Below are 58,104 nucleotides of genomic sequence, written 5' to 3'. Positions count from 1 at the left end.
AACAGGAGTTTCAGAAAAAATGTGAATTGTCTCTCTCTGTACTTAGCTGAAGGAAACTTCCAGTTGCAGACTCAGTCTTCAAGAGATCTCTCCTTTAAAAGTTGTCTTCTTCCTAAACTGACAATAAAATAAAAGGATAAACACTGCCTCCCTGCGGTGAGTGTGTCTTTTAGATCAGCCTGCCTGAAACTGGAACCTGGACTGAGTGCTAAACTATGAAAAAATAAAATAAACTGAATTTCCTCAGTTCTAATTTCCTAAGTAGCTTTATTATAACTTTACCCTGACTATCTAAAGAGCAACCCTTTTTATTTCTTCCAAGCTGCTGAGATCTTGAAGCCCACTACTGGGTCTCATCCACACACACACATTCATAGATCCACTCCTCTCTCAGCAGAGAAACCTCAAACTTGTAAATCTCAACCAATCTCTTTCAGAAATAAATCTTTTTCCTTAAATGTTTAACAATTTCTGATCCTTACTATTAGGACCAAATCAACTTGGAAACTCACAATCCCTTCCTCAGGAGAGAGAACTAAAACTTTCAAATCTAGTACAAACCTCTCCTCAATTTCCTGCTTTACTTCAACCAAATCAGTTACTCTTTTAATATATCAATCAAATCTTATCAATTCTTTCTTTCAATTCTCACACACAGAGCTCACAGAATGCAGGTCCTGGCTCAGTCAAATCTTCCAGTTGCTCTCCTCTCTCTATTCCCGGGCAGAATTCTAACAAGAGCTGCTCAGCCAATCAGAGAGCTCTATTTGAATGCAGATTAACATAGACACTCTAATGGGAATTTTTAGTCAAAAACACTAGATAAACCCTTCGTTTTTGGATCAAACTTTACATTTTTGATATGAGTCATGTCCTAGCATTAAGGCTGTAAACATTTCTAACAATTTTTATCCATAAATATGCAAATGAGAACCTCCCATAAAAGGACTAATTTGCATATGATTTAAACAAATTTGAGTACATAGCATATCAATCCCATCTCCTAACACCTAGATTCTGCAATTAGATTTAATGCAAATACTTTTAAAACTTATTTTTAGCACTTTTGAAATCTTAGGTGTCAGTGCAAATCTCTATGGTATGTTCTGCTCATGTGCAGGAGTCTCTATGGTTGAATATTTCCATAGCAACTCAGGACACCTCTAGCAACCCCTCTGCTCTCTCAGCAGTAAGGTAAACACATTAAACAAATTTCTACAACTGGTTACATATATTTGAATTAAGCCTGGCTTTTAGGCAGATAGGTTTTAGGCTCTTAGCAAACTGTCATGGACACGGGGACAACGTGAGCTCTTGAGCTGCTGTTGATGAATGGCAGTAGCAGGCAGACCCTCCAACCAGGACTGGACTGAACCAGCAGGACTGGAGCAGACTAGATTTGCAATAAGCACACAGGCAGAAACAGAAGTGCACAGAGCACCCAGGCTGTGCTAAGACGCAAACCAGGACTGGACAGAACAAGCAGGACTGGAGCAGATTAGAAGTTCAATAAGCACACAGGCAAGAACAGACCAGAAGTGCATAGAGCACACAGACAGCACTAAGAAACAGCACTTGACTAAGGGAACAGAGGGCAGAACCAAGTAAAGCCAGAAGAGAAAACACTCAAATGGACCACAACGCCAAACGGGAACCCATGCACACGGAGCCCTCTCATACAGGCCGTAAAGTCAAACGGGAACCCAAACACAACAGCAGAAAACAGAAGAGATTAGGCAGAGCTCTAGGCAAGGGAGACTAGGCAAAGCTCTAGGTGATGCAGACTAGGCAGAGCTCTAGGCTGGGCCGTACGGCCACACAAACACACAACAGAACAAACAGACAATAACCAAGACAGAAGTGCTAACCCTAGCACACAGATAAACAGAAGAACTAAAGCAAAAGTGCTAACCCTAGCACACAGACATACAGAAGAACCAAGGCAGAAGTGCCATACAGGTACACTAACTAGGAAACAGGGCAGAAGTGCCATACAGGTACACTAACTAGGAAACAGGGCAGAAGTGCTACACAAGCACACCGACAAACCTGGAGACCTTTGGCTTTGCAAAGGCCCTGAATGAATGTCCTCACCTTCCTTATGAGGGCCTACACTGATGATGTCACGACTACAGGAAATAGGCTAGAAACACACTGAACACCAGAGTACATGTTATTCCTGGAATTGTGGATTTTTCCCAAGTCCATTTAGTAGCGGTTTATGGACTTGTCCTTTAGGAAACCGTCCAACCCCTTTTTAAACTCTGCTAAGCTAACCGCCTTCACCACTTTCTCCGGCAACAAATTCCAGAGTTTAATTACACGTTGGCTTGGAAAACACAGGAAGTGTGACTACAGGAAATAGGCTAGAAACACACTGAACACCAGAGTGAAGTGGTAGCAGAGGCAACAATACAAAGAAAAGAACTGAGTGGAGCCACCTCTGAAGCTGACCATCGGAAGACAAGGTGAGACTAAAAAGTGGAGTCACGATCACAGTTGTGACAATTAGAAGAAGAGGATTGTTTACAATCTCTCCAAGGAAGAGAATCTGGCTCTCAAGAGTCTTAAAGAAAATAAAGGCATTGTAATAAAACCGGCAGGCAGGTAAGGGAGGAGGGATTGTGATCCAGAATACTGTTTATTACATACAAGAAGTAGAATAGCAACTATAGGACACCAATTTTTATTGTATTCTTGATACTGATCCAACTGAAGAACTGAGAAAAGAAATCAACTTTGGGTCAATTTTGGTTTTGAGATTTTTTTTTTTTTATTTCAGACCATCCTGTTACACCAATGATATGCATGTTGCCCAAGATTCACAAGTCCCTCAGAAATCCCCCTGGAAGATTGCCTTGTGTTTCAGTTTACTGATTTTATTAAAGAATAAAATTATATATTTCAACCCTTGAGATATACCTGGAAATGGTTATGTAAATTCTTTACCCTTAATAAGGTCAGTTCTCCCATGCTGCCAATAAAGGGAAATCCTCAATTTCCAGTGGGTACCACTTCCTGTACGTTCCAAAATTGGGTAAAGAAAGGGGTGAGCTATATATTTCAACCCTTGAGATATACCTGGAAATGGTTATGTAAATTCTTTACCCTTAATAAGGTCAGTTCTCCCATGCTGCCAATAAAGGGAAATCCTCAATTTCCAGTGGGTACCACTTCCCGTACGTTCCAAAATTGGGTAAAGAAAGGGGTGAGCTATGTGTATCATGTGGTGAATGAGCAAGGCATGATGAAACCATTTGGCGAACTCTGTGGAGAGTTTAAGTTGCTGGAGACGGACATATTTGCATATTTACAGCTACAACATTATGTGCACTCCCTGCCGAAAGAGACATTGACAATGGAAACTTGGGAGAGCTTTAATGAACTGTGAGGCCTGGATGCACAGGCTAGAGTCCCGTTAAAATATTTTCATTCACATTTGAGAGAGCACACTAAACCTGCAAACTACTCAGTGGTGACACAGCAGTGGAATGTAGAACTTGGAGTGAGAGTCACTCAAGAGCAATTGGAAAGGTGCATTAAACGGATATACAAGCTAACTGAAAATGTGCTGTGGTGGGAAACCCAATACAAATTTGTATTTCGCCTACATATATCGCCGCACAGAGCGTATCGGGCTAAACTGAGAGACAATGACTCATGTCCGAAATGTGGTCGCGCAAATGCACATTTGGGCCATATGTTTTGGACTTGTCCAAAAGTTCATGGCTTTTGGAAAAGTCTAGCAGAACACGTTTCAAGTATGTGTCGTGTTAGATGGCACCACTCCCCCAAGCAACTTTTTCACACATTTACAATCCAGGGACAAGCCCCAGCTGGAGTAAGAGCGTTCCTTCAGCGGGCAACGTTGATGGGGAAGAAAACTATTCTGCAAGTATGGCTGACCGAGGAACAGCCCACAGTTGGCCGCTGGAGATCATTAATGATACAAATGTGTGCTTTGGAAAGACATAGTATAACGGACCTTGCATCAGAAACTGGAGGCTTGTTTTGTAGAATCTGGTCCCCCTACTGGGATACACTGACACCAGTTGTTAAAAGCAGAATTTTGAATGCTTGAGTTGGGGGGGGGGGGGGGGTAGGGGGGATTTGATTGGGAGGGAATGGAGGGGGGGGGAGCTTTTTTTGGGGGGGGAATTTGAAAATGTTGAAATATGGGAATGTCAATCTACATGGCTGTAATCTGAAAATTTGTTGTTAACCTTGTTATGAAGAATATAATAAATATGATTTAAAAAAAAAAAAAAAGAATAAAATTATATGATACTCTGTTATTTATAATTCATAACAATGCCATACATCACTTGTTTTATTGATATGCCTATTTTAAGATTTACAATATAATATTTTCAATCTATGGTCAGTAGTTTTGTGATAATGCCAGACATGCATTTCTAAGGGGTTTTTTTGTTTGTTTTTAATGTAAAATATACTTTTGTTTTTGTATAAACATTGTACACAATGGTTTATTAACTGCTTTGGATATATATTATATTTACATTTTATAACAGTATAAGTTTATATGGTGATCTTACATAATGTGCTACAATCTGCATATACTCCATTTTTATCACACATTTTTTAAGGTCCCTACATTTTACTTTATCCCTTGTTCAACTAGCACCTTGCTTACTCATTCAGTTTGATATGTTTGGTTTGTGCGTATTTGACAGATGGAACGAAAAAGGCACAAGCTCATAGCAACCAACCTGGACCCAAACACTTACCTTAACTCGTCAATCTTTAGCCCTATTCACAACTACAGGCCAACCAATAAGTCAACCCAATTCAACTTATTTCGATCCTACCTGACTTTCTTTGCAAATCTTCAACAATGAATCATGCTAAGCAAACTGAATCTCCTAAGGCTGTTGCCTAACCCATTACTTTTATGAGAGTCCTCTAAAAACCCTCGCTACACCTATCGAACTGCAACCACTTCCAATAATTGTTAACCCACTTGTTACCTTGCAACCGTCCCCATTGTAACCATCCTCACTGTTCCATGTAAGCCACATTGAACCTACCAATAGGTGGGAAAATGTGGCATACAAATGTAATAAAATAAATAAACACATTGGACATTCCTGGTTTGTTCCTTGAAGAGCCCATTTCTGTTCCCACTCTGCTCCTGTTTTTTATGACTTTACGTAGGACATTGTTATTCTTTCCACTCCTGTGATTTTGCCACAGCAGTTGCTACTACCCAGATGAACAGCACTGACCACAGCCAATTGGTCATTTTCAGCAGTGGCCCCAGTTTTTTTCGGATAGTGCCAAGGCTGTCCTAACTTTAGACATTCAGGTACTGGCCTCAATATGGCCGTTACTTAGATAAGTGTTGACAGCTGCTTTATATTCAGATATTAAGTGTCGGTATCCAGGAATGTCCCAGAGCTGAAAAACCAGGAATAAAAATCTCATGGCAGCCAACATTTAAAAAAAATATTGACCCACCACAGATCCCCCATAATTCATAGGTTTAACAGCAGAATATTGCTGCTACACTTATCAGTTGTATATGTGACTGGGGCTGCCCCTCATTCTATATAGAGGGGCATAATCGAGCGGGGGCGCCCATCTCTAAGGGCGTCCATCTGTGAGGACGTCGCCGCGAAGGAGCGGAGCCGACTGTATTATTGAAACAAGATGGGCGTCTATCTTTTGTTTCGATAATATGGTCGGGGACGCCCAAATCCCAACATTTAGGTCGACCTTAGAGATGGTTGACCTAAATCTTGAGATCGCTGACCTTAGAGATGGGCAACCTCGGTTTTCGCAGATAATGGAAACCGAGGACACCCATCTCAAAAACGACCAAATCCAAGGCATTTGGTCTTGGTAGGAGCCAGCATTCGTAGTGCACTGGTCCCCCTCACATGCCAGAACACCAACCGGGCACCCTAGGGTGCACTGCGGTGGACTTCTGAAAAAGCTCCCAGGTGCATAGCTCTCTTACTTTGGGTGCTGAGCCCCCCAAACCCCCCTAAAACCCACTACCCAAAAATGTACACCACTACCATAGCCCTAAGGGGTGAAGGGGGCACCTACATGTGGTAGGTTCTCTATTTCGGTAGATAACACTCTATTTTGGTAGATAACACTCTCATCCTCCCTGTCCCGTCTGCACGCAACCTTGGAGTCATCTTCGACTCCGCTCTCTCCTTCTCTGCTCATATTCAGCAGATTGCCAAAACCTGTCGTTTCTTTCTCTATAATATTAACAAAATTCGCCTTTTCCTTTCCGAGGACGCTACCAAAACCCTTACCCACACCCTTATCACCTCTCGCCTAGACTACTGCAACTTGCTTCTCGCTGATCTCCCGCTCAGCCTTCAATCTGTCCAAAACTCTGCTGCGCGTCTTATATTCCGCCAGAGTTGCTATACTCATGTTAGCCCTCTCCTCAAGTCGCTTCACTGGCTCCCTATCCGCTTCCGCATACAGTTCAAACTTCTCCTTTTGACCTACAAGTGCATCCACTCCTCAGTTCCTCAGTATCTCTCCGCTCTCATCTCTCCCTACACTCCTCCCCGTGAACTCCGTTCGCTGGGTAAATATCTCCTGTCGTCCCCCTTCTCCCCCACTGCTAACTCCCGTCTCCGTTCCTTCTATCTCGCTACTCCTTATGCCTGGAATAGACTCCCCGAGCTGGTACGTCAGGCTCAGTCTCTGACTGTCTTCAAGTCTAGGCTTAAAGCCCACCTCTTTGCTACTGCTTTCGACTCCTAACCATGACTCTCTTACTCAATACAATACCCTCACTTATCACCCTCACCACTGCAATTTCCCCACCCCTAGCTGTCTGTTCGTCTGTCCAATTTAGATTGTAAGCTCTGTTGAGCAGGGACTGTCTTTTCATGTTCTTTTGTACAGCGCTGCGTAAATCTAGTAGCGCTATAGAAATGTTTAATAGTAGTAGTAGTTTTGAAGGGCTCACATTTAGCACCACAAGTTTAACAGGTACTACTATTACTACTTAACACTTCTAAAGCGCTACTAGGGTTACGCAGCACTGTACAGTTTAACAAAGAAGGACAGTCCCTGCTCAAAGGAGCTTACAATCTAATGGACAAAATGTGCAGTCAATCAAATTGGGGCAGTCTAGATTTCCTGAATAGAGGTATAATGGTTAAGTGCCGAAGGCAACATTGAAGAGGTGGGCCTTGAGCAAGGATTTGAAGATGGGCAGGGAGGGGGCTTGGCATATGGTAGGGAGGGGATGGGCCTGGGTTCACCTGCCTGAAGTCCACTGCACCCACTAAAACTGCTCCACGGACCTGCATACTGCTGCCATGGAGCTGGGTATGACATTTGCAGCTGGCATAGAGGCCGGCAAAAAAATATTTCAAAAGTTTTTTTTAAGAAGGGAGCGGGTTGGTGACCACTGGGGGAGTAAGGGGAGGTCATCCCCGATTCCCTCCGGTGGTCATCTGGTCAGTTCAGGCACCCTTTTGAGGCTTGGTCATGAAAAAATATGGACCAAGTAAAGTCGACCAAATGCTCGTCAGAGACGCCCTTATTTTTTCCATTATCGGCCGAGGACATCCATCTCTTAAGCACGCCACGGCTCGCCCCAGTCCTGCCTTCGCTACACTGCCAACATGCCCCCGGGAACTTTGGTCATCCCCGCGACTGACTGCAGTTGAGGGCGCCCAAAATCGGCTGTCGATTATGCCGATTTGGGCGACCATGAAAGAAGTACGCCCATCTCCCGATTTGTGTCGGAATATGGGCGCCCTTTTCATTCAAAAATAAGCCTGATAGCGTGCCAAGCATATTCTGTAACTTACATAAGTACATAAGCACTGCCATACTGGGACAGACCGAAGGTCCATCAAACCCACTGTCCCAGGGGCGTAGCTACGGGTGGGCCTGGGTGGGCCCAGGCCCACCCAATTTCAGCTCTGGCCCGCCCACCCACTTTTCCTTCGGGCCCGCGCCGGCGCCAGCCCCAGCTCCCATTGCCGGCCACTGCTGCTTTTCCTGATGAGCAGCAGGGCCGGCGCTACAAAAAGAAGAAGTGCTCAGCTGACTAAGCTGAGCGCCAATGCAAATGACGACTCACTCGACGAGAAAAACGTTTTTTAAAAAAAGCGGCACCACAGGCAGCCTCGAAGCATTGGCTGCTGGCTCTGCAGGCTCCGCCCATCTCTTACGTCACTGCCCCTGGAGCGAAACAGGGGCAGTGACGTAAGAGATGAGCGGAGCCTGCAGAGCCAGCAGCCAATGCTTCGAGGCTGCCTGTGGTGCCGCTTTTTTTTTTTTAACATTTTTTCTCATCAAGTGAGTCGTCGTTTGCATTGGCGCTCAGCTTAGTCAGCTGAGCGCTTCTTCTTTTTGTAGCGCCGGCCCTGCTGCTCATCAGGAAAAGCAGCAGTGGCCGGCAATGGGAGCTGGGGCTGGTGGGCCTGAATCGGGAGAGGGAAAATGGATGGCAGGATGGGGAGAAAGAGGGAAAATGGAAGGATGGGGAGAAAGAGGGAAAATGGAAGGATGGGGAGAGAAAGAGGGAAAACAGATGGGAGGATGGCAGAGAAAGAGGGAAAATGGAAGGATGGGGAGAGAAAGAGGGAAAACAGATGGAAGGATGGCATAGAAAGAGGGGAAACAGATGGAAGGATGGCAGAGAAAGAGGGGAGATGGATGAAAGGATGCAGAGAAAAAAGGGAGAGACTGGAAGGATGTGGAGAGAGAAGGGACACTGAACAGAAAAGGGTAGAGAGATAGACACTGGTTAGAAGGAGGGAGAGAGACATTAGATGGAAGGATCAGGAGAGAGGGTAGATGGGTAGAAGGATGGGGAGAGAAAGAGGGAAGATGCTGGATGGAAGGGTAGGGAGAAAGAGGTGACACGATGGAAGGATGCAGAAAGAAAGAGGGGAGACTATTGGAAGGATGGGGAGAGAAGGGGGAGACACTGGAAGGATGGGGAGAGAAAGAGGAGAGCTGCTGCATGGAAAGGGGGAGTAGTGAAAGATTGGAGAATAAGAGGAAGGGGCATGGGGAGAACAAGGGTGAGAAAAAGATGAAAAGCCATAAGTAGATGAAGGAAATTAAAGAATGGATAGTAAGAATGAATTAAATCTGGACACAGAGAAAGGCAGAAAAATATTGAAGAAAGCAAAGAAAAAGGAGAGAAAAATGCCAAATGGCCAGGAAACCCTGGCAGAAGAGTTAAGCGAAAACGAAGGCAAGCAGAATCTAGAGACTGGGAGCAACACAATGAGAAAAAGTAAATGGCCATACAACAAAGGTAAAGAAAATAATTTTATTTTTAATTTAGGATAAAGTAATATGGTGTTAATAAAGTTTCAGAGACCAATACTTCCTTCCTTAGGTCAGGAGAGGATACCGTAACAGCATTATACTGACCTGAGGCAGGAGGTTTTGGCTCACTGAAAAGGATTAGGCTATTAAATAAATTGTCTGAAATCGGATGCACTGAAAAGCAGCACTTTACCCTGTGTGACAAATGCATCTGAGTGTGACTACATTTTGCTGGGGGGGGGGGGGGGGGGGGGGGGGGTGGGTAGAGAGAAAATTTTGTGCCCACCCACTTTGGGTTCAGGCCCACCCAAAATTGGCAGTCTGGCTACGCCACTGCACTGTCCTGTTTCCAACAGTGGCCAATCCAGGTCACAAGTACCTGGCAAGATCCCCAAAGAGTAAAAGAGATTTAATGCTGCTTATCCTAGAAATAAGCAGTGGATTTTCCCCAAGTCTAACTTATTAATAGTTTTTTGGACTTTTCTTCCAGGAACTTAAACCGTGCTACAATCTCTGGCAATGAATTCCAAAGCCTAATTATACATTGAGTGAAAGAAATATTTTCTCAGATTTGCTTTAAATATACTATTTAGTAACTTCATTGCATGCCCCTCCCTCCCCCCCCCCCCCCTCCTCCTGCCAGTCTTCCTACATTTGGAAAGAATAAACAAATGATTCACATCCACCTGTTCCACTCCACTCAGTAATTCATTGATCTCTATCATATTCCCCCTCAGCCACCAACTCCAGGGGAGTTGTACCATGCCCTTTATCATTTTGGCTGCCTTTCTCTGTACCTTTTCTAATTCAGCTATATATATTTTTTAGATGTGGTAACTAGGATTGCACATATTTGAAGTGTGGTTTTACCATGGAGTGATAGAAATGCATTATAATATTCTCTATTTTGTTTTCTATTCTTTTCCTAATGATCCTTAACATTCGATTTGCTTTCTTAGCTACCACTGCACACTGAGCAGAGGATTTCAATTTATTTATTTATTACATTTATATCCCGCATTTTCCCCACACAATAGCAGGTTCAATGTGGCTAACATAGCATCGAAAGTAATTGCAATTCCGATGTAAACAGATACATATTGAGGATGAGTGCGTAAAGGACTTGATATAAGGAAGGTAAGGTAGGGAAGAGTACGAGGTATAGTCCATTGGAGGAAATCAGAGGAGGTGTTGATTGAGTTCTTGAGCTTGTCAGTTTCCATATCATCAGTGATAACACCTAGATCCTTTTTCTGAAGGTGACTTCTAATGTGGAACCTTGCAAATTCATGCAGTAGGAGTTGGGCCTAGGCATCAGATCCATTGCCTGAAATATTCTCTTGCACAGAAAATGTTCCACTCAATGTGGAAACTCAAACGCCTGAAACAATTCTTCCCGAGGGAAATAATTCGCAACTTGATACAATCTATGGTACTAAGCCACTTAGACTACTGCAATGGAATCTATGTGGGATGCAAAGAACAAACCTTAAAGAAACTTCAGACCGCTCAAAACACGGCAGCCAGACTTATATTTGGAAAAACACGATTTGAAAGCGCAAAACCCCTCCGTGAAGAACTACATTGGCTCCCAATCAAAGAACGAGTTCCTTTCAAAATCTGCACCCTGGCTCATAAAATTATCTTCGGGATATATGAAAGACCTTATTGACCTACCTACTAGAAACACAACCGAATCAGCACAGATGTATCTAAATCTCCAATACCCAAGCTGTAAAGGACTTAAATACAAATCAACTTACGCATCCAGTTTCTCCTACATCTGCACACAACTGTGGAACGCCTTCCCAAGAGCTTTGAAAGCAACATACGGCCACCTAAACTTCCGGAAATCACTAAAAACTAACCTGTTTCAAAAGGCATATCTTACCGACCCAACCTAAATGCCTGAATTCTGCAACACAGCACAACTAAAGTACGTAATGGACACAACGCAACTCTTCCGCTTTACGATTCCCTAATGTAATTGTTCCAAATGAAGCCTAATTTACAACAATATCACTCTGTATTTATTCACACCGGAGTCAGTGTGCGCCTCTCTGGTATCATGCAAGCCACATTGAGCCTTCAAATGGGTGGGAAAATGTGGGATACAAATGTAATCAAACATATAAATGGCAAGTGACCGACTCACCTGCAAATGCGCATTAGAGACTTCCCTCTCTGTCCCGCCCTCGTGTCAAGACGTGATGACGTCCGAGGGCGGACCAGAGAGGGAAACAGAGTTGAACTGTCGGACGCTGCCGCCTGGAAACGAACATCGCGTGCACCAACCTCCACCCTCCCCCCCATCCCCACCGCCACTCCCGCCCCCTCCATATCGGGCCCTGCGCTGGCCTGACAGTGCCTCTCACCTCCGTGTGGATCTGCTGCTGCCTGCAGCACTTTCACACGGAGGTGAGAGGCGCTGTCAGGTCAGTGCAGGGGGCCCGGCACGGAGGAGGGAGGGAGCGGCGGTGAGGAGGGTTGCTGGAAATCTCGCCCGTTTTAACGGGCTTAACGGCTAGTAAATAAATAAATAAATACAGCTATAGTTTCTGTTGTTCTTCCTTGTGTACATCACTTTTTATTCATTCACATTAAATATCATTTACCCTTTGGATGCCCAGTCTCCTCTTGCAATTTCCTCACAATCCTCCTGTGTTTCAACAGCTTTGAATAACATTAGCAGATGCGATGCACCTCGTGCATTATTCCTGTTTCCAGGTCATTTATAATGAATGAGGTGCAGCAAAGTTATTCAAAGTGTTGTTAACAGCACTTAACAAGCAATAATGAGCACTAATAGGCAATAATTAGAATCTACTTGCACAACTCCTTAAGCCCAGTGCATCAGCATGTAAAGTCTGATGTACAATTGTCAATACCTTAAACTGAATTTTTTGCATTATGGGCAACCAATGAAGCTGTTTAAGAACTGGTGTCACATTAGAAAACTAGTCACCTCTATGTAAAATCAGTCAGAAAACAGTAGGTGTTGATGATGACACAAACCACACCCAGCCATGTCCATTTTGGGCCTTTGACCTTACCGCCACCCATCAATTTAGTGGTAAGGTCTCACGGGTTAACCAGGCAGTAATAGTACATAAGTACCTAAGTAATGCCATACTGGGAAAAGACCAAAGGTCCATCGAGCCCAGCATCCTGTCCCCGACAGCGGCCAATCCAGGTCAAGGGCACCTGGCAAGCTTCCCAAACGTACAAACATTCTATACATGTTATTCCCGAAACTGTGGATTTTTCCCAAGTCCATTTAGTAGCGGTCTATGAACTTGTCCTTTAGGAAACCGTCTAACCCCTTTTTAAACTCTGCCAAGCTAACCACCTTCACTACGTTCTCCGGCAACGAATTCCAGAGTTTAATTGCGCGTTGGGTGAAGAAAGATTTTCTCCTTGTTCGTTTTAAATTTACTACACTGTAGTTTCATTGCATGCCCCCTAGTCCTAGTATTTTTGGAAAGCGTGAACAGGCGCTTCACATCCACCAGTTCCACTCCACTCATTATTTTATATACCTCTATCATGTCTCCCCTCAGCCATCTCTTCTCCAAGCTGAAAAGCCCTAGCCTCCTTAGTCTTTCGTCCCTAGTTGTCCCATCCCCGCTATCATTTTTTGTTGCCCTTCGCTGCACCTTTTCCAGTTCTACTATATCCTTCTTGAGATGCGGCGACCAGGATTGAACACAATACTCAAGGTGCGGTCGCACCATGGAGCGATACAACGGCATTATAACATCCTCACACCTGTTTTCCATACCTTTCCTAATAATACCCAACATTCTATTCTCTTTCCGAGCCGCAGCAGCACACTGAGCAGAAGGTTTCAGTGTATTATCGACAACGACACCCAGATCCCTTTCTTGGTCCGTAACTCCTAACATGGAACCTTGCATGACGTAGCTATAATTCAGGTTCTTTTTTCCCACATGCATCACTTTGCACTTGCTCACATTAAACGTCATCTGCCATCTAGCTGCCCAGTTTCCCAGTCTCGTAAGGTCCTTCTGTAATTTTTCACAATCCTGTCGCGAGTCAATGACTTTGAATAACTTTGTGTCATCAGCAAATTTAATTACTCCCATCTCTAAATCATTTATAAATATATTAAAAAGCAGCGGTCCTAACACTGACCCCTGCAGAATCCCACTAACTACCATTCTCCATTGTGAATACTGCCCATTTAACCCCACTCTCTGTTTCCTATCCTTCAACCAGTTTTTAATCCACAATAGGACATTTCCTCCTATCCCATGACCCTCCAATTTCCTCTGTAGCCTTTCATGAGGTACCTTGTCAAACGCCTTTTGAAAATCCAGATACACAATATCAACCGGCTCCCCTTTGTCCACATGTTTGTTTACTCCTTCAAAGAATTGAAGTAAATTGGTCAGGCAAGATTTCCCCACACTAAAGCCATGCTGACTTGGTCTCAGTAATCCATGTCCTTGGATGTGCTCTGTAATTTTGTTTTTAATAATAGACAGACTATACCATTTTTCCCGGCACAGACATCAGACTCACCGGTCTATAATTTCCTGGATCTCCCAGTTAAGTACATAAGTATTGCCACATCAATCCATCATGTCCATCAAGCCCAGTATCCTGATTCCAGCAGTGGCCAATCCAGGTCAAAAATACCTGGCAAGATCTCAGAAAAGCTCAATACATTTTATGATGCTTATCCCAGAAATAAGCACTGGATTTTTCCAAGTCAAACATTTTCTCCAATTCATATTCAATTTACTATTTTGTAGCTTCATCGAATGTTCCCTAGTACTAGTATTTTTGGAAAGAGTAAACAAACGGTTCACGTCTATCTGTTGCACTTCACTCATTATTTTATAGACCTCTATCATATCTCCCCTCAGCCGTCTCTTCTCCAAGCTGAAGAGCCCTAGACACTTCAGCCTTTCCTCATAGGGAAGTTGTCCCATCCCCTTTATCATTTTTCTCGCCCTTCTCTGTACCTTTTCTAATTCTACTATATCTTTTTTGAGATGCGGTGACCAGAATTGAACACAATATTCGAAGTGCGGTCGCTCCATGGACTGTTACAAAGGCATTATAATGTCCTCACTTTTGTTTTCCATTCCTTTCCTAATAATACCTAACATTCTATTTGCTTTCTTAGCTGCAGCAGCACACTGAGCAGAAGATTTCAACGTATCTTCAGCAACGACACCGACATCCCTTTCTTGGTCGGTGACTCCTAACATGGAACCTTGCATTACGTAGCTATAGTTCGGGTTCCACTTCCCCACATGCATCACTTTGCACTTACTCACATTAAACGTCATCTGCCATTTAGACGCCCAGTCTCCCAGTCTCATAAGGTTCTCTTGTAATTTTTCAGAATCCTCTCGTGATTTAACAACTTTGAAAAACTTTGTGTCATCAGCAACTTTAATTACCTCAATAGTTACTCCCATCTCTAAATCATTTATAAATATGTTAGAAAGCAGCGGTCCCAGCACAGACCCCTGAAGAACCCCCACTATCTATCCTTCTCCATTGAGAATACTGACCATTTAGCCCTACTATCCTTTAACCAGTTTTTAATCCACAATAGAACACTACCTCCTATCCCAAGACTCTCCAGTTTCCTCTGGAGTCTTTCAAGAGGTACTTTGTCAAACGCCTTTTGAAATCAGCCAGAAAAAAGTACGTGTAGAGGATGAAACAAATCACACCCAGCTACTGTAAAGGGATCAGAATCCTCTAATGAAAGCACCAGAGCTGGACCCGACACAGTCCGTGTTTCACCGTTGAACTTTTGGGGTATTTTCCTGCTATCTCAACTTTGCTATAAGCTTGAACCATCTTTTGCTGAACTAATATGGATTCTATAGCCTGTTGCCCGAATACTATTATTATTAACATCTGTATAGCGCTACCAGATGCACGCAGCGCTGAACACCTGACACAGAAAGATAGTCCCTGCTTGATAGAGCTTACAATCTAAAAATACAGACAGACAAGACAATTAAGGGTGAGGAAAGTACTGGGTGAGAAGGAACAAGGATAGGGGAATTGAGTAGTGGTTAGGAGCCAAAAGCAGTGGTGAAAAGGTGGGTTTTCAGCATAGATTTGAAAACAGGTAGACGTGGAGCTAGACATACAGTGGTGGAAATAAGTATTTGATCCCTTGCTGATTTTGTAAGTTTGCCCACTGACAAAGACATGAGCAGCCCATAATTGAAGGGTAGGTTATTGGTAACAGTGAGAGATAGCACATCACAAATTAAATCCGGAAAATCACATTGTGGAAAGTATATGAATTTATTTGCATTCTGCAGAGGGAAATAAGTATTTGATCCCCCACCAACCAGTAAGAGATCTGGCCCCTACAGACCAGGTAGATGCTCCAAATCAACTCGTTACCTGCATGACAGACAGCTGTCGGCAATGGTCACCTGTATGAAAGACACCTGTCCACAGACTCAGTGAATCAGTCAGACTCTAACCTCTACAAAATGGCCAAGAGCAAGGAGCTGTCTAAGGATGTCAGGGACAAGATCATACACCTGCACAAGGCTGGAATGGGCTACAAAACCATCAGTAAGACGCTGGGCGAGAAGGAGACAACTGTTGGTGCCATAGTAAGAAAATGGAAGAAGTACAAAATGACTGTCAATCGACAAAGATCTGGGGCTCCACGCAAAATCTCACCTCGTGGGGTATCCTTGATCATGAGGAAGGTTAGAAATCAGCCTACAACTACAAGGGGGGAACTTGTCAATGATCTCAAGGCAGCTGGGACCACTGTCACCACGAAAACCATTGGTAACACATTACGACATAACGGATTGCAATCCTGCAGTGCCCGCAAGGTCCCCCTGCTCCGGAAGGCACATGTGACGGCCCGTCTGAAGTTTGCCAGTGAACACCTGGATGATGCCGAGAGTGATTGGGAGAAGGTGCTGTGGTCAGATGAGACAAAAATTGAGCTCTTTGGCATGAACTCAACTCGCCGTGTTTGGAGGAAGAGAAATGCTGCCTATGACCCAAAGAACACCGTCCCCACTGTCAAGCATGGAGGTGGAAATGTTATGTTTTGGGGGTGTTTCTCTGCTAAGGGCACAGGACTACTTCACCGCATCAATGGGAGAATGGATGGGGCCATGTACCGTACAATTCTGAGTGACAACCTCCTTCCCTCCGCCAGGGCCTTAAAAATGGGTCGTGGCTGGGTCTTCCAGCACGACAATGACCCAAAACATACAGCCAAGGCAACAAAGGAGTGGCTCAGGAAGAAGCACATTAGGGTCATGGAGTGGCCTAGCCAGTCACCAGACCTTAATCCCATTGAAAACTTATGGAGGGAGCTGAAGCTGCGAGTTGCCAAGCGACAGCCCAGAACTCTTAATGATTTAGAGATGATCTGCAAAGAGGAGTGGACCAAAATTCCTCCTGACATGTGTGCAAACCTCATCATCAACTACAGAAGACGTCTGACCGCTGTGCTTGCCAACAAGGGTTTTGCCACCAAGTATTAGGTCTTGTTTGCCAGAGGGATTAAATACTTATTTCCCTCTGCAGAATGCAAATAAATTCATATACTTTCCACAATGTGATTTTCCGGATTTAATTTGTGATGTGCTATCTCTCACTGTTACCAATAACCTACCCTTCAATTATGGGCTGCTCATGTCTTTGTCAGTGGGCAAACTTACAAAATCAGCAAGGGATCAAATACTTATTTCCACCACTGTACAGGCTCAGGAAGTCCATTCCAGCATTAAGGTGTCACGAGGGAAAAGGAACGAAGCCTGGAATTAGCAGTGGAGGAGAAGGGGGACGACAAGAGAGATTTGTCCAGCAAGCAGAGTTCACGGGGAGGAATGTAGGGAGAGATGAGAGAGGAGAGGTAATGGGGGGCTGCAGAATGGATGCATTTAAAGGTCAGTAAGAGAAGTTTGAACTGTACGCGGAAGCGGACAGGGAGCCAGTGAAGTGACTTGAGGAGTGGGCTAGTGTGGGTTGGTGGAATACATCAGAAAACATCAGAAACCAGCGTGCATACAATGCCGATTACTGCCCTGTTAGCGCCACGCGCCAGAAAATAAAAAATATTTTCCAGCGCATGTAGCGGACACACATAAAACATGAAATTACCACCCAGGCCAGGCGGTAGTTCAAAATTGACTCGTGTAGGTGCCTACGCGGCTGAGTAAAAGGTCTCTTACCGGCTAGAATTTGGCTGTCTCCGTATACCTGCAAATTCAATGCCAGAACTCGGACATAGCTCGTCATTGAATTTCTGGGTATAATGCCGGCAGGAGTCAGCAAAACGCTGATCGTTTCTGGCTAAATACCTGGCCGTATGATTTCAAATAGATGGAAATAATCTGAGCTTTTTAACATTAGAACTGTGTTGAAAAGTCTTTCTCCCTCTGTTTTCAAAGGGGTTTTGCCATGGACACAAAAGAGCAATTCCATAAGGACATAAGTATCAACATACCGGGGCAGACCGAAGGTCCACCAAGCCCAGTATCCTGTTTCCAATGGTGGCAAATCTAGGTCACAAGTACCTGGCAAAACAGTGAAATAGATTTTATGCTGCTTATCCTATAAATAAGTAGTGGATTTTACGGTAGTGGCAAATCCAGGTCACAAGCACCTAGCAAGACCCCAAAAGAGTGACATAGATTTTATGCTGCTTATCCTAGAAATAAGTACTGGATTTTCCCAAGTCCATCTTAATACTGGCTAAAGTACTTTTCTTTTAGGAAATTATCCAAACCATATTTAAACCCTGCTAAGATAACCGCTTTTACCACATTCTCTGGCAATGAATTCCATAAAGGGCTCTAAAGATTAGGCACCAAAATCTGAGCACTAAGCTAGGTTTCTATAATAGCAAACTTGCATGCAAAATGTTTTCTAGAATGCTAACTTAAGTTGGCCGTTACACACCAACATTTAGTCCCACTCAATTATGCCATGTCAACAGCAGATGTAAATGTGTGCATGTAAATGTAGCATCCTCCTCGTGCAACTGACTGTATTCTATAATTTGCATATATTGTTTGGCAACATGCCAATGGTCCTCCCACATGAATTCCCCCTTGCATTTACACCCTAAAAAATGTATGCGCCAAGTTACAGAATAGCACCTAAGTGAACTAACACATGAACTTTCTGTTTCACCCCCATCTTAGTGTGCATCTACCAAATTGGCACCTAACTTTTGCCACACTATCCAGCTTATTTTCAAAAGAGAAAGACGCCCATATTTTGACCCAAATCGGGAGATGGGCGCCTTTCTCTCATGGGCGCCCAAATCGGTATAATCGAAAGCTGATTTTGGGCGCCTCCAACTGCAGTCTGTCATGGGAACGGACAAAGTTGATGGGGGCATGTCGGAGGCGTGGTGAAAGCGGGACTGGGGCGTGTTTATCGGCCGAGGAGAGATGGGCGCCCTCGGCCGATAATGGAGAAAAGAAGGGCGCCAGAAGCGAGAATTTGGGTCACTTTTTTTGGACCCTTTTTAGTCATAAACAAGTCCCCAAAAAGTGCCCCAACTGCCCAGATGACCACCGGAGGGAATCGGGAATGACCTCCCTTGACTCCTCCAGTGGTCACTAACCCCCTTCCACCAAAAAAAAGAACTTTAAAAACTTTTTTTCCCAGCCTGTATGCCAGCCTCAAATGTCATACCCAGCTCCATCACAGTAGTATGCAGGTCCCTGGAGCAGTTGTTAGTGGGTGCAGTGCACTTCAGGCAGGTGGACCCAGGCCCACTCCCCCCTATCTGTTACACTTGTACTGCTAAATGGGAGCGCCCCAAACCGCCCCCAAAACCCACTGTACCCACATCGAGCTGCCCCCCTTCAACAATAAGTGCTATGGTAATGGTGTAGAGTTGTGGGCAGTGGGTTTTGGGGGGGATTTGGGGGGCTCAGCACCCAAGGTAAGAGAGCTATGGACTTGGGAGGTATTTTAATTTTTTTTATTAATTGTTACAAGTGCCCCCTAGGGTGCTTGGTTGGTATCAAGGCATATGAGGGGGACTAGTGCACTACGAATCCTGGCCCCTTCCATGACCAAATGCCTTGGATTTGTTCGTTTTTGAGCTGGGCGCCTTCGGTTTCCATTATCGCTGAAAACCGATACCGCCCAGCTCAAATCCGCCCACATGCGATGCATTTGCCCGGCACAAAACGTATTATTGAAACAAAAGATAGATGCCTATCTTTTTCGAAAATACTGTCTATCCCGCCCCTTCGCGTATCCGTCCTCAGAGATAGGCGCCCATGGAGATGGGCATTCGCATTCGATTATGCCCCTCTATGTAGAATGTGGGGAAAATGGGACAAGCCTTTTTAAGAGCCGGCATCTGTGGGCTTCTGTGGGAAGTATCTGTAGGTATATCTCTTTTTCACATCCTGATATTGTACCAATTTCAACAAGCCTGCTCCTGTCATCGCTCAAAAATAAAGATGTGTACCCTTCCTGCCTAGAAGCACTGTATCAAAAAGATACATTTCCAAGACTAAAAATTCCTCTGGTCAAGTGACAGGTTCCTGTCAAGCTCTGCAAAAGGTGTGGCAAGAAGCATCCTTCGGTCGCTCCCAAAATTGAGCAACTTCATATGACCTCTCAGGGAAAGCAAGTTTCATACGGAATGTTGCATGGAATCATGAGAGACAACCACACCTATCTCATCTGAATCAACTATGGCCTCATATTTAGACTATAAATATTGGATGCATTAGGTAAAATCATCAGATTTTCACTCTACGCTGAAGCACCCAAACTTCAAGCAAAGAGAGAGGAGAAGAAACAAACAAAGAGAGAAACATAACCATCATGGCAGGTAGGTAGCATGAATTGAAATGTATTGCAGGTTAACACCTGAGCCTTCTTCTCTTCATTGAAATGTCTCTTACAGAGGAATCTATAGCTTTAAATCCTTATTTGCCCATTTTAACTTTCATTATATGTCATGTAAATAGGTCTTATGCATTGGAAATGGCATTACATGCAACTACTATGCAAATAAACGCAACTAACATGTCAATAGAAATGAGGTTTCAATGGGTCTACACTCTATAGCCTATAATGAAGTTAATGGATTGTACCTGATTTATTCAAGATATTATTTCCTTCAGTATCGAAGGGAATCCCCCGCCTCCCTTAATACATTTTTGCAAGTTAATATATGAATGCTATTTTTTTTTTTGCTGGCATTACAAAATGCACATAAATTTGAATTCTATGATGTTGGAGGTGTTGACCTTTCCCAGGGGAATCTCTCTGTGCATTTAGAATTCACCTAGGCGTGACTGTCTACCACACGTTAATTTTAGGCGCCATATTTATAGAATCGGGCCTTGAATGTTGCCAAACAACAATTACATAGTAATCCCACTCTGATGGCATAAATAAGCATTTAAATATCCCTAACCGTTCAGCAACAGCTAAACCTCCTCTAAAAATGTTGCTTATATCTATATCTATCTTTTTCCATTTTATATAAACGTGCTTGATATGTGGTAGTGAAAAAGTTCGCTTGTCCTCCAAGGACACTTCAAACAGCACCACCCATTAGTCCTTCTCACTGTAGACCAGTACACACTGCAACAAGTATTTTTAAGATCCACTTCTCCAGGTTTTGTATTTCCGTGGTCAAACATCCCACTCTCTTCCATACCTGTGTTCTCCTGTGGGGCGTTCGAGTTCTCCGCTGAACAGCGGATTCTTTTGAACACATCACCGCTAGGTCAGGCATCTTCCTATCTTGCTGCTTCATAGGGCAATTGCTGTATGCATATAACTTCAGTCTAACACCCCCTCACACACACACACACACACACACACACACTCTTAGCATAGTATCACACCTTACCTGAACTCTCTTCATCGCTTTCAGTGACCCAGTGTTGGCAATTGTGTGCTTGTTTCCCATAGGTGAGTTCAGCTTACATGCATTCACAGTGTGTATTTTTAACCAATGCATACACTAAGCATACCTTATACACAAGGATATTCCCAGGGATAGGGAGGTCATAAATTTCTTTTTTTATCTATCATTTTTGGCAGTCTCTAACTGGTAGATGTCATAGTCTTAATGGCTGACCAAATTGATGTTTGTCACCCTTGAGTTCGTCCTTTATTGCTGGGGATTTGGTACTATTACTACTACTACTACTACTTGACATTTCTAAAGCGCTATCAGGGTTACACAGCGCTGTACAATTTAACATAGAAGGACAGTCCCTGCTCAAGGAGCTTACAATCTAAAAGACAATCTAAAAGACAGGTGTACAATCTAAAAAACAAGTATAAAGAGTCCGTCTGATAGGGAATACTATAATTCACAAAAGGTTAGGTGCCGAAAGCAGCATTGAAGAGGTGAGTTTTAAGCAGAGATTTGAAAATGGGTAGGGAGGGGGCTTGGCGTACTATTGTACGTAATGTTTGTTTTAAGGGTCTACATGTAATGTAGGCAGACTGTATGAAAAGCAGCTGAAAACCTGAATGACATAAAGAAACATTAGAAAAGAGAACAATGAAAAAGCAAAGGGGAGGAAAGGAAATCAAACACTTCTGAGTATTTACCATCTATAAAACAAAATTAGAAGGCCCTTTTTGGGACATCAGAAAGACTTCTAAATGAAGAGGAATATGAGTTGTCCTATCAGATTCCTGATATGATATATAACCTTAGAGAACAATTTTTCAAACCCCTTCAGGGTCTCCAATTAGAGAGCTGCACAGGAACCGGGATAGTGGGAAACCCCTCCTGATCCATGGGACTCCTGTGGAGACGGACACAGGTCCTGCGGGGTTCCTGCAGAAGTGTAGTGCCAGGTCAGCCTACCTATCTTTTCCTTGTGCCATTATAACAGCACTTAAAAATTAATGGATATGGTTGATATCATTGAATTGGATATGGTTTGGATATGGATTGAAAACCCAATAAGCACTGAGAGGGGAAGTTATCAACATGGGCTACTGTTAAGTTGAATTATTTTACCACAAGTCGGGTTATTTTAGCACAGGGGCTGGGCGGGGATGGAGGAGATTATTTGCGGGGATGGGCTGGGATGGAGAAGATTCTAGTGGGGACAGGCAGGATGGGTTAGATTCCATCGGGGACAGATGACATTTCTGCCCCCGTGCAATTCTCTATCTCCAAGCATATTTTCAAAGGGAATCTCCTTGTGGCATGCAGGGAGGTGGTCACACTATAGGTAACTAAGGGACCCTTTTACCAAGCTGTGGGAAAAAGGGCTGGTGATGGGGGCCGTTTTTCCCATGTGCCAGGGCCCTCTTTACCGCAGCAAGTAAAAAAGCCCCCCGCACACATGGCCATGCAGTAAGAGAGCTCTTACCACCACCCACTGAGGTGGCGATAAGGGCTCCCATGCTAACCCACAAAAAACCATTAGGTAGCCATACAGAGTCTATGAAACTTTACAGACCTTGTTTTAAAGGGAGCAATAGAGGTCAAAATGATACAGCAAAATGCAAACCGAAGCAATCTTGAGAAACCAAGGAAAAGATGTAGTGATAAAAGTAATTACTTTTCTGGACTGGTTCACTGGTAATTAATGGAATTCTTATGTTGTCACTCCCAAAGGAGTAACAGCAAACCAAATCCAAAAACTAGGTCTGTGTTATCATAATCTTCACAGTATGTTGTAACAAAGCATAAAATTAATACACATCTAAAACACCTCAGTGAAGCAGATAAAAATGTTCTCACACAGCATCAACGGAACAAATAGAGCCAGAAAATATGGAAATCCATCTTTATGGAAAGGCTTGTGGATATGTGGAACAGCCTCCCAGTGGAGGTGGTGGAGACAAGGACTGTCTCTGAAGTCAAGAAAGCATAGGACGTGCACAGAGGATATGCATGAGATTCATTTGCAAACTCTGAATCAGGCGTGTTTAATTGAGCCTGCCATGAGTGGGAAAGCGCGGGGAAAGGAGCTTAGCCGAGATTGGGTGGCGGAGCTGGTGGTTGGGAGGCGGGGATAGTGTTGGCCAGACTTATACGGTCTGTGCCAGAGCCGGTGGTGGGAGGCGGGGCTGGTGGTTGGGAGGCGGGGATAGTGCTGGGCAGACTTCTATGGTCTGTGCCCTGAAAATGACAGATACAAATCAAGGTAAGGTATACACAAAAAGTAGCACATACGAGTTTATCTTGTTGGGCAGACTGGATGGACCGTGCAGGTATTTTTCTGCCGTCATTTACTATGTTACTATCGTAACAAAAACTTTAAAAAATGCTGGATTCAATCAATTGCAATCAAAGAAGGCTGCTGTACTTTGTAAACCTCCGTACTTTCCAATGCCAATAAGCAGAGTTTTGGTGCCAGTAAACCTCAGTAACAATGCACTGTGCTTGGTTCTTTTAGACACAATGGTCTTATTTGTTGCAATCCTCACTGGTTTCTGACCACCACCGCCCTTATCGTTTATTATTAATATCCTATCGATGCTCTTTCATTAATTTACACAATTATTTGCTTTTAAATGCTTATCAAAACTCTTAATGGCTTTATCCTCATCTTTTGAGTGCAATATTAGATCTAGTCGGCTTGGGGGTTGCTTCTGACATGGCACATGTTTCACTATCAGGCTTATTTTCGAAAGTGATCGCCGGCCATTTCCCAACATAAATCGGGAGATGGCCGGTGATCTCTCAAAAGCGTCGAAATTGGTATAATCGAAAGCGGTGTTTTTGACAGCATCGCCGCTTTCCCGTCGCCTCGCCAACAAAAGTTCAAGGAGTCGTGTTGGCGGCTTAACGAAGGTGGGACATAGGCGGGCATGGGCTTGGCTACCAGATGGCCGGCTTTCGCAGATAATTGTACAAAAAAAAAATGGCGTTAAGCAGTATTTCGCTGGGTTTACTTGGTCCTTTTATTTTCACGACCAAGCCTCAAAAAGGTGCCCCAACTGACCAGATGACCACTGGAGGGAATGGGGGATGACCTCCCCGTACTCCCCCAGTGGTCACCAACCCCCTCCCACACTAAAAAAATAAAAATAAAAACCTTTTTTGCCAGCCTGTATGCCAGCCTCAAATGTCATACCCAGCTCCCTGACAGCAGTATGCAAGTCCCTAGAGCAGTTTTTAATGGGTGCAGTGCACTCCAGGCAGGCAGACCCAGGCCCTTCCCCCCCCCCCTACCTGTTACACTTGTGGTGCTAAGTGTTGAGCCCTCCAAACCCCCCCCCCCCAAAACCCACTGTACCCACATGTAGGTGCCCCCCTTCACCCATAAGGGCTATGGTAATGGTGTAGAGTTGTTGGGAGTGGGTTGGGGGGGATTTGGGGGGACTCAGCACCCAAGGGAAAGGAGCTATGCACCTGGGAGGTTTTTTTGTATTTTTTAAAATTTTTAGAAGTGCCCCCTAAGGTGCCCGGTTGGTGTCCTGGCATGTCAGGGGGACCAGTGCACTACAAATGCTGGCTCCTCCCATGACCAAATGCCTTGGATTTCATTGGGTTGGAGATCGCCAGCATTTTTTTCCATTATCGCTGAAAAACAAAACTGGCAATCTCAAACCCAGCGAAATCCAAGGCATTTGGCCGGGCTAAACCATATTATCAAAAAAAAAAGATGGCCGGCCATCTTTTTTGAAAATACGGTTCCGGCCAGCTGTTGCGCAACCACCAAAATAGATCGCCAGCGACCTATTTCGCCGGCGACGTTCGATTATGCCCCTCCACGTAGCTTTATCAAGGAAGACCCCTGCTAAACACGTGGTTTTTCTAATACGTTCACTTATATTTTAATAATATAGAGTATTTATACTTACATGATGGACCTCTCTCCTTTGTCTAAAAGTTCTCTTCAAAAAGAGATTGAATGCATTTTTCAAACTGCAACTAAACTTTACTTTTTCTTTTGCAGCCCTGACAGTATATAATGTGAATTTAGAACTTAACTCCAATAAGAATGCGCACAACACCAGCTACTACGACAGTTCAGACTTAATCTTAAGAAGAGCACAGCCCTTCTTCATCACACTTACATGCAACAGAGCTCTGCAGTCCGGGGATAATATCACATTTATAGCACAAACAGGTAATCACTACCACACGCTAAGCTCGCAGGCAGGCAGGTGGCCTTCATCATACACTCATATCACACCTCATCAACAAGTGGTTCTCATCATACACTTACCTCACAGGCTGGTGGCTTCCATCAAATACTCATCTTGTAGACAGTTGATCTCCATCTCTGCTGTTTTCACTTCACTCTCAAGCAAAACTCATTGGTTAAGAATGTCAAGCAGAGTTTTGCCCCAGACTTATTAGCTTTGGACAGGGAGACAGGGTTTATATCTACTTAAAATATCCATTACTTTTTAGACTTGTTACAGTTTCATTTGGAGAAGCAGGTTGGAGGGAATCAACAGGGAGCAGGAAAACGGAGAAACTGAAGAGAAGGGCAGAAGGACAGTCAAGAAGAAATTACAGAGAGTCTTGGATTGAGAGATTTTGGGAAAGTGAAAGGGAATTTACTTAGTGGACGTACAGATGGAGATATAGGAGGGAACAGGAAGAGGTAAAGGCAAGAGAGTTGTGAGAGACGGAGATGGTTTTCACAATGAACCAAACAAAAAAAACAGCACCACGGGCCTTTAAAAATGGAACACAGTTCTTTAATGAATGAGCCTTGACAAAAAGACCCGACACGGGCCGTGTTTCGGTGACTAGCACCTGCGTCAGGGGTCTACATAGAATACAAAACATAGAAATAATATATTTTTAAATTTTTTTTAACATATAATGAATAAAACCAAAGATTAATATTTAGACTCATCAAGCATACATATATAAGCCTATATAAACACCTAAAGCATTTAATATTTTAACATTCTCATATTAAATGCAATGTTAAAATATTAAATGCTTTAGGTGTTTATATAGGCTTATATATGTATGCTTGATGAGTCTAAATATTAATCTTTGGTTTTATTCATTATATGTTTAAAAACATTTTAAAAATATATTATTTCTATGTTTTGTATTCTATGTAGACCCCTGACGCAGGTGCTAGTCACCGAAACACGGCCCGTGTCGGGTCTTTTTGTCAAGGCTCATTCATTAAAGAACTGTGTTCCATTTTTAAAGGCCCGTGGTAGTGTTTTTTTTGTTTCGACTTTAGTTTGTACTTCGTTCCCTCTCTTTTGTTATATCCATTTCACAATGAACCAAAAATGAATTAGCTTGAGGTCGAGGGTGGAATGGGGAAGAGGTTGCCCCCTCTCTCCAATGCCAGAGTAAATATTCCTCTCACTTTTAAAAAATCTTCACCATCAGAAACATTATCATCATGGTCTACACAAAAATGCCTAATGGCAAGCTTTGTCTGTCCGAGAAATGTTCTGAACCTAAGACATTTCACCTTGTTTATTTTTCACAGCCATCTCCTTTTCAGACTGCTGAATAAACCATTGCTTGCTCTTGTTCCCCATAGGACCCCGCCCTTCAGACTCTGACGGTACAAGAAGAGTGTTCGACCTTTCCAACTCAGGGAGTGACAGTAGTTCCTGGAGTGCTGTCCTACAATCCAGCGACTCGAGCACCTTGAGCATCAGTATCTCCACCACCAGTGATTCGATCGTTGGCCTTTACAGTCTATCAGCTCAGATAGTTTCCAATGGCAGCAGTTCATCCTTCACACTAGGGAATTTCATACTGCTGTTTAACGCTTGGGCTTCAGGTAACATATGTTCTCTTCTTAAAGTAAAAGAGCATCTGATTAATCCTATGCCGTGATATGGCTCATGAGCCCGGAGAACACTGATGAATTTAGAGACTTGCCACTCTGATGAAATATCCTTTAAAAATGGAACAGTATTAGTTGATCGTCTCCTTTCAAACTAACGAGTGCATTTTAAAAATGGAAGTGTTTAAGTGTTTTGATTAACATAGTCCATGTCTCTGCCTGGAAGTGTAAAAAATTTGAAAAACCCAGTGTGAGCATACAATAAAGCCATTAGTGGAGGTTTTCTTTGGGGGGGGGGGGGGGGGAAGAAACAATTCTATAACGAGGTTCCTCCAAGTAAGTAACTACTAGCATAACCGGGCATCAACATGCCTAACAAGGTTGCTCAGTGTCGGTCCTCGAGGGCCGCAATGCAGTTGGGTTTTCAGGATTTCTCCAATGAATATGCATGTGATCTCTTTGCATTCACTGCCTCCAATGCATGCAAATAGACCTCATGCATATTCATTGTAGAAATCCATGAAAACCTGACTGGGTTGCGGACCTTGAGGATTGACATTGAGCGTCCCTGAATTAGGTGCTTGCACTAATGCCAGCCTGAGAGCTGGTCAGTGGCGTAGCTACAAGTAGCATTGAATCACACCAGGGGTCCTCAAATCCAGTCCTCCAAGTCCTCAACCCAGCCTGCTTTTCAGGATTTCTACGATGAATATGTATGAGATCTATTTATATGCAAATACATGGATTTGAGGACCCCTTGTTACATCAACTTTCAATGTGAATTTCTGCCTATAAGTTGGCGCTGCAGGTGGGCATTCACTTGGTCGGAGTTTAGGTGGAGTTTGGACATGGTGCTCAAATGCATGCATATACAGTGGTGGAAATAAGTATTTGATCCCTTGCTGATTTTGTAAGTTTGCCCACTGACAAAGACATGAGCAGCCCATAATTGAAGGGTAGGTTATTGGTAACAGTGAGAGATAGCACATCACAAATTAAATCCGGAAAATCACATTGTGGAAAGTATATGAATTTATTTGCATTCTGCAGAGGGAAATAAGTATTTAATCCCTCTGGCAAACAAGACCTAATACTTGGTGGCAAAACCCTTGTTGGCAAGCACAGCGGTCAGACGTCTTCTGTAGTTGATGATGAGGTTTGCACACATGTCAGGAGGAATTTTGGTCCACTCCTCTTTGCAGATCATCTCTAAATCATTAAGAGTTCTGGGCTGTCGCTTGGCAACTCGCAGCTTCAGCTCCCTCCATAAGTTTTCAATAGGATTAAGGTCTGGTGACTGGCTAGGCCACTCCATGACCCTAATGTGCTTCTTCCTGAGCCACTCCTTTGTTGCCTTGGCTGTATGTTTTGGGTCATTGTCGTGCTGGAAGACCCAGCCACGACCCATTTTTAAGGCCCTGGCGGAGGGAAGGAGGTTGTCACTCAGAATTGTACGGTACATGGCCCCATCCATTCTCCCATTGATGCGGTGAAGTAGTCCTGTGCCCTTAGCAGAGAAACACCCCCAAAACATAACATTTCCACCTCCATGCTTGACAGTGGGGACGGTGTTCTTTGGGTCATAGGCAGCATTTCTCTTCCTCCAAACACGGCGAGTTGAGTTCATGCCAAAGAGCTCAATTTTTGTCTCATCTGACCACAGCACCTTCTCCCAATCACTCTCGGCATCATCCAGGTGTTCACTGGCAAACTTCAGACGGGCCGTCACATGTGCCTTCCGGAGCAGGGGGACCTTGCGGGCACTGCAGGATTGCAATCCGTTATGTCGTAATGTGTTACCAATGGTTTTCGTGGTGACAGTGGTCCCAGCTGCCTTGAGATCATTGACAAGTTCCCCCCTTGTAGTTGTAGGCTGATTTCTAACCTTCCTCATGATCAAGGATACCCCACGAGGTGAGATTTTGCGTGGAGCCCCAGATCTTTGTCGATTGACAGTCATTTTGTACTTCTTCCATTTTCTTACTATGGCACCAACAGTTGTCTCCTTCTCGCCCAGCGTCTTACTGATGGTTTTGTAGCCCATTCCAGCCTTGTGCAGGTGTATGATCTTGTCCCTGACATCCTTAGACAGCTCCTTGCTCTTGGCCATTTTGTAGAGGTTAGAGTCTGACTGATTCACTGAGTCTGTGGACCATTGCCGACAGCTGTCTGTCATGCAGGTAACGAGTTGATTTGGAGCATCTACCTGGTCTGTAGGGGCCAGATCTCTTACTGGTTGGTGGGGGATCAAATACTTATTTCCCTCTGCAGAATGCAAATAAATTCATATACTTTCCACAATGTGATTTTCCGGATTTAATTTGTGATGTGCTATCTCTCACTGTTACCAATAACCTACCCTTCAATTATGGGCTGCTCATGTCTTTGTCAGTGGGCAAACTTACAAAATCAGCAAGGGATCAAATACTTATTTCCACCACTGTATAGACTACTGCAATTTACTAAGACGCAACTATTTACACCAGCTCTATGGTTGGCCTAGGTCAATGCTTGTCAACCCATTCCTCAGTGCACATCCAGCCAGTCCGGTTTTAAGGATCTCCACAATGAATATACATGAAACAGATTTGCCTGCCCTTACTCCTTGATATGAAAATCTATCTCATGCATATTCATTGTGGATATTCTGAAAATCCGACTGTCTGGATATGCTCTGAGGACTGGGTTGAGAAGCACTAGACTAAGTGCTCATGCCTAAAATATGCATGCAGATTTGACCTGTGAGGCTAGAACTATATAAAGAAAAGTAGACTCCTACTTTCTTTATAGAATAAGCTCTTAATAGGTGTGTTCTTGGGCCTTAATAAAGTGCCCTTTCCTACAATTCTCCTCGTATTGTTTGCACATAAAGTATATGCAAAGTACAAAAGGGCTTGTGTAATTTTGCATTTGATAATTTTCAAGAGACAAGTAACATGGGTTGATCTTCTTTGAAAATTGGTGTAAGATAAACAAATACATTAAAAACACCCACACATGCTAATTTTTAGTGCACAACTAAAAACGCTAGAACGCCTACAGCGCGGCTTAGTAAACAGGGCCCGTATAGTTTGCAACCATGCACACTGTTTAAAATCGCTTCCATAACGAGGGGAAAATTCCAGGATAAAGGGCTTCTCTAAATTCTTCAACGCACCTCGTGCAGGAACAGATGTAACAGCCACTATTGATGGCTTCGCTTTTGCAGGAGATGATGTCTACATGTCTGGAGCTGCCGAGAGGAACGAGTATGTTCTGAATGAAGCCGGACTTGTTTTTGTTGGAAGTGCAACCAATTTTGGAAGCAGAGGATGGGACTATGGTCAGGTACTTTGAAATATGGACATTTCTTTCTCACCCAGAAAGGGATAGCTGATGCCGAACTGAGCTAACCCATTGCAGCTCCTCTGAATTTCGATGCCCTACAATATTGGAAAAATCCCAAAGAATTTGCTATGGAATGCATCGATTGTTCACTTACCCCTAATTCTATAAAGTCACCAAAAATTGCAAGCGCAAATCTGGGCTCACACCCAATTTGCACATGACTAATGAGTTAATTAGTACCAATAATTGGCTTTTTAACAAGAAAATATTGGCACTAATTAGATTTAATTGGCATTTATGAGTGTACATTTTTCATGTGGCCCAAAAAAGGTGGGCACAGAAATGATAGAGTAATGGGTGTTTCGGGGTGGATTAGGGGCACAGTTTTCAATTACGAGCGCAAGCCCACAGTTTTCAATTACCCACCCAAGCCCACCCTTGGCTACGCCACTGGGTTCTTCTTATAGAGTAACCAGGAGTTAATCTGAGATGAATCACTGTTAAGTGTATGCAAGTTCAGTGGAGTCTTCGTTGAACTTTTCAATATGTTAATCTTCTGTGACCTCACAATGACCTTTAAGCATGTAATGGAACTTACTTTTCTTGTACTATCACATCCAGGAATCCATTCTGTAGTGATATCAAGAGAAGATGCCTATTAGTTTTTATAAAATATGTTGTGAGATTGTTAATTTAATTTAACATAGGCATTCATAGTTTGCTTTACCAGTTTAGTTCAAGGCAGACCAGAATAAGTAGATACATTTACGATAAATTGCCAGAGCATCACAAGTTTGATATCCCTTCAACTCAGTCCTAACAGAGATATTCTCTCCGTCATAGTAATAGAGCAGAAACAGTTGGACAAAAATTGAAGAATCATAGGCTGTAGTGTACATCTTAAAACGCTGGAACTAAAATTTAGGGGCCTGGTTGGTATTCAAGTGCCAGATGATATTCAGTGCTAGAACCTGAATAACTATCCAAGCAAGTTAGGACAGCTATTTGTACAGTCATACTTGGCCAGTTATCTATGCACCAATACTGAATATCATCCAAGGAGGTTTGATAAAAGAAGACAGTATGAGCCTATCCAGCCCATTATGTGGGCTGAAGCCAGTAGGTGGAGCTTGTCACCCTATCAATGTTTTGGGTGTACCAAGATGGCCTCAGCTATATTAGGGAGAATTAAAACCTTCCTGGGTGGAGTGAGTAGAGACCGTGCAGGGCGTCAGACTCACAGAACCAGAAGCCTTGCAGATCAGCAACGCGGCCGTGCCGGAGAAGAGGGCTTCGGCTGGCGGGGGTTGGGGACCCCCGCCAGCAAAGGTACCCGATAGCAACGGCGGCGGCGGGAAGGGGGGGGTCGAAAGGGTTGGCGGCGGAGGGGGTCAGAGGTGGTGGCGGCGGCGGCAGGTCAAAAATGGTGGGGGGGTCAGCGGCGCCGGGGGGGAGCTAAAATGTGCCCCCTCACCTCAGGCTCTGGACCCCCCCCCTGCTGAAGTATGGCTACACCCCTGTTTTAACCAAGAAATTAGGGGGTTCATGTCAGTCATACTGTAGCATTTTCTATTACATATCATCTTTGGAAATAATGCAAGGACATTGCATGGTCAAAACGTTGCAAAGAATTAAAGTCGTGGTCACTTGGAAAACAATCAATCAATCTGGGAAAGTTCGAGTTAGATTCCTTCTCATAGTATTTGAAAAACCACCAGTGTGATTGCTGATTCCTTCATATCGGATGACATGCTACATTTTCCTTTGCTTCTGCAGTTTGAACAAGGCATTCTGAACATCATTCTGAAATTACAAGACAGCAGCATAGAGTACCGACGTGATGCAGCTGCAGATGTCGCCAGGAGGAACGATCCGAAATATGTGAGCAGAGTGCTGAGTGCCATGGTAAGGAAAGCACACCTGGAAACTTACATTGAAAGAGCAACAAATTCATTTTCATTGCAATCAGTTAAATAAAGTTGTGAGACCCAACTAAATCCAAGCAACCTCCACAAATAATTTTACCCTACCAAAGATGGCGCAGCATATGACGTTGAGTTGCATTGCAAAATAGTCGACAATCAATGGGTAGATTTGGTAAATACACCTAAAGATAGGTGCCAGGATGCAGGCAAATTCTGTAATGGCAGTTCCACGTGGAACCGGTATAGAATGCTAGTTTAAGGGCCCTGTTTACTAAGCCACGCTAGCGTTTTTAGCACATGCTAAAATTAGGGGAAAGGGGACTTGATATACCGCCTTTCCAAGGTTTTTTCAACTACATTCAAAGCGGTTTATATATATTCAGGTACTTATTTTGTACCAGGGGCAATGGAGGGTTAAGTGACTTGCCCAGAGTCACAAGGAGCTGCAGTGGGTATCGAACTCAGTTCCCCAGGATCAAATTCCACTGCACTAACCAATAGGCTACTCCTCCACTCATTCCACCAAAAAGAGCTAACCTCATCAATGATGTCACAATGGCTTGATTGTCCGATACTTGGCTCACTTCTGATATTGTGATGTCATAAGGGAAAGGGAAATGGGACTTGATATACCGCCTTTCTGAGGTTTTTGCAACTATATTCAAAGCGGTTTTCATCTATTCAGGTACTTATTTTGTACCAGGGGCAATGGGAGGTTGTCCCAGAGTCACAAGGAGCTGCAGTGGGAATTGAGCTCAGTTCCCCAGGATCAAAGTCCACTGCACTAACCACTAGGCTACTCCTCCACAGCTGAAAATTAGCACACGCTAAACACTAGAGTTGCCCATATATTCATATGGACAACTTAGCATTTAGCGCATCTTAATCATTAGTGCACGCTACAAATGCTAACGCACCCTTAGCGCTGCTTAGGAAACAGGGCCCTAAGTCTGAATTCTCACGTCCAACTTTAGGCACGAGCATTTATGTCACCTCCCTACTGGCAATTAGACATGTAAATGCAAGTATGCTATAAATCCGCACCTAAATACTGGGCACACCCCTGATCCACCCATGCCCCTCCCTTAGCCACACCCTCTTGAGATTTATGTTATAGAAATTAGGTACACTGGGACCAATATTCAAAGCAATTTAACCGGTCAGCAATGGCCACTGAAAATTTAAATCGCACAGAACCAGTTATCCACGAATATTCAACAGAAGATAACCAGCTATCTGCGCTGAACATTCACGGCTAATGCATAACTGGGAGCTGGCTATCTCGGGGGTGAATCACATGTAGAACCCGAAATTCAGCACTAACCTTCAAGGTTAGCGCAAAAATAGGACCACATAAATAGCTGTCCTATCTTTATGCGCTAGAGGATGGCTGGTTAGGACTGAATATCGGCTTTAGAGAATGACACGGGGGATGGGGACCCTGAACGGGGACAGTCTGTGGGGTTGGGGTTGGGATAGAGCCTGCAGGGATGGGGCAGCAGAAACAGCGACAGATCTCAAAGGGACAGAGCCCGTGTCATTTTCTACTTTGAAGTCTGTTAATGAACTGGACTGTTATTTATGTTTGAGTGATACAGACGATGATCTTTTGATTTTTCGGAAAAACAAGCAAACATGCTGGCCACAACTGGCAAAATCTGCATGCAGGATCCTGTACATTCCTGCTTAACAGCATATCTTCTAAGAACCCGTAACCTCCGCTCTCAGGACAAATCACTCCTATCTGTACCCCTCTCCGCCACCGCTAACTCCAGACTCCGCCCCTTCTGCCTCGCATCACCTTATGCCTGGAACAGACTTCCCGAGCCCATACGCCATGCGCCCTCCCTGCCCATTTTCAAGTCCTTACTCAAAGCCCATCTCTTCTCCCTTGCTTTTGGCGCCTAACCACCTTCCCCATTCATGATACCTACACTGACTACATAGTTTGTTACCTTTAGATTGTAAGCTCTCTTGAGCAGGGACTGTCCTTCCCCGTGTTTAAACTTGGACAGCGCTGCGTAACCCTGGCAGCGCTATAGAAATGCTAAGTAGTAGTAGTAGTAGTAACACAAGTTGCTTGTTTTCATTATTGATTTCTATTGGTGATTTATAAACAAAAGTTGCACAGCATATTGTTCCTTTCTATACTTTAATAAAAAGATTTAAATATAAAATCTTAAGTGTTCGAGGCTTCTGTAGATGAGGACAGAGCCCACAGAGATGGGGCGGGACAGGGACAGAAACTGCAGGGATGGGACAGGGACGGAGACAGAGCCCACGGGGGGGGGGGGGGTGGAATGGGGTTGGAGACAGAACCTGTGGGGATGGGGTGGGGACGGAGACAGAACCCACAGGGACAGGGTGGGGACAGGGACAAACTTTGTCCCCATGTCGTTCTCTAATCAGCTTAACTGGTTATCAACTGGTAGACAAAAATGAAGCTGGATATTCAATGCTGGTCAATGGGCGGTTAGCTTGACGGAGTTTAAAAAGGGGTTAGATAGATTCCTAAAGGACAAGTCCATAGACCGCTATTAAATGGACTTGAAAAAATTCCGCATTTTTAGGTATAACTTGTCTGGAATGTTTTTACGTTTGGGGAGCGTGCCAGGTGCCCTTGACCTGGATTGGCCACTGTCGGTGACAGGATGCTGGGCTAGATGGACCTTTGGTCTTTCCCAGTATGGCACTACTTATGTACTTATGTACTTATGTACTTATGAAATGGCCCGGCATTGAATATCCAGTTTCAGCGCTAGCAGTGGGCTTTAACTGCGCTGCCTGCCAGCTGAAAACAGGGGAGGATGCAGTTTATAGATTAGTTACACACTTAGCTCCTGATTAGTACGAATTGACACTTCTTAAAGCCAATGATTGATAGTTACTACTACTACTAATAGCATTTATATAGCGCTACCAGACGCACGCAGCGCTGAACATTTGACATAGAGAGACAGTCCCTGCTCAAAGAGCTTACAGTCTAGGTAAAACAGACAGACAAGACATTAAGGGCAAGGGAATTACAGGGTAAAGAGGAACAGGGGAGGGGGAGGAGGGCAAATGAGTAGCGGCTAGGAGCCAAAGGCAGCAGTTAAAAGGTGAGCCTTCAGCATAGATTTAAAAACAGGTAGAGATGGAGCTCGACCTATGGGCTCGGGAAGACGGTTCCAGGCATAAGGTGCAGCAGGATAAAAGGAACGAAGTCTGGAGTTAGCGGTGGAGGAGAAGGGGGACGACAAGAGAGACTTGCTCAGAGAGCGGAGTTCACGGGGAGGAATGTAGGGAGAAATGAGAGAGGAGAGGTAATGAGGGGTCATAGAGTGGATGCATTTAAAGGTCAGTAAGAGAAGTTTGAATTGTATACGGAAGCGGACAGGGAGCCAGTGAAGAGACTTGAGGAGTGGGCTAGTGTGGGCATAACGATTCTGGCGGAAAATAAGTCGAGCTGCAGAATTCTGGACAGATTGGAGAGGAGAAAGATGGTTGAGTGGAAGACCAGTGAGAAGAAAAATTGCAATAGTCCAAGCGAGAAGTAACAAGGGTGTGAATAAGGGTTTTGGTGGCGTGTTCAGAAAGGAAGGGGCGAATTTTTCCTAATGTTGAAGATAAAGAAGCGACAAGTTTTGGCGATTTGTGGAATATGAGCAGAGAAGGAGAGAGAAGAGTCGACGATGACTCCAAGGTTACGAGCCGAGGAGACAGGGAGGATATGAGAGCCATTAACAGAGACAGAGAATGGGGGAAGAGGGGAGGAGGGTTTAGGGCGGGAAATGAGAAGTTCAGTTTTAGCCATGTTTAATTTGAGATGGCGTTGAGACATAGTTATCACTAATTAAGCACCAATTGAGCCAATTAGTTTACGCACAGAAGGGAGTCTATTTTATAAGCACACACCCAATTCCACAGCTATCTTTGGACACCATTTCTAGAATCAGGGGAATGTGTTCATGGGGAAAATAGTATGAATCTTTGCACAAAATTGAAATGCCAGTGCAATGATGTAATCTGGATTTTATTTGCAGACGTTTTTAAAATGTTGTGTATGGTCCTTGGTGTTTTATCTAAGTTTTCTTGTTTGTGATCCACTCTGAACTCACGTGGGTATTAGCGGAATACAAGAACAGGGTGTAATGTAATGTAAAAGCCAAAATAAGTGGAGAAGCCGGAAGACCATGTGTGAAAGTTTTTTCTGCTTTTTCAGCGTTTTCTGAAGGGAATCCACATGTTCTGTAAGAAATCTCAAGGGATATTATGACTTGGCAGATACAAAAATATAGTTTGCTTAAGTAAAACTGCTATGGGCAGTACAACCAAGACCGCAAGTTGTAATGTACTTTTATTTTTAAGGTTAATTCAAATGACGACCAAGGGGTCGTGCTGGGAAGATGGGATGGAAACTACAGTGATGGAGTTAGCCCAAGTGCCTGGAATGGAAGCATTGCCCTCCTCAGAAGGTGGAATTCATCAGGGCCAGTCCGATATGGACAATGCTGGGTCTTTGCCGGGGTGCTGTGTACAGGTACAATATTAAAAATCAGGCTTCCTTTTCTGAAGTAGGCTGTGAAAACTAGAAGGCTGTTCATAGCTATTCTGCAGATTCTTTAATTCATAAATTTTCAGTTTGTACTTTGCATTTCTTATCTTTTTATTCTTTACTTTTTTAGGGCTGCATTTTAAAAAATTAAATCATGTCTAATCGTTGTTGTTGTTCCCACTGTATTCCTTGTAACTCAGAGTCACAAGGAGTTGCAGTGGGAACAGAAATAATTAAATAACATACTTTTAATCATGCAATTAATCACGATTAAATTTTTAATCAAAATGCAGCCCTAGAAGTTTTAATTTTAACAGAAACAACATACTGAATGTTAGAAAATGCTGCAGAAAAGAACATTTTATAATGCACAGGATAATCTCCAGAGTATTTTCAATAAGGTTTTACGTTTCAACTGTCGGTACATTCATTGACGTAAGCATGTATCTTTTTCTGTAGCTCTGCGTGCTTTAGGAATTCCAGCACGGATGATCACAAACTTCGAGTCCGCCCATGACACAGATAGAAACCTGAGTGTTGATCAGTATTTTGACAAGTATGGAAAAAGCCTGGGAGGCGCTGACAGTGTCTGGTAAATATCAATAGTGAAAGGGGATGGGACTTGATATACTGCCTTTCTGTGGTTACAATCAAAGTAGTTTGCATATTATATACAGATACTTATTTTGTACCTGGGGCAATGGAGGGTTAAGTGATTTACCTAGACCAGGGGTAGGCAACTCCGGTCCTCGAGAGCCGCAGGCAGGTCAGGTTTTCAGGATATCCACAATGAATATGCATGAACTTGATTTGCATACACTGCCTCCATGGTATGCAAATCCATCTCCAGGAGTGGAGGAGTGGCCTAGTGGTTAGGGTGGTGGACTCTGGTCCTGCGGAACTGAGTTCGATTCCCACTTCAGGCACAGGCAGCTCCTTGTGACTCTGGGCAAGTCACTTAACCATTGAGCTTGCCATGAGTGGGAAAGCGCGGGGTACAAATGTAACAAAAAAATAAAATAAAAAATTGTGGATATCCTGAAAACCTGACCTGCCTGCGGCTCTCGAGGACCAGAGTTGCCTACTCCTGACCTAGACTCAAAAGGAGCTACAGTGGGAATCAAAGCCAGTTGGCCAGGCTCAAAGCCCACTTCCCTCTAGGCTACTCTTCCATTCTGTGGAGTGCAGTATTTATCTAAAAGCCGGAAGTGCGAAAGGTAGATGTTTATTTTGATTTAGCTCACACTGTTTCAGTAGTAGCTAAAGATAAGTTGTATTCAGGTGGAGCTATTATTGCCCTGACCCTGGCTGCTGTGTGGGCCATCTGGGCATGGAGCCAACACTTAATCAGATAAGTGCTGATATTCACTGGCTAAGGTAACCAGGCAAACAGGACCACATCAATAGCAGTCCTGATTTAACATAACCGGTTAAGGGCTGAATGGTACTTATCTAGTTAAGTGTAGGCCATCCACACATACAGGATACTTAATGAATATCGCCAGCTGAAAATTACCCTCTAAGTTTTGCATATCTACATATGTAGAACTTTTTGCATGTCGTTTCTTTATCTACAACATTAGCAAAATTCGCCCCTTCCTTTCTGAATACACTACCAGAACCCTTGTCCCCTCTCGCTTGGACTATTGCAATTTACTTCTCACTGGTCTTCCACTCAGCCATCTCTCTCCTCTCCAATCTGTTCAAAATTCTACGGCACGTCTTATTTTCCGCCAGAATCGTTTTACCCACACTAACCCACTCCTCGGGTCACTTCACTGGCTCCCTGTCCGATTCCGCATGCAGTTTAAACTTCTTGTACTGACCTTTAAATGCATCCGCTCTGCGGCCCCCCCCCCCCCCCCATTACCTCTCCACTCTCATCTCTCCCTACATTCCTCCCCGTGAACTCCGCTCACTGGACAAATCTCTCTTGTCGTCCCCCTTCTCCTCCACTGCTAACTCCAGGCTTCGTTCCTTTTCTCTCGCGGCACCTTATGCCTGGAATAGACTTCCTGAGCCTGTACGTCTAGCTCCATCTCTACCTGTTTTCAAATCGATGCTGAAACCCCACCTTTTCACTGCTGCTTTTTAGCTCCTAGCCACTACTCAATTGCCCTCCCCTTGTCCCTTCCCTCCTTCTCACCCATTACTTCCCTCACCCCTAACTGTCTTGTCTGTCTGTATTATTTAGATTGTAAGCTCTTTTGAGCAGGGACTGTCTCTTTGTATCAGGTATTCAGCGCTGCGTGCGTCTGGTAGCGCTACACAAATGCTAATAATAATAATAAGTGGCTTGCCTAAGATCACAAGGAGCAGCAGCTGGATTTCAACCAGACTCCCCTGGTTGTCAGCCCAGCGCCAATCTGAAAGACCTGCAGCTCCTCTGAGAGAGAGTTCAGAGCTTTGCAAAGCAAATATAACTCAAATCAACCAGCTTACAAAGACCAATGTTTTCATAGTGTCTGCCATCTCTCCTGCTTCTATTTGCTTCAGTATTCTGACAGAAGCAAGGCTTCCGAAAGTACCTATTACACTCCAGATAAGAACATAAGAATAGCCATATTGGGTCAGACAAATGCAGTGGCGTACCAAGGGAGGGGCGGTGGGGGCGGTCCGCCCCGGGTGCACACCGCCGGGGGGGTGCCGTGTGCCGGTCAGCATCGTTTGTTTCCATGCTCCCTCTGCCCCAGAACAGGAAGTAACCTGTTCCGGGGCAGAGGGAGCATGGAAATGAACGACGCTGACTGGCGCACGGCACCCCCCCCCCCCCCGGCGGCACCGCCCCCCCCCCCCCCCCCCCCTTGGTACGCCACTGCGTTTGTTTCCATGCTCCCTCTGCCCCGGAACAGGAAGTAACCTGTTCCGGGGCAGAGGGAGCATGGAAATGAATGACACTGACCGACGCGCGGCACCCTCCCAGCGGCATGCACCCGGGGGAAGGGGGTTCTTTCACCGTGGGGGGGGGGGCCTGCATCCGGGGGGTGGGGCGCATCGGTGATCCGCCCCGGGTATCAGCGCCCCTAGGAACACCACTGGACAAATGGTTCATCTAACCCAATATCCTGCTTCCAGCAGTGGCCAATCCAGGTCACAAGTACCTGGCAGAAACCCAATTAGTAGTAACATTCCATTCTACCAATCCCAGGGCAAGCATTGGCTTCCCCCAAGTATTTCTTGATAGCATACTGTAGACTTTTCCTCCATGAACTTGTCCAAACCTTTTTAAAACCTAGATAGAAACATAGAGTCATGACTGCAGATAAAGGTCAGATGGCCCATCCAGTCTGCCCATCCTCTGCATCCCCCAACCGCTCCTCTTCCTAAGGGATCCCACCGTGCTTATCCCACGCTTTCTTAAACTCCAACAGAGTGCTCAACTCCATGATCTCCACCAGGAGGCTATTCCATGCTACCACAACCCTTTCCATGAAATAATACTTTCTTAGATTTTCCTAAGCCTATTCCCTCTTAACTTCATCGTATGCCCCCTCGTTCCAGAGTTTTCCTTCAGTTGAAAAAGGCTCACTTCCTGTACATTAATGTCCTTAAGATATTTAAATGTCTCTATCATATCTCCTCTCTCCTTCCTCTCTTCCAGTCAGGGGCGTATCTGCATGGGGCCACAGGGGCCTGGGCCCCCGCAGATTTCGCCCTGGACCCCCCTACCGCCGTTAACCCTCCCATGCTTACCGCTGTCAACCCTTTCCCCGCCTACCGCCATCATCTACCCCCGAGGTCCGCTTCCTCCTGCCGGTTTTTAAAAATATTGCTTCAGCTGGCGGGGGACCCCAACCCCCGCCAGCCCAGCCGAGGTCTTGTTTAAGTCCTTCATCCTCGTGCTGTGAAAGCTGCATCCCTTCCAGTTGGACGGAGTCTGACGTTGCAGCACGTTGACGTCCTGCACGTACAACGTGCTGCGACGTCAGACTCCGTCCAACTGAAAGGATGCAGCTTTCACAGCACGAGGATGAAGAACTTAAACAGGACCTCGGCTGGGCTGGCGGGGGTTGGGGTCCCCCGCCAGCTGAAGCAACATTTTTAAAAACCGGCAGGAGGAAGCGGACCTCGGGGGTAGGTGACGGTGGTAGGCGGGGAAAGGGTTGACGGCGGTAGGCGGGGGAGCGTTAACGGCGGTAGGGGGGGGAGTTGACGGTGGTAGGGGGGGCGGTGGCCGGGGGGGCTATAATGTGCCCCCTCTCTCTAGCCCCTGCCCCCCCCCTACCGCCGAACCTCAGATACACCCCTGCTTCCAGTGTATACATGTTGAGGTTCATAAGCCTGTCCCTATATTTTTTGTGTTCAAGACCACTTACCAATTTTTTAGCCACCATCTGGACCAACTCTATCCTGTTTATATCTCTCCATAGGTGCTGTTTCCAGAACTGCACACAATACTTTAAATGGGGCCTCACCAGAGACTTATACAAGGGCACTATCACCTCTTTTTTTCCTGCTGGTCATCCCTCTCTTTATGCACCCAAGCATCCTTCTGGCTTTGAGTGTCGCTTTTTCTACCTGTTTAGAAGCTTTAAGGTCATCAGACACAATCGCCCCCTCTTCCTTCATACACAGAAGCACTTCAACCCCTATATTGTACTGTTCCTTTGGATTTTTGTGACCCAAGTGCATGACCCTGCATTTGTTTGCACTAAATCTTAGTTGCCAAATATCGGACCATTCCTCCAGCTTCGCTAGGTCCTTCCTCATGTCATTCACATCCTTCAGGGTATCCACCCTGTTGAAGAGTTTGGTATCACAGGTCAAATCCCTCCTCTCAGTACCCTTCTCCACCACCGCCAACTCCAGGCTCCGCCCTTTCTGCTTCGCCTCACCCTATGCTTGGAATAAACTCCCTGAGCCCATGCGCCAAGCCCCCTCCCTACCCATCTTCAAACCCTTGCTCAAAGCCCACCTCTTCAATGTCACTTTCGGCACCTAACCATTGTACCTCTATCCAGGAATTCTAGACTGCCCCCACTTGACCCTTGACATTTCGCCCATTAGATTGTAAGCTCTTTTGAGCAGGGACTGTCCTTCTTTGTTAATTGTACAGCGCTGCGCAACCCTGGTAGTGCTCTAGAAATGTTAAATAGTAGTAGTAGTAGTATCGTCTGCAAAGAGGCAAACCTTCCCAGACAGCCCTTCCACGATATCAGTCACAAAGTCATTAAAAAGAGCCAGCCCAAGGACCGATCCCTGCGGTACTCAACTGATAACATCCCTTTCTTCAGAGCAAGCTCCATTTACCACTACCCTCTGTCCCATCCAACCAATTTTTAACCCAATCAGTTACTCTAGGTCCTATACCGAGGGCACTCAATTTGTTTATCAGTCGCCTGTGCGGAACCGTGTCAAAGGCTTTGCTGAAATCTAAGTATACCACATCTAGTGTCCCTCCCACGTCCAACTGTTTGGTCACCCAGTCAAAGAAATCAGTCAGATTTGTCTGACAGGACCTGCTGCCACTAGTGAAGCCATGCTGCCTCGGGTCCTGCATTTCATTCAATGCGACACTGTACAGGACACTGTATCAGTGATTTCGCAGTGAGAATCCTGAAAGGTAACTTTAAAACCATACAAGAACGTAAGACCTTTGAAGTCAGAATGATTGAATATTTTAACACCCAACAGAAAGGACTTAACAAGGATCTGGGGTTCCTAGCCCATTATAAACCATAAAGCTGTATGTCTCTGTTGATCACCCCACCCCTCACCTATCCACACCCATCCTGTTAGAATATCAGTGATATGCTTTGATGTCCCCATGCATACCTCCTACCCACCCCCATCCTCCCACCCTGTCAGACTGTCATAGTAATGCTTGAATGTTTTCACTTATATACACTGTCAGCTAGCACATTTGCTTATTTCCGATCTGACGAAGAAGGGCAACCTTCGAAAGCTAATCAAGAAATGCATTAAGTTATGTCCAATAAAAAAGGTATCATCTTATTTTCTTTTCCATGTTTTATTTTGTTTGATTTCTATAGATTCTACATGGAATGTTGCTATTCCACTAGCAACATTCCATGTAGAAGTCGGCCCTTGTAGATCACCAATGTGGCCGCGCAGGCTTCTGCTTCTGTGAGTCTGACGTCCTGCACGTACGTGCAGGACGTCAGACTCACAGAAACAGAAGCCTGCGCAGCCTTCTACATGGAATGTTGCTAGTGGAATAGCAACATTCCATGTAGAATCTCCAATAGTAGCAACATTCCATCTAGAATCTCCAATGGTATCTATTTTACTGTCATAGTAATGCTTGAATGTTTTCACTTATATACACTGTCAGCTAGCACATTTGCTTATTTCCGATCTGAGGAAGAAGGGCGACCTTCGAAAGCTAATCAAGAAATGTATTAAGTTATGTCCAATAAAAAAGGTATCATCTTATTTTCTTTTCCATGTTTTATCTTGTTTGATTTCTATTGATAACATTCAATTCGAGAAACCTCACAATCCTCCTCTTTAGTAGCGTTTCCATTAGTTTACGCAGATATGCTATTTGCTGTTACCACATCCTCGTGCAACGAGTTCCAGAGCTTAACTATTTATTGAATGAACAAATATTTCCTCCTATTCGTTTTCAAAGTATTTCCATGTAACTTCATCGAGTGTCCCCTGTGGGGAGATGGTCTCCGAAAGGGTTTTCCAGCCAGAGAAGAAACTCTGATCATTCTGACTTCACTAGTGGACAGATGGGAGAAAGATCGCAAATGAAATACTTATGATCTGCAGCTTGTGAGATTTGGTAGTGATTATAGTCCATCGGCCAAGTGGATTGTGAATAGCTACTTATCCATTTTAAATTGGACTGTAATTTGAGAGGGTCTGGGACAGGACTAAATGTTCTCCATTAAGCATCAGTGTTCGGCCACTCACCAGATAGCCTATCTATCTAGATTGGAATGTACAAAAATCAGGAACAATTCTATCTCAAAAGTTATTTTTCTTGCCGTGTAACGCGGCATATAATGCCAACAACCCGAGCATTTCACTTCATAAGAAAGAGTACAAATTCAACCCATAATTTTTTTCCTATTGACATTCCATTCCCCAGTCCTTTGCCCTCTCCCTAAACCTCGCCCAGCCCACACCCCCATTCCCAGCAAAATTAAAATATCTGGAATTCTTTTAAATGAATAAGTAATCTCTCTAATGTTATGCTATTATTCTCCAATCTGGATGGATAACTGTACTGCAAATTTGCGTAATGTTAAATGGATACATTTATCTGTTTGCTGGCTGAATACTTACTTCATGCTATTTAATGCTGCGAGAAAAGGGGTATGGAATTCATTCGCTGAAGGCCACACTTTATTCTTTAATGGAAATGCATTAACTGTGGAATGGCTACCCTGCAGACCATCAGAGTATTGTCTGCATGATAGCCGTTCCACAGTTCTGAGTCCCCTAAAAAAGCATAATAGAATTCATGACTTTCTTATATTGACTTAATCATTCTCACTGGCAGGAACTTCCATGTCTGGGATGAGTGTTGGTTCACCCGACCTGACCTAGGACCCAACTACAATGGTTGGCAGATAGTAGATGCAACTCCTCAGGAGCCAAGTGGAGGTAAGAATGGACTAAACCGTGCAGAAAATCCTGCCACTGCACACGTGAGCATCTACTGTCATTGTCTACTTCACTTATCTTCTCTTTCAACACTCTAGGAATATTTCGCCTGGGTCCTACCTCGCGGAGAGCCGTTAAGGAAGGAGATATAGATCTGGTTTACGATGGGCCATTTGTGTATTCAGAAACAAATGCTGATCGTTATGAATGGATTCAGTATGATGATGGGACTATGAAGAAGGTTTACAGTGATACAAGATCAGTTGGTCAATACACCAGCACAAAAGCAGTGGGCAGCTTTGGTCGAGTAGATGTGACGAACAACTACAAATACCCAGAAGGTAAAGAAACCTTGCTTACCTTTACCTTTTAATTGTGCGATTGTTTTCTTTGGTACTTGGTTTTGATAATTCTTCTTTCCAGTGCCTTCCCATTCATCACACTTCTTCCGACAATAATATATTCTGTTAATCTCTTGTTTATAGGAGAGAACATAAGAACATAAGTATTGTCATATTGGGTCAGATCAAAGGTCCACCAAGCCCAGTATCCTGTTTCCAGCAATGGCCAAACTAGGTCACAAGTACCTGGCCAGATCCCAGAATAGTAAAACAGATTTTATGCTGCTTATCTCAGAAATAAGCAATGGATTTTCCCAAGTCCATCTTAATAATGTCTTATGGACTTTTCTTTTAGGAAAATGTCCAACCCTTTTTAAAGCCTGCTAAGCTAACTGCTTTTACCACATTCTTTGGCAATGAATTCCATAGTTTAATTACACATTGAGTGAAGAACTATTTTCCCAAGTTTGTTTTAAATTTACTACTTAGTAGCTTCATTATGTGCCCCCTAGTCCTTATGGACTGCATCAATTTATGAATGGTCAATCAAGCAGAATAAACAGTCAAAGACTTCTCTTTTTAAATTATAAATCATGATAAAGGCAGGCTCTTTTTTCTTTTTCAGCTGGGGTATAAAATCTTCTTACATAGGTGAAAGGCTCTTACCACATGTTCAGATTAATGAGAACAAAACTGACCACGTAGGATAAGTGGCAAAATCTTCCACATTACATAATTTTTCCTCTTCATATTTCCACGTCATCAATAATATAGTTATGGTTTTAATCATTTATATTTCACCTTAAATCAAGGTGAATTACAATTAGCATACACAGTTTAGGTTAAAACACAAAATACAAAAATGAAAACGTGGAGGAGCATTTTTGAAAAGATGCCTACATCAGAATTGGGATTATCCTGCTCATAGTGTGCAAAAAAAACCCGTCTATCTCACAGCCAGTTTTGAACAGGAAATATGTCAGGGTTTCCTGTTTCAAAATATCTAAGAGCATGCAGAATGAACAGCCATTTTACAAACTGGAACGTTCAAATCATGAATGCCAAATATACAGCCAGGGACAAAGATGCCTGGCTGGCAGCATTTTTACAGAAATGGCCACACTGGCATCCTTACAGAAACGAGGGGCAGCTCAGTGGTCAGTGTAGTGGACTGTAAACCAAGGCACCCAGGTTCATATCTCCTTAAAACTCTTTTATTTTAAGCTCTGAGCCCTCCAGGAACAGGAAAATGCCTACTGTTCCTTACCTCTTAAATAGGTGGCAGTAAGAGCTTTTGTGGTTATGGCCACAGGCTAATGGGGAAATGAGCGCATGGCCATTACAAACGTGGCCATTTTACTGCCATGTGGCCACAGCAAGTGGGAAACTCACGAGCTGACTTTAGCGTGGCTTAGTAAAAGGACCATGTAGTAAAAATCAATTAGGAGAGCAAAAGCAATGAAAACGTGATTATACAGATACCTTGTGGTCATTGTTGGTATTGCAGCCCTAACTAATCCATTATACTGACACCTTCACATTATTGCTGATAATGCAGCCTTTCATCTGGCAAACACCAAAATACTAATAGAAAACAGAAAGAAATTTTCCATTTTGAAATTGATATTGATCTGGATACAATTCTCTACAATTCATATTTAAGGCCCAAGGGCTTTGCCAGTGAGGTGTGACTCAATGAAATTGGATAAGAAATGTGTTTTTGGGGGGGGGGGAATCATCAGAAGGGAACCCAGATATTAATAAGCATTAATCATATGGTTGGTCTATACTCAAAGACATTATAAACTATCAGTCTTTTGAATAGTTATAGTACAACTGGTAAAGGAAATATCGTGTCCGATATTCAGCTTGCGGCGATGAGTATTTTGCTGACTGCTGGATATTCAAAGCTGGGACCTGTGTGAGCTTTGGCTTTTGAGTATCGGTTATTTTTAAGCTGGTGAACACATAGCCGCTTAAGTTGATTTTCATCACTTAACAGCCATGGGTTACTGCATAAAGAGGCACTTCCAAGCTAAGGGAAACAAGGGCGCTGTGCTTGTGGCAGGGTCTGTTTTTCCAGCACACCAGGGCCATTTTTACCACAGCAGGTAAAAAAAGCCCCAAGCACCCATGGCCATGCGGTAAGAGAACTCTTACCGCATGACCATTCAATGGGGAGCCCTTACCGCCACCCATTGAGGTGATGATAAGGGCTCCTTCGCTAACCCAGTGGTAACTGGGTTACCGCGGCACGAGCCATTTCCAGGGGTTTTCTTTTTCCCCTGGAAATGGCATGTACTGAGGGCGGGACTACCGCTGGCGGCCGCGTTGGGCCGGCAGCAGTCCCGAAAGAGCAAGCGGTAAGCAAAGCTCTGTAAAAGGGCCCCAAACATAGGAAATATATGTATTTGGTCCTTAAGCGGCCAAGTGCCGACTTTGCCCATGGATCACCCCCAAAATAGTCAACATTGAGTTAGGCGCTAGACCCCGGCTTCTTTATATGGCACCTAGATCCCATGTGGAGATACGCACATAACTTAATTGGAGTAACAAGGTAATCAGCATTTTTCATAGCACTCAACAAACAAGAATGAGCACTAATTGGCAATAATTACAATTTATGCGCAGAAATCTCTAAGCATATTCTATAAAGAACTGCGCCTAAATTGCAAAGCGCGCAGTTCAAAATTAGCGTGTGTAGCTTAAAAGGGGAGTGTTTATGGGTGTATTTATGGATATTTTGTGGATGTTCCAAAACTTCCCCAAGTAATTACAGAATACGAGTCAATGCACCTAAATCTACATGCACGGATTTACACCAGGTTTTTATTGGTGTAGATGGGTGCATGCAGATTTTGGTGCTACGGTATTGACCAAGCGTATTCTATACACCACACCTAAATCTTATAGAATGGGCTTAGTTCCGTGCGGATTTTTTAGGTGCCATATCTAGAATCTGACCCTAATTGTGAATTTCAGCGGCACTTAGGCGGTTAAGTGTCACTGAAAATTAGCGGCTAGCACCGACCAAGTGATTTAACCAGTCAACAGCTGGCTAAATCGCTTTGAATATTGGCCCCATCAATTTTGCTCGTCCATAATAATGAAAATCTCAGGTAAAAGCATGTAGAAGCACTTTTACTAGGCGGCAGTGAGCCCAACACGGGCTCACCGCGCCAATTTGGAAATACTGCTGGCCCAATGTGGGTGCCAGTGGTAGTTCCAGCCCTACCATGTGCCATTTACCACACTATGGAAAATCTGCCGCGGTAATTGGGAAGGTGCGCTACCTAGTTACCACCGGATTAGCGCAGGAGCCCATATTGCCACCTCAATGGGTTACAGTAAGTGCTCCCCATCACATTGCCACGCGGTAAGAGCAATCTAACCACGTGGCCATGTCTATTTTTCTGCCTTTTTACCCACTGCGGCAAAAAGGGCCACAGCGTGCGACAAAAATGGTCACTGCTGCTACCTCAGGGCCCTTTTTACCGCAGCTTGGTAAAAGGGCCCCATAGAAAACCAAAATAAGACAATGTACCAGAAAACTATTAAATTATTTATCACAGAGTGAAAATCATCTATTTCAATCGTAGGGGTCCTTTTACTAAGGTGCAGTGTGGTGTGCCCTTACGTGGGTCTTTCCACGTGCTAAGGCCATTTTTACCATGGCCATAAAACCCCCAAGTTTGTGTTTATTTCGTTAATAGTCATATGCTAATGTTGCCATTAACAATCGGCTTTTTGTTAAAATTACCAGGGGAGCACTTACCACCACCTATTTTGTAGGCAGTAAGGGATCCCATTTTTGGGACTCTAGTAATAGAAGCAGACACAGTTATTTGAGAATATAAGATATTTTTATTGGAGAATCAAATATAAAACATAGGGAGAGGCTTATGAACCTCAATATGTATATGCTGGGAGAGAGGAGATATGAAAGAGACGTTTAAAAATCTCAGGGGCTTTAATGTACAGGAAGTGAGCCTTTTTCAACTGAAGGAAAACTCTGGAACGAGGGGGCATACGATGAAGTTAAAAAGGAATAGGCTTAGGAGGAATCTAAGAAAGTATTCGTTCATGGAAAGGGTGGTGGAAGCATGGAATGACCTTCCGGTGGAGGTTGTGGAGGAAACAACTGTGTCAGAATTTAAGAAAGCGTGGGACAAGCATGTGGGATCCCTTAGGAAAAGGAAGAGTTATGAATTACAGAGGATGGGCAGACTGGATGGGACATTTGGCCTTAATCTGTCGTCATGTTTCTATATTTCTAAAATCAAGCCTGGCATGGCCGTGTTTTGCCCAGCAAAGGCTGCTTCAGAGGCAAAACATTACTGTTAAAACAAAGAATCATAAATAGGTCTCACAAATCACATAAAATCATAATAGAGCCATAACATAGATCTATAAAAAGCAAGATCAGTTTCATATCATAGGAAATAAATAATTATAATCAAACAGCAAATAAAAATAAATGAAACAAAGTTATATATAAAAAAGTGCATCCAATTTGCTCATTTACATTACCGAGCAGTAACTGGTTGGCACAGGAACGCCCACTCTCTGCCTCTGACACATCCCCTCAAAAAATGCAAAATATTATTTAGCTCATGTTAGTGTATGCTAATGCAAAAAATAATGCATGATGTAATGCACCCCCGTTAGTCCATTTGCTGCTTCATTAGTAAAAGGCCCACTTAGTTATCCATTTCAGGCAATTTTGCACCTAAAAATACCACATGACGTGGAAGAAAGACATTAATGCAAGCAGATATGTTTTACCACCTTGTTTCTTTTTATTATTAGGATCTGCAGAAGAAAGACAGGTCTATCAAAAGGCTCGTGGAAGGTTGTCTAGAGGAGCACAATTTGGTTCTATGTCAAGTTCACATACAAGCCTACAATCAAGGGTACAAACAGTAGGTGCAGTAAAGCCTACATTCTCTGGGAAGTTTGAAGTGGTCGGAGCCCTTGAGGTTGGCAAGGATGTCAACCTCAATTTGATTCTCAAGAATGAGGCTTCTGATTCCAAGACAGTAAAGGTGGCCATTAACGCTACTGCCATAGTCTACACCAACAAGCCAGTAAATGAGATCCTGAACACCTCCCAGTCTGTTTCTCTTGGGCCTAATGAAGGTAACTTTTATTTCAGAATGTATAGAAGTAGCTTGTTTAAGATGCAAATATTATCCATCGCTGTTGGCCACTTCAATAAAGAGCATCCCTGGGAATGGTCACTTCATCCTTTGGCATGTCAAATATCTGACAAACATTTTGGGCTTGATTATGTAACAGCAACAGTTGGCCATTGAGAAAAACACCAGCCACAGTGGGTAAAATGAAAATGTTCAGCGCCAGTATCTGGATACCAGCCGGGGCTGAATATATGGCTTCAGTACCGACCCAGAACTGTTATCCTAACGTTATCCAGTTTGCTATCCAGTTACTGATCTGAATATAGCCACTAAGCGGACAACCTCCAGCTCTCCCAAGCTCTGCCCACAGGACCACTCCAGCACCGTCTGGATAGTACTGAGGAGAACATAAAGATATTCAGGGGTCCTTTTACTAAGGTGCGCCGAAAAATGGTCTGCGCTGATGTATTGGACGCGCGCAGATCCATTTTTCAGCGCACCTGCAAAAGAGGCCTTTTTGGTGGGAGTTGAAAATGGACATTGGGCCTGAGACCTTACTGCTACCATTGACTTAGCAGTAAGGTCTCACGTGATAACCAGGTGGTAATCGTCAGTGCGTGTAGAATGCTGATTACCATCTGGTTAGCACCATGTACTGGAAAATAAGAAATCTTTTCTGGCATGTGTAACAGACACTCATACAAAATGAAATTATCACCCGGGCCCACACAGTAGCCGGGCAGTAGTTCAAAATTGACACATATAGGATGCGCGTACACACCTACGCGGCTCAGTAAAAGGGCTCATCAGTTAGTGCTACTGAATATCTCTCTCACCAGCATCTATCCGGTTAGTAGCACCTTCGAATATCGGTCCCTTTAAAAATGAACTTGCTTTTGGAGCAGTTTATTCGAGGGCCCTTTTACTAAGACGCGTGGAGGGGGATAATTGAACGTGGGCGCCCATCTCTAAGGATGACCCCGTAAAGGGGCAGGACAACCCATTTTATCGAAACAAGATGGACATCCACCTTTCGTTTCAATAATACAGTCGGGGACGCCCAAATCATGAAATTTAGGTCGACCTTAGAGATGGTCGTCCCTGGTTTTCGGCGACAATGGAAAGCAAGGACGCCCATCTCAGAAACAACCAAATCCAAGCCATTTGGTCATGGGAGGAGCCAGCATTTGTACTGCACTGGTCCCACTAACTGAATGGAAAAAGTCCTTCCCTTACCGATCCGGAAAGGAACGGGCTGCTTGCTGTTAGCTCATTTGATCATGATTTCCTTCCTAAGGAGGGGAAGTGAGAGAAGTTGAGGTCCAAAAGGTGGATGTTTGTCAGATGGACATCCATGCCTGCTATGCCTCTCACACTCCCTTTATTTATTTGGATTTTGGATCACAAGTAGCAGTAGTGGGATTTAAACCAGCCACCCCTAAATTGCCAGACCAGTGCTTGAACCACTAGGCCACTCCGCTCTACTACTCCACTCCCTTGAAATTTGGCCATCCCTGTGGGGTAGGGGGGGCAGTTGAGGACATCCAAAATGTTTGAAAGAAGGACGTCCACGCCTTCGTTATGCCTCCACTGACACACACATACCCCCCCAGGGACCTGCTTACTGCCCCCCCCCCACACACACACACACACATCACACACACACACACACACTTCAAAGGACTGGAGCAGAGTACAGGAGTGGCCTAGTGGTTAGAGCACTGGTCCTGCAATCCAGAGGTGGCTGGTTCAAGTCCTACTTGTAATCCAAATAAATAAAAAGGGTGTCTGAGGATGGATGTCCTTCTCACAGTTTTTGAAGTTGTTTTTTGCAGGGTGGGAGGTGGTTAGTGACCACTGGGGAAGTCAGGGGAGGTCATCCTCGATTCCCTTCAGTGGTCATCTGGTCAGTTCGGGCACATTTTTGATGCTTGGTCATGAAAAAAAATGGACCAAGCAAAGTCGGCCAAATGCTCGTCAGGGACGCCCTTCTTTTTTCCATTATCGGCCGAGGATGCCCATCTGTTAACCACGCCCCCGTTCCACCTTCTGTACACTGCCAACATGCCCCCTTGAACTTTGGTCGTCCTCGCGACGGAAAGCAGTTTGAGGACGCACCAAAATCGGCTTTCGATTATGCCGATTTGGGCGACCTTAGAAGAAGAACGCCCATCTCCCAATTTGTGTCGGAAGATGGGCGCCCTTCTCCTTCGAAAATAAGCACGATAGATGCCTAAGCACGTATAACGCACATCAAATTAGAACAACCGCCTGGCTACCGCATGCCCCGGGTGGTAATTCTAATTTTGACACACATTCAAAATGCGCAGTAGAAAATCATTTCTATTTTCCACCATGTGGCACTAACCAGGCCATTTTTAAAAATTCCCACAGACGCAAATACCAACACCTAGGGCCCTGCTTACAAAGGTGCGCTAGTGTTCTTTTAGTGCAACCAAACTGTGTAGGCGCCCATAGGAATATTGTGGGCATTTACACACTTAGCTAGCACGCCTTTGTAAACAGGGCCCCCCAGTTTGTAGTCAGTAAGGGCTCCCACGCTATTTGTGTGCTGCTAACCAGTTAACACTCAATAATGTAGATGCATTAACTGGATAGTGCAGAAACACCTACTCTTCGCCCCTGACATTTTTCTCCCCCCCCCCCCCCCATAAAAATACAGAAAACTATTTAGCATGTACACATCCAAAAACTTCCAGGTGATGCTGTACTGTGTCCCACGGTACTCCATTTATTGCTGTATTAGGCATGCATTGGCGCCTAACGCAGCTTAGTAAAAAAGCCCCCGAGACCACTGTCAATACTTACAAATTCAGGGGTCCTTTCACAAAGATGCACTAGCATTTTTAGTGCGCACTAAATGCTAGAGAGGGGTATAATCGAACGGCGCCGGCCATCTATGCGGCCGGCGCCGTAAAGGGGCGGAGCCAACCGTATTATCGAAAAAGATAGCCGGCCATCTTTTCCTTCCATAATACAGTTGGCGCCGTCTAAATCTCAACATTTAGGTCAAATGTTGAGATCGCCGGGTTTAGAGATGGCCGGGTTCGTTTTTTGGCCGTAATGGAAACCGGGCCCTGCCATCTCAAACCCGGCGAAATGCAAGCCTTTTGGTCGTGGGAGGAGCCAGCATTTGTAGTGCACTGGCCCCCCTGACATGCCAGGACACCAAACGGGCACCCTAGGGGGCACTGCAGTGGACTTCAAAAATTGCTCCCAGGTGCATACCTCCCTTACCTTGTGTGCTGAGCCCCCCAAAACCTACTCCCCACAACTGTACACCACTACCATAGCCCTAAGGGGTGAAGGGGTGCACCTACATGTGGGTGCAGTGGATTTTTTTTTTTTGGGGGGGGGGGGTTGGAGGGCTCAACATATACCACCACAAGTGTAACAGGTAGGGGGGTGTCTCTAATGTTTAGCGCGTGCTTATTTTTAGCGTGCGCTAAAACCGCTAGCCTGCCTTTGTAAAAGGACCCCTCAGACTTATTCTGAAATCTAGCTATCAATGTAACTGTGCTCTGATACTTTAATATCATAATACTGAATTTTCCAGAGAAAGCTGCATCCCTGAAAATAACTTACGCCCAGTATGACAGACTTCTGACGGAAGACAATATGATCAAAATGTCTGCTGTTTGTCAGGATGATAAACAGGGGGAACTGTTGGTGACTGAAACTCTGACCTTGAAGAGTCCTCCACTTCTCATCAAGGTAAGAGCCGTCTGCTTGGTGGGGCTGGAGAGGGGTAGAAATACAATTATAGAAGGCAATGGACGTTCCAAATTATTTTTTGCTTTTTTTTTCTTCTTTGTTGTTGGTAGTTTACTGATCAAGAAATTGTCAGGTGATATTATTTATGCTATTTATTAAGATTTTTTTTAAAGTAGTGCTTTACAGTAATGGTCCCGAAGCCCTGAAGCAGTTGTCTCTGGGCCACAAAATGTTGACCATTCTCAGAGGACATTCATTTGTTAAGATAAGCACTTTTCTATTTCAATGACCAAATGAGAATAGTGATCTGCACTGTCGAATGTGGAAGATTTTTATGCCAGTGATAGATGACAGGATAAGCATAAATACAGGAATGCTTATGCTTCCCTGAGATGGTTTCCTCCTAAAGAAGAAGCATTGTGACTTGTTCGAAACAGAGAGTTGTTTGTGATGTATGTTGGTTCTGTAAATATGCGCATAACTTACGTATAGTCTCTTTTTCTCTGCAGTTTATTGGCCAGCATGTGGAAGGCAAGCCTTTAATGGTGGACATACAATTTGCCAACCCACTCAAAGTGGAAGTGAAGGACTGCGTGTTAGTGGTGGAAGGCAGTGGACTGCTAAGAGAACCACTTGAAGTAAAGTAAGTATAGCATTTAGAGGAAATCCTACCCAGGAATAGCCAGGAAGGGTAGGCAGCAAGCTAGAGGAAGAAATGCGTCTGTTCATGAGTAAGCTAAAGTGCTGTGCTTGGAATCAAATATGTCAGCTGCCTGGATGTGAAAGCTGAATGCAGTGCCCTCAAAATTGGGCAGAACAGTGATCTTCAAGAATCTTCTGCAATGGCTCCCTCTACTGGTAAAAGCAAGGAGTAATGTGATCAGCAGAGCTCTTCCATAAAAAGCAGGACGAGGAAAATAATGGAAAACAATCTTTATTCTTTAGGACACTACCAGTAAAATGAATTGAAGGAAAATAACAGCTATAGAAATAAAATGTATTTATTTAATAAATGCTTGCTCCTTTCTACGAAAATGGTCTTTAGGGTTGATGCAGTAAAATGTTCTAGGCTTTCTGCAGTGGTTATGTTGGCTTTAGAACACAATTTTGTGTTGCCCTATGTAAGAACTGGTTTCTTACATAGTAACAGTAACATAGTAGATGACGGCAGAAAAAGACCTGCACGGTCCATCCAGTCTACCCAACAAGATAATTTCACGTGTGCAACTTTTTGTGTATACCTTACCTTGATTTGTATCTGCCATTGTCATGGCACAGACCGCATAAGTCTGCCCAATACTAGCCCGGCCTCCCAACCATCAGCCCCACCTCCCACCACTAGCTCTGCCTCCGAATCTCGGCTAAGCTTCTGGGGATCCCTTCCTTCTGAGCAGGATTCCTTTATGTTTATCCCACGCATGTTTGAATTCCGTTACCGTTTTCATCACCACCACCTCCCGCGGGAGGGCATTCCAAGCAACCACTACTCTCTCTGTGAAAAAATACTTCCTGACATTTTTCTTGAGTCTGCCCCCCTTCAATCTCATTTCATGTCCTCTAGTTCTACCGCCTTCCCATCTCCGGAAAAGGTTCGTTTGCGGATTAATACCTTTCAAATATTTGAACGTCTGTATCATATCACCCCTGTTTCTCCTTTCCTCCAGGGTATACATGTTCAGGTCAACAAGTCTCTCCTCATACGTCTTGTAACGCAAATCCCATACCATTCTCGTAGCTTTTCTTTGCACCACTTCCATTTTTTAACATCCTTCGTAAGATACGGCCTCCAAAACTGAACACAATACTCCAGGTGGGGCCTCACCAACGTCTTATACAGGGGTATTAAAACCTCTTTTCTTCTGCTGGTCACACCTCTCTCTATACAGCCTAGCAATCTTCTAGCTACGGCCACCGCCTTGTCACACTGTTTTGTCACCTTCAGGTCCTCAGATACTATCACCCCAAGATCCCTCTCCCCGTCTGTACCTATCAGACTCTCACCGCCTAACACATACATCTCCCTTTGATTTCTACTCCCTAAGTGCATCACTTTGCATTTCTTCGCATTGAATTTTAATTGCCAAACGTTAGACCATTCTTCTAGCTTCCGCAGATCTTTTTTCATGTTTTCCACTCCTTCCTCATAAGCTAGCTATGCACAAGGCCTCACAGACACCAGCACACAGGACATTTAAATCCTCAGTAATGAAGTTAGTAGCTATTCAGTGCAGATGCGAAGAACTGATGAGAAAATCATAAAGGCTGAACTCAATGCCAGAGTTTTAACACAAAGTCTGAGGAGGCTCGTTCTTCTGTTTTCAGTGTGAATGAGGATTTCATGCCTGTTTCTTGTCTTTATTGAGAACATATAAGACCCACAATTCTTCTCTGTCTTCCATAAAGAGCATGATAAAAAAAGACAGAATTCTTCTCTGTATCTTGAAATAAACATATTGTGCCTTCCAGCACGTCAACTGTTGAGCAATATCTTCAAAGGTCTAAAAACATCCTCCTTCCATAAATCTTAGTTTTAATTTTTAATTAAATTAAGACAAATTATTTATAATCTTCATCTGTCAACATCAAGCAAGACTACTTGTGAGGACATACGATTTTCATATCATGTCAATTTATAGACTAACCCCCTTGTTTGCTAAGCCGAGGTAGCAGCTGCCAAGCAACAATTCTGAGTTGGCTTTAGAGCACCCCCAGCCACTAGCGATGCTTAGTAAACAGGGGGTAAGTCACTATCCTGTTTATTTTTTAAAGAGAAGGCCGGCCATCTTCCGACACAAATCGGGAGATGGCCGGCCATCTCTCAAATCCGGCGAAAACCGATGCCGGCTATCTCAAACCCGGCCATCTCTGACATTTGGCCGGCCCCAACCATATTATCGAAATGAAAGATGGCCGGCCATCTTGTTTCAATAATACGGTTCGTGAAACCTCTTTACGGCGCCAGCCTGAGAGATGGCCACCCATATAGATGGCTGGCCCCGTTCGATTATGGCCCTCCACGTCTATAAATTGACATGATATGCAATGATATGAAAATCACATGTCCTCATAAGTAGTCTTGATTGATGATAACAGAAGAAGATTATAAATAATTTATCTTAATTTAATTAAAAATTAAAACTAAGATTAATGGAACAAGGAGGTTTTTTAGATATTGCTCAATGGATGAAGTGCTGGAAGGCATGATACGTTGATTTCCAGATACAGGCAAAAATTCTTGGCTTCAATAGTTGAGCTGCTAGGGTCTGTTCCTCCTACTTTTTAAGAGAGACATTTCAGATTTTTAAAAATACTTGCATAGTCTGACTGTGAATAGATAATTTATCCATTCGAGGTTATGTGTCACTCATTCTATTGAATATGTACTTCAATGTTTCTTCATCACAGATTATTTGGCAGATAACTAGTCACAATTATCCCCAGGAGGTGCCTTCTACTAACAGTCTTGTTTCTTGTTTCAGGACACCATCCTTAAGGCCAAACCAGAGATCACGAATCCAGTTTGACATCATCCCTTACAGGCCCAACGTCAGGCAGTTGCTGTGCAACCTTTCTTCCAACTTGTTTACAAATATTAAGGGAGGTCAAGACCTAAATGTGGCAGCACACTAGTAATTTCCTCCTGTCTGTCTGCTGAAAACATTTGTTACCAGTGTGTGAAAAGATATTTCTTGAAAAGAAGTTTTTATAAAATGCAGGATAAAATTATTTCATTCTATGAAATGGCTAAACATCAACAACAACAACAAAAATTCCTGAATGGAAGTTTATCTGGAAATAAAATATTTGTTACATTTATGGGGTTTTGTCTCTATATTGTACACGGTCTTCTGTTATTACTTGTAGAATATCAAGGAAACCCCTCACAAGACAGAACTCAGAGCAGTGGTGTAGCCAAGGGTGGGCTCGGGTGGGCCCAGGCCCATCCACTTTGGGTTCAGGCCCACCCAGTAGCAGCACATCTATAATGTGGCTGGCAGGGGTTCTCAAGCCCCACCAGCCAAAAACTCCCAACTGTCCCTCCTGCATACCTTTTAGATAGCAGATCTTTGCCTGCAGCAAGCAGCGACTGATACATACTGTTTGCACTGGCCGCGAGGCCTTCCCTCTGATGTATTCCCACCTATGCGGAAACAGAAAGTCACATCAGAGGAAAGGCTGTGGGGCCAGCATGAGCAGTGTCTATTAGTTGCTGCTCGCTGTTGGTGAAAATCTGTTATTTAAAAGGTATTCAGGGAAGGGCGGATGTTTGAGAGACCACATGGATGCAGGCAAGAGAGGGAGAGACCAAATCACTTGTGGGACAAGGCGGAGTTCTTCTGCCCACCCATCTTGGGCCCAGGCCCACCCAAATTTAGGTGTCTGGCTACGCCCCTGACTCAGAGGCTGCTGTATCAGGCACAAGAGTAGATTCAAGGTTTCATTGAATGACTAAAGTAGGCTTCCACACTCATTATGTTGAATTACACTGCATTTTTCACAAGA

General features: G+C 44.1%; 1 protein-coding gene across 1 annotated transcript; it reads left to right on the top strand.

Annotated features, from left to right (window-relative positions):
• The first annotated feature begins 20,053 nt into the window (after nt 1-20,053).
• Nucleotides 20,054-57,417, top strand: LOC115476399 (protein-glutamine gamma-glutamyltransferase E-like). The gene is made up of 13 exons (XM_030212764.1): nt 20,054-20,134; nt 25,194-25,367; nt 26,766-27,011; nt 30,226-30,344; nt 32,121-32,249; nt 36,620-36,791; nt 37,266-37,398; nt 44,284-44,387; nt 44,486-44,728; nt 49,538-49,867; nt 53,444-53,601; nt 54,111-54,244; nt 57,081-57,417. The coding sequence occupies exons 1-13, from the start codon at nt 20,128-20,130 to the stop codon at nt 57,229-57,231; spliced, it is 2,100 nt and encodes a 699-aa protein (XP_030068624.1). The 5' UTR covers nt 20,054-20,127; the 3' UTR covers nt 57,232-57,417.
• Nucleotides 57,418-58,104: the final 687 nt, after the last annotated feature.

The sequence above is a fragment of the Microcaecilia unicolor genome, chromosome 8 (genome assembly GCF_901765095.1).
Source record: "Microcaecilia unicolor chromosome 8, aMicUni1.1, whole genome shotgun sequence".
Lineage (NCBI taxonomy): Eukaryota > Metazoa > Chordata > Amphibia > Gymnophiona > Siphonopidae > Microcaecilia > Microcaecilia unicolor.
This window is presented reverse-complemented; position numbering and strand designations above follow the sequence as displayed.

What these genes read in the sequence shown, in the direction of transcription:
- LOC115476399 (XM_030212764.1), top strand. An exon ending in GTTTAACGCTTGGGCTTCAG is followed by an intron (nt 27,012 to 30,225) that starts GTAACATATGTT and finishes TCGCTTTTGCAG; the next exon opens with GAGATGATGTCTACATGTCT. An exon ending in GTCCTCCACTTCTCATCAAG is followed by an intron (nt 53,602 to 54,110) that starts GTAAGAGCCGTC and finishes TTTTCTCTGCAG; the next exon opens with TTTATTGGCCAGCATGTGGA.